The sequence below is a fragment of the Sabethes cyaneus genome, chromosome 1 (assembly GCF_943734655.1).
Source record: "Sabethes cyaneus chromosome 1, idSabCyanKW18_F2, whole genome shotgun sequence".
Classification (NCBI taxonomy): domain Eukaryota; kingdom Metazoa; phylum Arthropoda; class Insecta; order Diptera; family Culicidae; genus Sabethes; species Sabethes cyaneus.
This window is the reverse complement of record NC_071353.1, coordinates 13685687-13757775: the sequence shown is the minus strand read 5'-3', so window position 1 is coordinate 13757775 and position 72089 is coordinate 13685687. Positions and strand designations below refer to the sequence as shown.

Sequence of the window (72089 nt, the reverse complement as noted above, 5' to 3'; positions counted from 1 at the left end):
GGTGCTTTTTTAAGCAATCCTGAAATCTGAATTTTTTCACGTCCCCTTACAAAATTCCTCGAACTTTTCCCCCAATTCAGTAAGTTCGCGTTCCTATCCGTGACCTACTAATCGGCATCTGATGTGTAATCGGCATAGCGTATCGGCATAGATGCGTAAAATGCCATCTGTCTAAATTGTTTATCGGAGCATACACTCACCGCACCGTTCGGCAAACGGTATTCGTCGTCTCTTTTATTCTCTATTGTTCTTATGGGAAACTTCGAGTTTGACGTCTCACTCGCTGTTCATAAGGATGGTGGGAGAACAAAAGAGGTAAACATATAGCAGTACAAACGATCCGACTCAGAACAGTGTTGTCAAAGCAAATAACATTGAAACACATCGTTGCTTTATTAAATCACTGAGAAAATCTTCGAAAATTATCCAAAAAGCTGTCTTTTGTGTTGTTTTTAATAAAGAAAAATTAATTATGAACATACATTTCTCTTGAAAGTGTTGAACCACGTTTTCACCATTGGAGGTTTCAGATAATTTCAAACTTAAAATTCTTATTTCCAGAACCGAAACAGTGTCTTGGCAACACGATAGTTCATCAGTTGTGCTGCAGCTGCTGCTAGTGGTGAACAGGTTCCGTCAATTCAGAATTTGTTTTCAGTTTTATTAGAAAATAATAAAGCTTTCGGCTAGTGACAAAGCCTTAGATAATAGAAAAAAACAGACTGAATAATATGGTATGTGACAATTGAGTGCTTGACTTTTAGAGTGGTTGTAATCAGTGCTGAAAAATGTGATGGATTCGTTAGTAGCGAGGTGGCGATTGCCTTCAGCAGCTGAAAAATGTACGTTTTTGGACAACAATTTTTAATTCATCATATTTCTTGTCGGAAACCCAATAAATTGTGTTTGTGTGAATCAAATGTATGGTTAAGTGATTTGTGAAGATGATCCTATCAAAAGATATTGAAAATATGAATAAAAAAGTGCATTTTCGGCTCATTTATGTTCAACTGATTAAAATAGGTGACACTGCTTAACTCGTTCCTTACCCTATTAGGGTGATGCAAGCTTTTGGTTTTTTGAATACGTCCAACAAAATTTTTTTTTCTTCAGAAAAGTTGTAGAACACACCAAATTGAGCAACTTTGCCAAATATAGTAACTATATATCTCTTTTTGCCTGTATGGACTCATCACTGCGACCAGTATCGTTGATCTATTGTGATATCGCTCGGGTGTTTGCTGTATATAACCTGCACTGCATTTATTTTAACTATAATCGCTATTGATTGAGCGATATGCTTATTGAACTTTATGCCTGCTTGTGAGTAATTGGGTACCCTTCCTTCAATGCTTTTCACTAAATCAATGCAGTTCCCAATTAAAACCAACCCTGGCGTAGCTAACCCAGTGCATTTTACTATAAGAGTCATTTTTGCACTGTCAATAGGCCATATCGGGATAATATAGAATTCCGCATGAAGGAAGGGTGATGAGGGGCCTGAGAATAATATTCTCATCTCATATTCTTTATTATCTGGCCTAGTTTGAGAATCTGGCGCACAATTTGATCCAAAATCTGACAGAAAATGTGCTCTGGATTCAGGTTCAAAATCTGGTCCAAATCTTGGTACAATGTGTGGTTCTAAATCTGATCCCACACCTGATCCAAAATCTGACCAAAAATGTGGACCAAAATATTATCCAAAACGGGTCCAAATTTGATAAAAATGTCGTCGAAAATCAGGCCTAGGTTCTGGTGAAGGTCCAACATTTGATTCAGAAGCTAGTTTAAATCTGTTCCCAAATTTGATACAAAATCTCTAATTCCATAATCCAGATCCATAATCTGGTTCAAAATCTGATCCAAAATTTGTTCGAGGTGTAAAATCTAATTAAAAATGTGACTCAAAATCTGGTTTATATTCTGGTCCGGTTCCAAAATGGACCTAAATTTGACGCAAAATCTAGTCCCAAATCTGATAAAACATTTGGTCCAGATGCGGTGCAAGTTGCACAATCTGGTCCAAGTCCAGAATCTGATCCAAAAGATGATAAAAATGTGGTCCAAAGTATTATCAAAAGTCTGGTCCAAAATCTGATCTACATAGAATCTCATGCGCTCCAAGATCTTGTCGAAAATCATCAAGTCGAAAATCTGATGAAAAATGTGGTCTAAATCTCATTCAAGATCTGGTCCAAATGTAATAAAAATGTGATCCAAAATTTGGTACAGAATCTGATGCAGATCCTGAAAGTGGCCCAGACCAGATCTTGAAATCTGGGTCCAAAATCTAATCCAAAGCCTGATTCAAAACCTAGTCAAAAATCTGTTTCTGTTGTTTCTGTTTCTGTTTGCAGCACAAGGTGAGGCAGTTAGAGCCAAGTCTGTCCAGGGCTGAGATAAGGTGGTTGTGATAATGTTAAAAGAATCCGTGCGGATTACGCTAGCTCCATAATGTATTGGTGATTATGGATTAATGGGCGGAAGAAGAGTGACAGAACTTGGCTTGATATAATTGTGTGCTTGGTCAATATAGCATAAGATGGCTTGTACTTATCTTGTTTTCTCCTTCCTTTATTTGTTTCCTCATCTTGTTCGTAGTCAATCTTGATTAAACCTGAAGCAGGCTCCACGCCGGCCGTCCTCTCCATCGTTGTCACCAGTGTGGTCATCTGTGGCTGGTCTCTTGCCTCCCCTCACAGCAACATTATTGTTGCCGTGAGAAGAAGCGATAGAGATCAGGCAGAAAAGAAAGGAAAAGAAAAGAAAAGAGGAATTTTTTAGTCAACATGTTGATTGCAATTTTCAAGTTAGTAATATCACGAGAATTCTATGTCTGTCCATCACCTATGCTACTACCGACTAACTACTCGCTAGGCTGGACGCTACTCATCTCCCAAATACCCATGTCATCACGATTGACCCAGCGCTGTTCCACAACCTATGCTCATTAAAAACCACAGCCGCCTCTTTATCTCCCATCTTTGCAGTATTGTAGCTGATGGCGTAAATTTTCGAATATTTTGTGCGGAATATTATTCAAGAGCAATATTATCGCTCAGAACTATCGAAAAACTACTTGAACTTCCGAAAAATAGAGCAGATGCGATGTAATGGGGACTGGTACTCGCTCGTATTATTCCCGGTGGCATTAATTGCATATTTGTAGCGGTAGTCAACCGATTTGTCGGTATGCTCTTCAGACCGTGGTCAATTGAAATGATTCTGTAACTAAGAAGGGATGAGGTGGATCAAAAAGAACTTCGCTTGGAGATATGTATATATGCCGTGTTAGGTCTTAAGTGCAAGCTGTCACTAAAGCAAGACTTAATAAGATGTTAACGACGTTGATAATTCTGTGAGGATGGTATTGAATCGAAAAATAAATCCTCATACCACGGCCATATATTATGTACTATGACCCCATTTTAGGAAGTGGAAATGATTGAGGACAGCCCTTCGCTATCACTTGAATCAACCAGAGAATCGAATACCTGTTTTTACTTGAAGAAGTTTTAACTCTAAAAAGATTTAGTTAGAAATGGAATTTCAGTTGAAGTCTGCCAGCATTGGGCAATGGACAGAACAAGATATATATCGAGGCTATAAATCTTTTCGAGTGATCCACTAAGTCCGACCGCGACGACAGCCGCAAGAATGGAGAGGAGCAGGCCGCCGGTGAGTTGCCACCGTTCGACTTGATGGACTCTCCGACAGAGGCTCATCAGCATTAGGAAGGCCCTTGGGAGACAAACAGCGTCATACATGATCATTTTATGTTGTTAGTTGAATACCGTTAACGCGGTTAGTCACAAGACATGCAAATCATTCTAATAAAGGAGGGAAATAAGAAAAAAAAAAAAAAAAAAAAAATTATAATTACATCCAAAACAATACAATAGAGGTGACAGTAACAGCAACGATAGCAATATTAGTAATAATAGTAATAGCATAGGAAACTGATACAGGAAACACAGCTACTGACTATAACTTCCTGCCCATTAATAATTGTAATTTGGCAGCATAGGTATAAGAATTTCCGACTCATCATAGAACACTCAAACATATATTCATTCGTACCTATACACCCATGCACACTCATACATGCATACACATGTATACATGTACGTGTGTGTATATTTTTCAGTGCTGTGCTGTCCATAATCGCATAACAGCCACAAATTCTATGGCAATCTCATAGAAAATGTCTCGATTACGCAAATAAAGACATCACATCATTTTTGAACACTCGTTCGTTCTAACTAGCGATACATTTTAATTTTCATGAGTAAGTCAAAATCTCATGAATGGTGGGTAGGATTTGGTTTCAGTTTTCTAGAGAAATTTCTGTGCATACCAGCAATTCATCTAGGGAACCGAGTAAGCCCTCCCGGTGCTTCGGCCCAAACGGATTGAATTTAAAATCAAATCCGTTCGATTTCGCTCCATTCCGCTTTACGAGACACATGCTACACATAAAGCTAAATTATGCAATACTACATACTACACATATATCCAACTTAAACTATAAACATTCTACATGCGGAACTAAGAATTTTTAGGTCGTTTGGCCGAAGTACGCGTCAAACCATCTACCCATGGGAGGGATTCAAAACCTAGTCAAAAATCTGATCAAAAATTTGGTTCAAAATTTGGTCCAGAATTTATCCAAATCTGTTACAAAATCTGTTACAAAATTTGAAACAAAATCTGATAAAAATGTGGTCCAAAATTTAGCACAGGCTTAGAATCTGGTTGGAGGGAGGTTTAAAAACTAATAAAAAATAACAAACTTGGAAGGTACACGGATTTAAGAAACGAGCGAGCGCTAAATTAGGTCCTAGCCACTTGGTTTTACTTGAATTTTATAAAGGTTTTACTGAATTCAGTTCCGGCGTAGTGGCTAGCATTCACGCCTCTCACGCAGAGGACCCGGGTTCAAATCCCAACCCCGCAGAAGTCACGAATGACCCAAAACTGGTTAAAGTGACTATAATCTAAAACAAAAAAAAAAGGTTTTACTGCGGTATTAATCATTACCTCTGGTTTTATTATAGTATTGTGCAATACCAAGAGAATACGAGTCCAAACACACTTATAGCTAGCTAGAAAATCATAATAAAACTATTAATAAAGCAAATTTATTGTGGTTGCTTATATTACCATGGTGAAAATTGTTGGCTGCACCACGTCTCTTATAAACTTTCCATAAGTGTGGCGTTGCAATACAAAATGGTGCACCAATCAAAATTGATCTTATCGCGGTTGCTTGTCAAACCGCAATAAATCTATTAGTTTTATAGAGCTATTAAAACGGTAACACCCTGACCAAACATATTTATTGCTGCTAATATGAAGAATACTGAAGAATAGTTCAGCACAGAAATCATTTTTTATGTGAGGCCATATTGCCATATTCTAGTGTTTTGTTTTAGCTCGCAAACAAAAACTCATCAAATCAAAGTGTTTTGCAGAACAAAAAGTTATTATCAATCGGCTTTCCTGTCACAGCAAGCAACTAAAAAGCTTTTGCTAAAAATTGAGATTGACTAGCTGAATATATTTATTTTGTTAAAACAACCAGTTTTCGAAAATTGCAAAATTTCAGTGGCGCGTTAACAAAATTGCTTGAAATTTTTTAAATATTCTGTGGGATATTTTATTATGGTCGCTATAGCTAAGTCAAATCGATCAGAATAATTTGGTAGTAAAACTTTAATTTTGCTGCTTCCGAATGTATTTTCAAGTTGATAAAGCTGGCGAACTTATTTAGCTTTTATCCAGAGTGAAAAGCGAAAAGCTTTATTAATGTATGGCGAAGGCTGTCAAGCAGCGAAAGCTTTGCCGGTTTTATTGCTGATTTCAGCAGAGCGTTATACGACTGTTTGAGCTTATAACCTGATTCTTATAAAGATGATGAAAACAAACATTGCCACTTGGTCAGAAAGCAGTTTTATAGCGGTCATCAGAAAGTTATGGCGGAGGTCATAGTTTTATTAGCAGTTTTATGAAATTGGTCAAGAAAACCACTATACAAACATAATGAAACATGGAATTGTTACTTGGGTACGGCTCTGGTGATGGGCTCAAGATTTGACAGCGAGCCCAGATCAGACTGCTAACAGTCGAGTGAAATGCAGTGGTGAAATGCTATTTCATTCTCGCACACACGTGATGTTGGCGGCTTTAGACGGACTTGGCGGAAAGAAAAGTTATCGCTTATTTAAGCTTTATTTTTCCTTAACTTCACGAACCAAAAGCGATAACTTTGTAAGGAAAGGTCCTAGAGATTTGCAATCTTCTGCAAAAACGTGTATTTTGAGTCCCTCAATAATCGCCTAGAACCATATATGCTTGTAAAATACAACCAACATTGGCTAAGTATGAAAAACTAATTTTTAAAGAATTTCCAAGGAAAATGCTCTATAGCTCTGCACTCGATAACAATAAAAATGTCATTTCTTTAACGAAGTTGTTTACCGCTATATTTTCCATAACTTTCCCGAAGAAGCCATATGTCTATCTACTAACACAAAAAAATTGACTTGTACCGAGCCTTTAGCGTAAGCGAAACACATAAAACGTATGCTTGCCGTACTCTCATTTGGGTGGTTGGGGACAAGCGGAACCCATACAAGTCTAAAGTACTCGACTTAAGCTTTAAGATGAAGTGCTGATTTCATAAATCCGCTTGCCCCATTTTACCCCATGGGCTCGTGAAGCTATGGAAATTTAAAGCTTGAATATGCGATAACTCCAGGTTATCGTCCAGGAGATTTGCGGTCTTCTGCAAAAACATATATTTTGAGAGCTTCGATAATTGCCTAGAGCATTGTATTCTTGTAAAATGCAACTAACAAATGCTAAGTATGAAAAATCAATTTTTAAAGAAGTGTTAAAGAATATGCCCTATAGTTCAGCACTCGGTAGAGATAGAAATTTTACTTCTTCAGCAAAGTCGTTTGTCTTTACAATATTTACAACTTTGCCGAAGAAACTATGTCTATATTTCCTAACACAAAAAAGTAATTTTTTTATTTTCATTATAGCAAGCAATGACGAACTTTTGACGGTTTTAGATTAAGGGGGATATTCATACGAACAAAAGTGCTGAAGACCATAAATGATAAAATGAAAGAAAGAGACACTAGGAAAAAAGTTACACTTTTCGCCCTTGTGAACCACTGTGCAGTGATGGTAACTTCGTCGAAAAAAATTATATTAGGTTTTTTTTTGCTAATTTGTTCAAATTAAAATTTATATTGTAGAATTTATCAAAAGTGGTGAAACGAAGGAATTTATCACGCAAAAAGGTTAGAAATTTAACAAAATATGTAATTTTTTCAAGTAGATCAAAACTGTAGCATAGTAGTGTACGTTCAACGCCGATAAGATATAGAAAACAATAGAGAAAGTAAGTCTAAATTTAGTTTAATTACCTCTATTCTTTAGGTTTTCGCGAAATGTTAACTACATGTGGTGGCCTGTATTAACCATTGCACATGGCAACATTTTCTGCCATGTGCAAACATTCGGTTAAGCAGTTTAAGCTCATACCGACCCACTCTGCTCTACCCGGCTGGGCTTAGATTTCGAATCGTGAAAAAGATCCAAATCGAGCGTATCGGATGCCTCAAAGGTGAACATGATTTAGAAAACTAAACCCATTAGACGAAAATCCTATCATTTATCACGTATCTTCAGCCTCGGCACCGACAGTACTGATATTCCGAACGGTCGTGACGATCGTTTACGTCCTTCTCCTTCATTCTACACCGCAACACAATTGGCCGGTGTTTACGTAATAAATGTTCATTTCTTCCATTTCCCCTCGTGTTGTCGAAAAGGAAAGTGAATACATTTTTCTTCTGGCATTTGTTTGTGATTGTCGTCCTCCAAATTAGAGTGTTTTTTTTAACTCGAGAATCGTAACAGTACTCCCCCTCCGGGGTCAAAACAATCTCGCTGTCCTTGCCGAACGGCCCGCTGCGTCGCGGAAAATCCGCTATTTTAGTACGGTTGCGTAATTATCTCTTCCGACAATTTGCTCGCTCCGAGGAGCGCACAACCGTTCTCGAGCGTCGGCAGTCGGCGGCCGCTGTTCGTCAATAACCAAAACAACGGTAGCTTCAGTTAATTCAGCGATCATAACAACTGGTAATTATCCAAATTGGCAGCGCCACGCGCTCGCGTTGGACCACAGTCGGCACGTTGTCGCAGAATCGCCAAGTGCTGGCCACGACGAGAGCCTCTCGATGCTGGAGGAGCAACTCCATCGCGGCGCCGGCAGCTCCATACAGAAAAAAAGACCGAAAATAGCTAAATTGGTCGTTCACTGTTGTAGCGATTCAACGTCTTAGTTAAGTGCGTGTGGAATAAGGATTAGAGGAATAAGGTGAACGAAATACCAACGGAAGCGGGCAGTAGGTACATGTTTCGGTGCCTTCATTTAGGCACTGAAGTTTCGAAATGCCAATCGCTCAGTGGATATGGTTTATTTCCACAGCCAAATAATTAGTTCCGATTGAGCAGCTGAACTATTTGATTCCCATGACAGGTAGCTTTCAGTTGGCATTCGATTCATCTTCGTAACGCTGAAGGTATACGATGTTAAGCTGCCGACCTAAAGCCAAAGTTCCATCGAATTACACTACAGTAATCATAGTGCACCGTACTATTTAGCGATTAGCGGACTGACGTGCGCCTTACCTGCCCAAATGCACCGCAATGCAACGCAAGAAACTGACAAATGGTGGACAAATTGAACTGCCGTAACGGCGCTGGTATTAATTCCCTGCTCAGCATCTCCATCACTCTCGTCAACGCTCTGTTTGCTTCATTCTGCGCTGCACTCGAGTTGAATCTGTCTGAGATCCGTCAACCCCGCAATGTTTCCCTGTGGCTCATAACCGCCGCGCCGGTATTTTGAACGGTGTGTCGCAAAAGCCTAAATCGCCCGAAGCACTGGCTGGTGCCAGTGTAAGGTTGTTGGCAGGCCGCGGCGCGACCGTCCATGAGATTCATCATCGCGTGCTGCCCCAATCTGCCACCCGCGATAGCTGTATGCTTTATGTTGACAACCGTGAGAAAATCGTATCAGCAGCTGAAACGAATGTTGGGCGAAATTATGTACGAAACTCGCGGGTGGGCGCGATGGAAGGCGGCACATAATGGGAAATCACGCTAAACGAGAGAAGAAAAAACAGCTTTGAAGAGGGTCCGAAATGGCGAGGTCGACCTTCGCCAAATGCCTCGGAATTGGAGTGTTGCGTAACGAGTTGGATGCTTGTTTTGCAGGGTTTGTCTTGTGGTTGAAACATTTCATAGTTTTTTTGGATTTAGAGTTGATGGGCCCTTAAGACAATATTATTTATAAAAAAGCCAATATTTGTTAGAAGAAAAATATATGCACTAAATTCGCAGTTTTGTGTTTTTACGCGATTTTAGACGTATGCTGGGGAGACATTAGATAAAAACTGACCCCATAGAAGAAGTATGCAGCCTGAATTCATAAGTTGAGCCACGACTAACGACAGCTGATTCGCAAATTGGGCCGATTGACAAAAAGAATTTTGACATTGAAGTTGATGTCTCATGGTCCAACTAACGAACACCCAATGAATGAACCGTCCAATTAACGAACTCCCAATTAGCGAATCTTAGCTGTATTGGCAAACTGTTTCAGATATTTGAATCTGTAAAATGATTTTTCTGCCAAATTAAAAACAAAAAAGAAAATAGCGCCACTGTTGAGAGATTGATCATTCGGGATAAAACTTTATGAAACTGGTTGTGGGGTCGGAATGAACAATTATGCATATTTGGGTGAAAATCGCCGATACAAACGAACGCGAGGTGGTCGACAGGTGGAAGCAGTACTTCGATGAATAGTTTATTGGAAAATTTGCTAAAGAAGGCGAAGCGGAAGTCAACCTAGGAGTGACCATGGAAGATAAATAATGTCTCAGCACCTTATCTCCAAGAAGTCAAACGAGTTGTAGGTTGCTAGAGCCCTACAAAACCGTTGGTAAGGTTCGCCAACTAACAGAGCTTTATAAACAGAAGGAGTGGTTCGTCCCATCTAAAAATAGGGCGATTGGCTCGACTGCTGGAACTATTGCGGCATAACGTTGGTAAATGCCGCCTATAAGGTACTCTCCCAGATCCTATTACGCCGGTTGTGACCGATAGCAGAAGGATTCGTAAGAAATTATCAGGCGGGTTTCATGGGGGCTCGCGTCACTATGAACCAAATTTTCAACATCCGACAGATCTTGCAGAAATGGCGAGAGTACAATACACCCAGGACCATGACTTACATCTTTATTGATTTCAAAGCAGCATTCGATTCAGTCGATCGAGGCCAGCTATGGAAAGTAATGCACGAACACAGTTTTCCGGATGAACTGACGACGCGACTGATCAGAGCGCATCCCGGGGACAATCTCGAGTCCTTTTGAGAAGCGGCGAGGGTTGAGATAAGGTGACGGCTTCTTCTGCATGCTGTTTAAAATCACTTTTGATGGGGCTATGATCCCTACGATCGAGAAGCATAGGCTGTCGTACGAAGCTGACAATGTACAAAACTCTTATCAGACCGGTAGTTCTTTGCGGACTTGAAGCTGTGACGCTGCTTATGAAGGACATACGTAAAGATGCTGCGGACGATATTTGACGAAGTAGGGGAATTGTGTATAACGTGCCCCCCCCCTTCGTTTTTCCCTAAACAAATGAAATTAAAATGCAAAACCACCCAGAAACCATAGTATTTGATGGAATCAGCCTACTATGCAAGTATGACAGTTGTCACATGCTCTAAAAACAAAAGAAAAATAAATTTGTTTTTGAGTAGCTTCCGATATAACTTTTTGGGTCGTTTCCATAAGCTATTTTCTTGTTAAAATCTGTAAATAACCGGTTGTTGCGATTCGATTGCGTGAAGTGAACTTCAAAAAGACTTCGCTGCCAAAAAAGACGGTGTGAAACGCTTGATTTGATTTAGCATTTAATTTTTTTTTTTTTTTTTTTTTTTTTTTTTTTTCAAGTAAGACTTACACAAATTTGGAAAAAAGGTTATTGTAGGGAACGTACGAAGTTAGAAGAATTAACATAAAAATAAGTCTAATGAAACTAAATCATTTGTTTCAGTGTAACGGAAATTGCTTTGCATGTGTTGCGAGAATTTGTCATACGAACGGTAAGAGACAAGGAGAGCAATCTTGAATCGGTCAATATGAGACTCACGTATACTGGCACATGGCATGATAAAGCTTGCTCTAAAACCAGAGAATCAGTTTTTAGACGAACGTAGACGTTTACGGACGTTGTTGTTCCGTGTTCCGGAGGGCTCGGTCAGAGGCAACCGATGCAGACACTACAGTTATGTCCTGGTCTCGAAATATTGTTCCAGGGAGGGGGCAAGAAAAAAATAATGACATCACACCTTCAAAACCAAAACAAAGGAGTAGAAACCAGTGTTTATTTTTCCATATTAATGCATATTTAATACAAAAATGTTGTACAGTACTTAAATTTTAGTTCAAACCGAACCAATCATTGAAATGTTTGGAGAGATAAACCGTTACGACTACCTAACAATGAAAATGTTATTCCAATTTAATTCCAGTTTCGCACATTGCCATAATCCATACTAAGACTCAATTTTTAAAGCAGAAGAAGATGCACAGTACAAAAGCAATATAACTTAACATGACTTGATTTGATGTTAATGTCGGGGCCACCATTAATTCCAATGATAATCACAACATGACAATAGTCCGAAAAGTTACGAACAATTCAGTAACATCCTTTCTGCATGCATTCAATGTATGGTAAAATATTGTATTTGTAAAATAAAATTGTAAGCTTTATGTCCCCAACATCCAAAATTAGGGTAAGTTCTTGGACACTACGGAATAAAACGACCAATTGGAGCCCCGAGAGCACTGAAAGCTGATATTTCGGAGTGTCTAATTTGTTGTATTTCCATTTTAATTTATCTACTATGACAGCATAAAATAACCCACCTGCAATTCGAAATATATCCGTCAAAAGCGGTACCAAATTTCACTACTATATTTCCAAGTAGCACACTTTAGGTCCATTTAGTTGAAGCATCTGGATTACGACTAAAATTAGTCATATTTCGGTTACCACAACAACTTTGTAAAAACTGTGCTAGTAGGCTTGCTTCGTTTATTGATGCCTCAATCTAATTCGGTTCTTGTAAAACAAGTTAAAATAAAATGAAATAAGATTTATAGTACACGGAGCCAGAAGTCTGATTTCAAGCACATCCAATTTTCGGCTATGGGACCGCCTGCGACCTGTAGCAGGAATCAAAAAACTTAGTTGGTGAAGGAAAGTTGATCGAGACTAAGCGGATAATTAATTTAACTTTGCACATATTGGGTAATTTAGAGATGTAAACTCGGTGAACTGTAAAAAATCTGCTTATCACTAAAGAATGCAACATAATATGTATTACACTTTATTTTTTTGCCCCTTCAATTTTCGAAAATTTTGGAAGGGGAAGGGGGGGGTGACATAAACTTTATTTAAATTTGTATAAGCCTAAGCAAAAGCAGGCCAATATGCCCCACTTGCGGTGGTGCAATTTTCCCCCCTACAAAGATGGCTATAAACATAGGTGAACAGATCTAAATTGAAGTCAAGTGCCATTATTTAATTCAATAAATTAGTATTGTAGAGTAACCGTGGTGGGAATAATTTATCACCAACGTCCAAATTCCAGGTAATTCAACTACGCGGTGCAAAAAGCTGCAGTATAATGTGCCCCATGTAGAAAAGAAAAAGTGCACCAGAAGGCCGAAACTAGGTTTATTTTATATGAAAAATATGATATTTTGAAAACAACGGAAATAGTTTTACTTTCTACAAAATAGAGTTGGTCTATCACTGGTAGGAATACTTAAATTACCGCATTGGGCATATTAGGGTAACCAACCTATTTTGGACCCCATCAGCAGCTGTACATAATTTGGACACTTCCATTTGATTTTGCTGTAAGTGTCCAAATTATGTATAGCTGCTAAAGGGGTCCAAAATACGTTGGTTACCCTATATTGCAGGTGGGGCACCCGGCGCAGACGAGAAACACAACATTTAGGTGCTTTTATTCAATAATTCCTAGCATATTTATTCCACAATACTAAATGAAATAAACAATTGCAATTGGTTTTCAGCTCAAATACCAACATATACTCATAGTTGTAACGTTAATTTGGGGAAGCATAACAGAGATATATCCATTTATTCTTAGGGGGGCACATTATACACATTTCCTCTACAAGCTGAAAGCGGAGAGTGGCAGTGGCTTTAAGAGATTTCTATCGTACAGCTGGCGAAAGTCGGTAGGCTACGGTGGGCCGGGCACGCTAATGACTATTTTTTCATGAAAGTACACCCAAAAGAAGGGTAAGTTTTGATTTTCACGCAATAATATTGGCGCCATATTTTTTTCCTGAATTTTTGTTTTTGAAAGATGATAACTCTTGAACGCTTGGTTTTTTTTGTGTTTGTGGATATTATCACTACGACACAGGTATTGTTCCACACTTCGTTGTTATTGCAGTATCGTTATAGAGTGAGCGAACTGCTTATTATCCGTGCTTAAAGTGTCGGCGTGTTTTCACCCCTTTTTCCCTCTACGCTTCTTACTACTTTTCGACCAATCTAGCTCTGGAGACTAGTTATAATTTGTCCTTGGACAAGAGGCTTCATTCGCACATCGAGCAAGTACCACTCTTATTAACTTGCCCTGGCAAGAGGCTTCAATCGCACCTCAAGCAAGTACCACTCTTATAACTTGCCCTGGCAAGAGGCTTTCATTGTTAGTAAATGCAAAATACAGTAAGAAGGCAGTGAAGGGGCCTGAGAATAAACCCATGCTAAAAGTCACTCAACATCGAGTGGCCTGATTCTACTAAGATTCGAGCCCACGACCACTCGCTTGTCAAGGCAGACTCGGTAACCTTGCGGCTACAGGGTCCCCATGGGAACGCGTGGTTAGATTGTTGTGATATTAATATCAAAATGTCAAAAAATCTATCCTGAACACATTTTTCATATTATCAAATAAAAAAAATGCGTTTGTGGCTCTGGAGCTCCAAAAGCGAACGCCGTCTACAGACGGTCTTACCCGTTAGAGGATTAATCGGTTGGCAGTTTGACAGATAGGGGTGATAGGGGTCATAATCAGCATACGGGGCAAGATGGGCCACGGTTTGTTTGGGCATATTAGACAATCAATTCCACTCATTTGCCCAAGGAATCCGAAAAAAAATTTTTAGCGGCAGAGTTGCCAAATATTTTTAAACGCGATTTAAAAACTAAATTTGCATTTTTCTCGCAATGAGTACAATTTGATTTTAAAAATTCCAACGCCATCGTATACCTCAGATTTTATTACATAAGAATCATCCAAACCACGAGATATTCTTAGCCGATCCAGAGTTATAGCGATATGAAGAAAGAAACCAGTGATTTTTCATAAATAATCAATAGTAAAATTACATCTCTAGAAGCTTCTAGAGTCTCCTGATATTTCCAGAGATATAAGCAAAAGGAAATAAGAAGATTTGACAAAAACGTGTTTTTTCTTTAAAAATGGAAGCACTCCCATTAACCGGGGAAACGTCCAATCGGCACCAAATTTAGGATTTTTTCCTTGCTGACCTAAAACGAACAATCTGACAAAATTTGGTTCAAATCCAAGAAGGTCGATTCCAAGTTTTTACCTTTTCTCGGTCACTTGACGTTGAATGACCCCTATGTTGTTCAACTGAATAAAATACGTTAAATAGAAAAAATCACGAAATAGTCGCTAAATGAAATGATTATGGTCGCCATTTCTCTTTTTTTTTCTATATTAAATGAGCTTTTATGTAAACACTGGCTGAAATGGTAACTTTAACTGAAGTGCCCATATTGTCCCTTATGATGGCCCATTATGCCCCTCACGATTTTCGTTTTTGATCGCAGCAAAAAGAATCTATTTTTAAACATTTAAATTTGTTGGTTATTCATAGCCAATCAATATTCTATTCATTGTTAATTCATTGATATGACTTCATCAAATCGCAAGTTTATGGCATTTAATGTAATTTGTAAAAGGCGCTACATGTTTTATGACGCGTTTTGCTTAGGCGGCCCATATTTCCCCTATCGCCCCTACTTGGAAAAGAAAATAAACAAACAATCTTAACCTTTCAGAAAATCGTAAACAAGATCAACGAACTGGATTGAACGAGTGCATTCATCCGTTACGGCCCTCGTTCACTTACTTGAATAACTTACTTAATTAAAATTTTCTTAAGGGGGGTGCACAGTGATCCAAACGGACGAAAAGTAGAACTTTTCTCCTATTGTGTTTTGCTTTCACTATATCATTTATGGTCTTCAGCAACTTTTTATTTTCCGCTTCAAAAGTTGGAGCGGTGGAACTAATTTTGATCAGACCGAACATATTTTCACCCTCAAGGTGCTTTTTTAAGTCCCCATAAAAAATCCCTCGAACTTTTCCCCCTATTCAGTAAGTTCGCGTTCCTATCCGCGACCTACTAATCAGCATCTGATGCGTAATCGGCATAGCGTATGGGCATAGATGCGTAAAATGCCATCTGTCTAAATTGTTTATCGGGCACACACTCACCGCACCGTTCGGCAAACGATATTCGTCGTCTCTTTTATTCTCTAGTGTTCTTATGGGAAACTGCGAGTTTGACGTTTCACTCGCTGTTCATAAGGATGGTGGGAGAACAAAAGAGGTAAATATAGCAGTACGCACGGTCCGACTCAGAACAGTGTTGTCAAAGCAAATAACATTGAAAAACATCGTTGCTTCATTAAATCACTGAGAAAATCTTCGAAAATTATTGAAAAAGCTGTCTTTTCTGTTGTTTTTAATAAAGAAAAAATAATTATGAACATACATTTCTCTTGAATGTATTGAACCACGTTTTCACCATTGGAGGTTTCAGTTAATTTCAAACCTATAATTCTTAATTCCAGAACCGAAACAGTGTCTTGGCAACACGATAGTTTATCAGTTTTGCTGCAGCTGCTGCTACTGGTGAACAGGTTCCGTCAATTCAGAATTTGTTTTCAGTTTTGTTATAAAATAATAAAACTTTCGGCTAGTGATAAAGCCTTAGATAATAGAAAAAAAGAGAGTGAATAATATGGTATGTGACAATTGAATGCTTGACTTTTAGAGTGGTTGTAATCAGTGCTGAAAAATGTGATCGTTAGTAGCGAGATGGCGATTGCCTTCAGCAGCTGAAAAATGTACGTTTTTGGACAACAATTTTTAATTCATCATATTTCTTGTCGGAAACCCAGTAAATTGTGTATGTGTGAATCGAATGTATGGTGATTTGTGAAGATGATCCTATCAAAAGATATTGAAAATATGAATAAAAAAGTGCATTTTCGGCTCATTTATTTTCAACTGATTAAAAAAGGTGACACTGCTTAACTCGTTACTTACCCTATGTTTGTAACAAAAGTTAGTCATCGCTTACTATAGTAAAAATAAAAAAAATAACTTTTTTGCGCTAGGAAATATAGACATAGTTTCTTCGGCAAAGTTGTAAATAATGTAAAAACACACGACTTTGCCAAAGAAATAAAATTTCAATCTTTATCGAGTGCTGAACTATAGACCATATTCTTTGAAACTACTTTAGAAATTAGTTTTTCATACTTGACAAAAGACACTAGGAAAAAAGTTCCACTTTTCGCCCCTATGGACCACTGAGGGGTGGTGTAAAATTAACTGTAATATTAAATGAAATAAAATCGTAATCGTAATTCTTATCTTAAAAATGTTCTGACTGCATTTAAATGTTTATTTCATCATTTAAGTCCGCGACATTATTATAAAGTATCCGGTCTCTGGAGGCCGCACGGAGTTTGCACTTTTCAATGCGTTTACCTCTGTTTGCTGGCAGTGATGGTCAAGTAGCGGCATGTTCTCTCTCTCTCTTCTCCGCGCTGCTGTTTATGCTGTTTATGGTCTGGCATTCAATTTTTGGCGCCTTGTGCCGGGCGCCGTCGAAACTGATCGACTTCATGGTAACATTACTTTCGGTTTCAGTTCATCTGCCTTTCGGTGTTGATGTTCCGCTGCGGGACTGTCTGGTTTTCTGTGTCTTAAGGTTTTCTTCGCTGGATGTTAGGAAGTAATGTTGTTTTCGGCAATTTTTTAAACACTTGTACTAAAACGGATGAAAAAATACACCCTTTATTTATTTTTTTACTAAAACTTGTCACGCTATGAATATTAAACCGTATTCTGTTGATCTTCAGTTAAACTGCTCCTATTTGTGAAAAAACTGCTAAATTATAAAATGCTTTTATGGAACAGTATTCTCGCATGTAACATAAACTATGTTTGAACAGTAGCTAAACAGAGATTTCTCATACAGACTGTTCAAAAGGATACGTCGTCAATTCTCCTGCGGGCTTAATCAACTCGATTTCATTAAAGATTTCATTTATCTTTCTCACTCTTTCTGTAAAAGATTTTCTCACCAAATGAGTACCGGTTCCCAACGTTTGCCGGCTTGAGGAATCCGACCGAAATCGTCGTTTATCCTTTTCGAAGTAAGTACAAGTAACTACGGGGTCTCGGCGCGTTTAGAAGTTTAGAGTCACGATCGCAAATTACCAGACAGACAACCCTAAGCGAACGAGTGCAACATTTAAAACGATGAAGATGCACCCTGGCACGATAAAGCCATTTTCATTGCGCTCCGCGATCAGGCTTAAGTTCTGCCTCCGTGCTGAGCCGTTTTCATGCCGGAGACGTAAATCGTGTCCACGGAAGGCCCTGTGACAGCTCGACGCCGAGACAGTTGAATGTCAAAGCTTAACCTATTCCTGAGGAATCGGTGCTGTCTTGAATCATACTGTGCCGGCTGCTAACGGTTGCTAACAGTGCGAAGAACGATGCTTGACGCCATCATTGCGGAAGAGTAATGTTTTCGTTTTCATGTTTCATGCAAATTTTAGCATTATTCAAGCGACACGCCGCGCCGTGCCGATTGAAGACAACCCCAGCCAGCAGACTGGGTTGCTGCAGCTCATCCTCTGACTACAGTCAGGGTATTGTTGCTTTGTTTACAACGATCGAACAAATGGAACTGTATGTTCAAACCTAGCGAGCTAGCTATGATTTATGATTAAAAATACTTGTTCGGGATTTCAATTACAAGAATTGGCTGCTCTGTGGTTCAAGGGTTATGCAATTTCGGCGAAACCGGGGGTTTTGAACGAAAAAGTTGGGCTCGAATCCGGTTATAATTGACTCCTAATCCGCGAATTATCTAGTTTGGCAAAAATCAACGAACTCTGAACCTAGCAAGTGCTGCCTTTCCTTCGCTTTGTCTAATTTTCTGCTCGTTTTCCCTTCACTTTTTGTCCTACCCTGGAGATGCTTGCTATAAACACTTTTGTTTCATTACTTTCCCTTCGTATATTGAAAAAGTTATTTGAAATACACAAAATTGGAACAAAATCGGGGAACTCAAGTTTAGAAAATAGAGTTTGGAACGGAATGTTTGCAAAAAATGCAGAACAAGAACATTATAAAAAGAAAGTAGAATATTTCATTATTTGATAATATGTGCAGAAATATTATCGCAGATTTAAGATTTTGTTACGATTTCACAGTAACTGATACTGCTTGTGTTAGACAATGACACTTATTCATGTTTCCATTGGTTCTGCACTTTAAACTGTTTGGAAAAACATGCAAACTTACTTACTGGAGTTCCCTCCTATTGAAAGCCGTAATCTTCTTCACCATGCATTCCTCGAACGAAAGGTATCAAATTTTGTTCAAATACCATTTCTAGATAGTATTTTGCATTCACTTTCACACCCTTGTCAATAAATACAAGAGGAAGTTTGCCTTTCTTTGCAATGCCTCCCCATTCCATGACCGCTGATGAATTTTTTTGGTATCGTGGTACGTGGTACATTCCGTTTGTGCTTTGGGACGAAACCGAAACCGACCACAACCGATCATTTTAAGCATGATGTATTATTTGAAGAACAAACATCTTTTCATCAGAATAGATCACTTCTGAAACACCGTGCTGACAGAGCAGTAGTTTGCATCTTTCCTGCCGGTTTTGTTTTGTTGCTTTCGTTAATCCATGGATTTTACTTTTTTTCAATGCTTTCATATGCAGATCCATTTTCAAAATTCGACGAAGAGTTTTTCTTATGATATACAGCTGAACTGCCATTTTCCGTGCGGACCGGTCGCAACTGCGACGAATTCGGTCTCGAACAACCTTTTTGACCTCTGCAGTTCTAACACTTCGTTTTCTTCCGGTTTTTGTTACGGTTTTCAACAGATCCCGTCTCGACAAACCTTTTTAGTGTATAGTATACAAATCTTCTTTTCATGCCGTGATGTTTTAGGTCACGAAAAATAGTGCCGTATGTAGCACCGTTTAGCAATTTATTTATTATCAACGACCGTATAACAAACATGGTATGTGCACACCGTACGAGACACAATACGAAACTTAATGAAACTTCGTCAAGTAAGACTTAAGTCATGATGCCACACACACATGGTCTTAGTTTGTTTGTATTGATTATATATGCCGCTGCAAGCATAAAATGATTTTTGTTCGAATACATATGTGTCACACTGTATAACTCGTTGTCGATGTTTTGCTGTCGTTCAGGCATGGTCAAAAATCGCATCAAAATGTTGTCATCGATACTCAATCACCGGTTCAACTCACACAACCATCACCTTTTATATGCTCACTCAGAGAGACCAAGCGTGCTCTCATAGCAGTTTGCATCATTTGTTGCAAACGTACCAAATTGAAGAGCGACCAAAGGCGCTATAACCTTGGTTTTTACCAAGGGCAAGTAAATGAATGTGCTTGTCCCATCCCCGAGGGTCCGGAGTATTAATTAACCTTTACTAGCCAAATACTCCCAACGAAAATCAAAACTTAATCAACTTAATCATTAATCAGAAGCGGTTGGTACGAGACGTCCCCGTTTCTTCTACCCCTGTAGATTCAGAAATGTATCTATGTATGAATAACTTATTCACACAAGATTCATTTCAATGAATCGTCTCTGCGTCAATACTTCACAGTTGGCCTGGCCGATTTGACATTTGCAAGATATCTCGGATGTTTCGCAAATGTCTATACCAACGAGAAAATAATTTGAAATATTTCCATGATTAGAAATAATTAAAATTATTTCCAGGAATCCTTTATAGTGGCTGTGATGGTATTAATAAGAATAAGAATTTGTTGCAAACGAACCAAATTGAATATGAGCTGAAATGATTGCGATCATGCCTTCTCTATTTATTTCACTTTCTGACCCTAACGAAGCGAACTAAACGGTTGCCACTGAGCCAATCTGATCCGATTTTATTTTGCTTTTCATCTTCTCAATCGTTCGTGAACCGAAAACGATTGCAATCATCATTTGAATCAGCTTTAATTTTGCACCAATAAGTTATGTAACTTCTGGATAAGTTGTTTTGGAGTTGTTTGGATAAGTGTTTAAATATTTGAAATATATGGAGAATAATTACAATATATTTTAATAGCAGAAGTGTGAATACCATTGAGTTAAAACTGAACTATCAGTGAGCGTAAGTGAACCAAGTTCAAACCGATTCCCATCGCTTACGTCTTGTTATTGTATCGGTTCTGATCTAATCACTGTTTTTTCAAATCCCTTTTGAATCATTTCTCTTTCGAGACTGGTTAGTACAGTTCTGGATCACTGCTGAGCGTTAGCGGTAGTAATCTTTTTGCCTTCGACAACTTATGAACGTAAATCAGCGATGCTCACTTGAGTGAATGACTTTTTCCATCCTTGCTGTCGTTTAATCTATTTCTATTCTGCATCTATTCATAGTCTTTTCGTCGTTTTTTATTATCTCTCTTGACTTCTTTTGTCACATGTTTGGTGTTTCTTCAGCATCTTCTCATCGAATTTTTTTGTCATCTTTCGTGTTTTATTTTTATCAACTTTTTCACCGCTTGTTTTTCGTCTTTTGGTTGTTTATTTGCTACCTTTCCGTCGTTCTTATATTTTGCATATTTTACCGCTTTTTTTCACTTGAACGATCTTTTGTCGTGTTTTCTGTCTTTATTGGGTTTTCGCTGACAACTTTTTGCCATTTTTGTCTTTGTTTTGGCGTTTTTGCGTCATCTTTTTGCCGGCTTTCTGTCGTAATTTTTCCTCGTTTTTTGCATACTTTGTCGTGTTTTACACTTTTTAAACGTCTTTTTGTCATATTTTTTGTTCTTTTGGCGCTGTTTTAGCGTTGTTTCCGTTATTTTGTTTGTTTACAAGGCAACAAAAATGTTGTCTGTTTATTGCCTTTTCATCGTTCTGCATATTCGCAGCCCTTTTCACATGTTTTGTTACCTTTTGATGCTTTTTAAACGCCTTCTCTGTTTTTGTTGTCTCTTTTTCGGAGCGTCTCATCATCATTATGTTTTTGCAATGTTTTGTCGCCGTCTTTTGTAATTTATACTTTGTAATACTTCGGATTCGTCGTCTTTCTACAGTCTTGTCTATAGTATGTCGTAATTTTGTTGTCATTTTGCCATCTTCTTATTTTCATCATCGGCTCATTTTTTGTCATCTGTTTTTGGCATTTTTTGTTGCTGTTTTCGACGAATTTCTGCCGTTTTTGTTGGCTGGTTTTGGTGTCTGTTCTTGTCGGTATTGTGTAATTTTTTTGACGCCGTCTTTTTTGCATGTATTGTCTAGTTTTTTATGCTTTTCATACGTTTTTTTTGTCGCTCCTTTGGCGTGTTTTCGTCGTTTTAAACGTATTTTTGTGATATTTTTCGTCGTTTGTGTGTCGTTTTTTGTCTTCTGGTTTTCTGGTTCTGGCCGAAAAATCGACAAAACTTCGGTGGCTTTTTATCGTTTGTGTGGTTTTTTTCTTGCCGTCTTTCCGTCGAGATTTTGTTGATTTTATTGCTCGTTTTTATTATCTTTTCATCGTTTTTTTGTCGCGGTTCCGCCGTTTATTCGTTGTCTTTTCGACACTTTTTTGACATATTTTCATCCATGACATGTCCACACTAGACAATTGTTTCACTTTTACTGTCTTCTCGTCGTTCTCTCTTCGTCTTTCTATCACCTTTTTAATCGTTTTTTATCTCCGTTTTACCGCCTTTTATCCTGTCTTCATCGCCTTTTGCATCAATTTCGACGTTTTTTATTTATTGCCTTTTTTGCATTTTTAGCCTGCTGTTCTGGCGTTTGTGCTGCTAACGTCTTTTCATTGTTTTTTGCCGTCTTTTCAATACATTTTCATCATTTTATTGTTATTTCTTCATATAAGTCGTCTTCTTGTCATCTCTTTGCCATATTTCTGACAGCTTTTCAGGGTCTTTTAGCCATTATTTCGACGTATTTTTGTGTTCTGTTTGTCGTGTTTTGACGTCTGCTTTTGGCATTTTTATCATCTGTCGTTTTTATCATCGTTTTTGTTTCGACGCCTTTTTCACACTTTCAAACATTTTTTTGCCGTGTTTTTGTTTTTCTTTTGCAGGTTTTAGTTATGTTTTGCGCAGTTCTTGCTTCTTATTATTGTCTTTTCGACGCATATTGGCAGTCTTTTGACATCCTTCTATAGTATTTTTTCATTTCTTGCAATATTTTTTGATTTTTTTTTTGCCAAAATACGTCTTTTTATCGTATTTTTGCCATCTCTACATAGTTTTTTCGTCTCTTTCTAGTGGTTTGTTGTTATATTTTATCGCTTTTTTGTAGTCTTACGTCTTTTCCAATAGCCTTTTTATTGCTTTTTTGTCGTATTTTTGTCGCCTATTTCCCGTCTTTTTGTTGTTTTTTCGCCATCTTATTGTTACATTTTCTTCGTATTCGTCGGCTTTTTGGCATCTCTTTGTCGTATTTTTTATTATACTTTCATCGTATTTTCGTGTTGTTTCCAACCCACTATCATCGTCTTTCATTGTATTTGCGTCAACTTTTTATCGTATTTGCACTGTCCTTCCATCTCATTTTCATCTTTTCATCGCACTTTCGCTGTCTTTTATAACAGACAGTAGTAAAGTTCTATCGAATTACAGAGATCTTATTAGGAACTGTTGATATGTGCGAAGTAATAGAAACGAAAATATTTCAGTTTTCTCCCGTACTTCAACCAGGAAAATGTCAGTATTACTATTCATTTGAATTTACTACGTTCAGCCGAGCCGGAAGCCCGACCCAAAGCCTGAGAGTGAAGAATGTCATGCCAACAACGCATATAATGATGGAAAGGTCTATTTTGCGTCAACGTGAAAATTGCAAGTTCATTGAAGTAAATCTTCTCTCTGAAATTCATTAATCGTTAAAGTAGTAAACCCTACTAAGGAGAGCCTGTTCATTTCTTCATCTCGGAAGAACTCTTTAAATAACATTCATATTCGCTCTAAAAGACCAAAGATATGCTTTTCGGGATTTCATTCACTTGTATGTAGCACACTGGAGAGTTTTGTAACTGAAAGAAATTTTCAACCTTTTCCGTAAAGTTTATGAAAATCCGTATGTCCGTAGAACATTCCTAAATCCGCAAATCTTTTTTTTAGAGTAGTTTTAACCCAGAGGGTCATTCACCAATCCGTAGATCTGGCACCGCTGTGCTAGGTCGTTGATCTGACTTCTATTGATCTAGTTTTAAAATTCTAGCATAATTTGAGGTGTCACAGGATACGTTTTTGTTCATGTTCGATAGTAGTCATTTCCCCCAGCGGTGACTTAATCCGAAACATTTCCGGGCGGTTGGTCTCAATGTAACGCAAAGCTCCAAAAATGATCGCCGGCTGTGATTGACGTTCATTGTGGAAGTGTCATTGAACATTTTTATTTAGGCTATTAAGGGTTTCTAATTCCCGTCGTAGTAAGTAAAGCCACTCTAATTTTCATTATTTCTGGGATGAATTTATTGAATACTCGAAAAGTTCTTGAAAAGTTTGACTCAAACACACTTATCTTCCGATCAGTGCACTTTGAAATCACTAAAAAGCGATTATTAAAGTATTCTATAGAAATTACGTAACTGATTTTATTTCTTAAATTCGTCGTACCGTTTTAAAATCCATCCATCATAATTTTTCATCGTCCGAACTACAAGCACAACAATGTTTACAAAATAAGCGCGCATGTATTTGTGTAGGACGGCATGACAAATGTTATTCTGTAAAAATTTCGTCTGGTCATACAAGTTTTCCCGGCGGCAGAACAACGACAATGCGTTGCGCAAGAAATTTTTATTTATGAATGACGGAAATTGAAACGATTAGTCGATATTTTCTTCTTCGTCGCACGGAAAAACGTAGGAAATTTGGCTGGTAGGAATTCGTAATAAAAAAAAGGATTTAAATAGATCACAGCTCACTTTGATTGAGCGCGTATGATAGTCAACAAACTAAAATATTAGGGAATAACTAGTTTTGCATTGTGTGCAATAAAAAACGCTGATATTTTAAATAATTTGTATTGGATAGGACGGGAATAGGCAATTACGACGAAGCAGCAATCTGCGTTTCAAAACTTCTAAAGGGCGTAACCCAAAAATTCGTTGAACGATTTTTTTTTTTTAAATTGGTTCAGCGGTGTAGGATGGCAATACAAACCAACTGTCATTTGCTGTTTCAATGGCCTATTTTATTTTTTTATAACGGTTTTTTGAACATTGTGGTTCATAGTAGTCACAATGGTTTTTTTTTGTATAATATTTTTACAAAAAAAATCAATTCCAAGCGTTATAATTGGCAACCGAAAAAAAAATTAACGTGGGAATGGCGGTGGATATACAACCAACTCATGCTATGTATGTTGATGGCATGCCAATGTCATGAAATATAGCCATGGTTGTGCCTGGGTAAACTTTTTTCCCCATGAGGAGTACCGCTGTACTAAAAGCTGCAATTTCTAGCCGGCGATAATAATATAGTTTAGCCTTCTGCACTTGGTGCGCAAAGCCGTCAGCCACCTGGCCGGGTAGGTACTCTAGTAGTGCCAATTTCGTACCGCCAGGTGACCTCTCGTGGCTCAACATCTTCTTTTCAGTGTGCCAAGAGACTTTGATGGCTCCATAAATAGGAATCCGTGGGGAGGGGGGAGAAATCGCACGTGCTTGTTTGAGGCGAATTAAAACTACTTAACCGTGGTGCGAAGGGGTTGAATAGTTGCATAATGCGAATCGTAGCTAAGAGCTGTTTCCATCTGCCTTCACTAAGTCACTAAGTTTATGCCATTTATGCTTATTTGTTCGAAGAAGCTAAGCGGTGGAAGCAAGAAATAAGTATAGGAAAAGTAAGGAGTGCAAAACGTTCAGACTCGGCTGTCGCGGGTGTCGCATCTTCAATTCAATTTCGATTCTGCAAAAAAAAATACCTCAGGTCTCTGAGAGGCAATTGAGTGTGGCACAAACCTCGCCATTGGACACAAATAGATACAGTTTCGAAATGGTTTTATATATGCAGAATTCATCAATATACAATGTGTGGCTACAGAGACCAATAACCCAATGCACAATCACAAGACTTAAGCGATGTTTGTTATTCACGCTAAGTTTAAGACGTTACTTTCATTCGATCGTTTCATGTCCACTATTACGAATTACAATATCATTGGTCCGTAGAGATCATTAATGGATCGATGCACTACGCCGCGGTACTCGAATGAAGCCATGACTGTCCCAGCTCCCAGGCAGGGTACCAAAATAAAGCTATTTGTTATTTCAGCGGGTGGCAAACCCACCTCGATCGCAGCGGGCTGTCTAATTAAGCTGTCTTGAAGTACGTTTTGCGTGCGGGAAAATCGAATTCAATGAGGTTTATTTCCGCCAACCGCATTCTCGTAACTTATGAAACGTAACTTACGGTCAGTCCAATCCCGTGTGTTCCAACAATGTGCGGAAAATACATTTTAGCTAACGAGAAGTGAGTTAAGTGAACTAAGAGTTTTATGATCGTTAGACACACCTAATTATAAAGCAATTCCTTACCAAACACTGTGCATTAGTCAGCAGCGTCAGTTTGGGATCGTCTTACTTTACTCAGATCAATTACTCTCAACGCCACCGTGGAAGTTGAAACCACTTTTGCTGCTTGCATTGCATAGCCCACTCAAAGATCGCTTCGATCAGCAACATAATAACGCAAACCGTACTAAATAAGCTATGAGATCAATAAAACGTACAATCACACTCATTGCCGACATTATGCGACTCATCGAGGTTTTCACAATCAAGTACCTACATTTGAATGTAAGGCGTGATGTAGAATTGTTGTTATAGGCGCCCTGTCAAAACCACCTTTACAAATTGCAAGCCGTGGCCATCAAGCCAGCGCGACTTTTCAGAAATCCCACAAATTAAAATCGCATCAAGATGATTTCTATATGCTCCTGCGGTTGCGTTCAGGCAGCGAACAATAGTAACCTTAGGGTGATCATTTGATTAGTGCCATAGTGGACCGTAGAGAATTTATCAATTGCTACGCTGTGAGAAAAAGCTGGATTGGGAAACATGTCATGTCGGTGTTCAGGGCTGTTTGTTCGATTTGATTGTGGTCTTGGTACTTATTCCTTGGCATGACGTAAATAGTACGAAAAACCGTTGCAGAAAGTTAATATCCATGTTTTTGATGGTCCAATGATCGATCCACAGCTAGGTTTAAACAACGTCAACCAATTCGACTACCAACTTTTCAAAAGGGCCAATCTGCAAAATGTAAACAAACCGAGTGAGGCTTATTTTCTGCTGGACTAGCATAGGGAAAGAAACCCTCACTCGGTTTGTTTACATTTTGCAGATTGACCCTTTTGAAAAGTTGGTGCCGAATTGTTGAGTTCTTCTTTTATTACGCTGTGACTCTCTAAAGTAACAATCATTTACTTACTAAAGGTTGAACATGCATGAATAAATTCGGGCACACGAAAAATACTGCCATTTCACTTGACTACCTTAAGCGTATTTAAAGCGTGAATCATTTAATATTTGGACGCAAAAAACGGATATCTCGCAATCATGTTAATGAAATTATTTTCGACACTTTGTTGATTAACCTGAGCGGTTATTTTGTTCCTCAATCTCAGTCGCATCCCGAGTCACTTTTCCACTCTTCTTCAACTTTGGGTGAAATTAATGGTAGTTGGGCGAATTGATATTCTCTTCGAAGAAATCCATCCTGCTCTCTCGATACTACTGTAGTACCGTCATCCGGGGTTACTTGCAACACCTTTGCGCATGGTGCTTTTGACAGCTCTTCGCCGGCTTACGACGTGTTATATACCAGAGCAAGCGACAAGAATCGGTCCCGCCTATTTTTCATGGTCCGTCTTTCCATTATCTACGCTGAAGAAACTGGAGCATTTCAATGTTATGAACAAAAGAGCAAAGTTACCAGTGAGCCGTTCACCTTTTGCTGCAAAGGAAACTATGTAAGCTATGTATTACTGTTGCATTGGTGACGAATGGATTTGTGTTACTAAAGAAAACCGAATGAAAAGCCCTAAGTTCCAAGTTTCATAGCTTTCATCAATTACCGAAAACCGTTCTTTTAAGAACGAGCAAATTCTCATATGAAGATGGAAAATATGTCACTAAAACAATTTCAATCCATAGTTTTCACTGCATTTTGACGCTTGACCGAACACATTTACTTGAAGCTGGTATATTTGTTGGCTGCTTTGGTACCTTCCGAAACGGCCAACTCAACCAGCAGTAACAAGCGCAGCAGAAGCGCGAGAGGTGATCGGTTAAAATTATTTGATAAGCGAACAATTAGAATTAAAATCAGTTAACGAAAATTCCTCAAATCTTCATGAACTTATGTAGGTTCTTTAAAAGAACCTTTTTTCGACATGATATGTTGGAAATTTAAGACGGAAAAGAGTCTTCTTGGGCAGCAACAAACAGCTTAGAAATCGATTGGAAAATCGCTGAGCTATTAGCGCTCAAAACCTGTCATTTTTCGTGACGCTCGCATTTTTCGATCTTTTGGAATGACACCCTATCTCAAAACTTGTCGTAAGACGTAGTCCTACGTCAAAACTTGAGTTTTTTGTCCCCAGTCCTTAGCACTTTTGTTCGTATGAATATGCCCCTTAATTTAAAAGTATCAAAAGCTTACTATAATAAAAATAATAAAAATAACTTTTTTGTGTTAGGAAATATAGACGTAGTTTCTTCACTAAAGTTGTAAATAATGTAAAAACAAGCAACTTTGCTGAAGAAATAAAATATCTATCTTCATCGAGTGCTGAACTGCCAGTGATACTGCCCATGGATTCATAGTTGACGTAAAAGCCAAAATGACCAAAATGTATTTTTTCGGTCCGACGCATTTTTAACTGTGTAATATACATGCCCAATGCTCAAATAACATTTGTTTGCTCGAAAATATTCGGAAAATGGAGCTACTCTGTATAGTTGACTTAACTCCCCGCATAATCATCTAGCATAGCAACCTGCTTTTCATGGGCTTTATGGCAAGCTATGAGAATAAACTGTCCGTTTATGTATATATGTATGGGGGTAGCCACCATCAGCTCAAGGGTTTCCCATTGTATGCAAGTAGAATTACTGCAGAATCGAATTTATCTAGCCAGCAATTTTCAGGTCAATGCTGTTCGTGCAGGACCAAAAGGGGTTGGGTGGATCTATAAGTAATGTCGCTTATATGATTCCACGGGAATATAAGACACTCCTCCCAGCATAGACTTTCGGTTTCGTGATACATAACTTCGCCGTGCAAACTTATCTTGCGTGATGATTTGTGTTCTAAAAGGGTGCGTCAAAACCCTCTCCGACCTTATATGACTTGGGCTGGTTACCACATCCCTCATCCAGTCTTCGATTCAATCGATATCCTGATGTTCCTTCCCCTTTACGATAATGATGGTATATGGCCATGTAATAAAATATGTGTTACATAAATATACATTATATGAAGATATATGGATATGGAGATGCATCATTTGAGTTTACATGAGTGCTTCCATTATTAATTTAATTTTTTCTTCTGGTATCCATGAGAATTATTTAAACTTTCTTCGGCCCGAGTTTTCACTGTACAGTAGGAGGTGCTTGCTTCATGAGCTAAAACTGAACAAATAAATAAAATACCTTATGTTAAGCTTACCTACTAACAAGGTCGTGTGGCTTAGCTGTCATCCAAACCCGCAGTTTTGAGATCGGGCTGCCGGGAACCACCCATCATCGCACCTCCTAGCTTGGCTACTCAATAGAGCATTATCGGGTAAGGCTACGTGGAGGCGCTAGGTAGGGGCTTGGGATGGCTGGAGCTATGTTAGACGCTTCCTCATTTACCTTCCCCATTTCATACCCATGAGAATAAACAGTCTGTTTATTCGCATAAACTGGCGTATGCATGCTTTGAATACAATAAACGAGAAATGAATCTCGAAACCCCATTGGCCCTCTTTGGACTAATAATCTCTACCAGTGCACAGTGGTCCAAACAGCGAAATACGTGATCGTTTGATATAGCGCCGAAACGTGAAGTTTTTCGCATATAATGTATTTGGGAACATTTCTTGGTATAATAAGCCCCTTCTTGTGAGAGAAATCTGTGGGTGATTAATTCCCTTACAAGTGAGATACGAAATTTATTTTCTCGTATATTCGAGATACAGGTTTAGTACTTTCAGCAAAGTTGTAGTAAATATCAATATAAATAACTTTGTCAAAGACACCATACTTGTATCTCTTCATGGAAATTGTCTATGAAATGTTATTCATGGACAAACCCTTCAAAACAGTTTTTAAATTCTGAGTTATTCTGGTCAATTTTTACATGTTCATAGTGTTCTAGAAAGTTGTTTATCTTGCTAAAATCAACGTTTTTGTAGAACATTATTATTCGTGATTTTTTGAAGTTTCGGAGATATTGAGCATTTTTGATGAAAAATAGTACTACTTTGAGCTTAAATATTTCCCAGGGTGGCAAATGGTGGCAGATCAAACAACTCGACTTAAAAGTACAACAAAAAGATGTGTTGCTTATTTTATTTTTAGTTTGAGTAAAGTTAATTGTTAACTGCTTGTCAATTCGTGTTTTGTAATTAAATAGACTATTCAGTCATTCCGAGAAAATTTGGTCTTCTGTGACTGTTGTTGAAATTCGGCCATTTGGATTTCGGCCATTCGTGATTCGACCATTTGTGTTTCGGTCATTTGGTACCAGCCAATTATGAGTGGGATCTTTTGAAAAGACACCAATCGAAGGTATTGAACAAAATAGACTTAATTTAGTTATTTGGGAACTTTTCTCTTATTAATTGCGTCAAATAATTTTGAGTCTACATTCATTTTCGACTTGAAAATAGGCGAAAATATTGCTGGTAACTCAACTTGTTAGAAAGAGATTGTCAACATAAACAAAATGGCGTTTATTGCATCCGAAGTACATTTTAATTGCTCGATAAACATGACTGTGAAGGATTTTTAAAACAGCTATAACTTTTGAGGATACAAACAGATACAGTCAATTGACACTTGATTTTAAAAGTTTTTTGTTGTACTTTTAAGTACAAGTTGTTTGGTCTGCCACCATTTGCCACCTTGGGAAATATTTAAGCTCAAAGTAGTACTATTTTTCATTAAAAATGCTCAAAATCTCCGAAACTGCAGAAAATCACTTATAATAACGTTCTACAAAACCGTTGATTTTAGCAAGATAAACAACTTTCTAGAACACTATGAACACGTAAAAGTTGACCAGAATAAGTCAGGGTTTAAAAACTGTTTTGAAGGGTTTGTCCACGAATAACGCTTCATAGATAATTTCCATGAAGAGATACAAGTTTGGTGTCTTTGACAAAGTTGTTTGCATTAATATTTACTACAACTTTGCCGAAAGTACCAAACCTGTATCTCGAATCTACGAGAAAATAAATTTTTTATCTCACTTTCAAGGGAATTAATCACCCAAAGATTTCTCTCACAAGAAGGGGCTTGTTATTCCAAGAAATGTTCCTAAAGACACTATGTGCGAAAAACTTCACGTTTTGGCGCAATATCACACGATCACGTATTTCGCTAATTGGACCACTGTGCAGTGTTGCAATTTTTCGACTGAAAATTCAAACGCCGAAAATTTTTTAATCTCAATGTAAAGGATTACGTTTGATAGAAAGCTTTTTCGCACTCATTTATATATTTTTTCCCTCTCGACTGCTTGCATCTGTTTCACTTACACACAAAGCCGTATGAGTATAGTTGTCATTTCTATATATTGGGAAGTGATTGACATACAATATCAATATCATTAAGATCCTGTTGATATTGAAATAGCAATATCATTGAGATGCTGCCAATATCATGAATGTTTAATATTAAATGCTGAAAAATTATTGTATGATTCAATAATTGAGTTAGATAATATCAGTGAAAATGATAATATTTGACTTTTTAATTTCAGGCATTCAATATCATCAGCGTCTTAGTGATATTGATATTGACAGCACCATTCAATACGTGACAGAACCTAGTGAATGAACTCGTCACTACCAAAATAATTTTGAAGGATTGAACTGAAATAAACCTTCACTTGGGTTCAGCGCGTTGTTTTCTTTTTCGATTAGTGTGCTGTGATGCTGATTTTTGCCCTTATTCTGCGAGGCGAGTGACGTGACTATTTGGAGTCACCGCGAATCAGGTGACATTTGTCACCTAGGTGACTCGCTTTGTCACCTAGGTGACACGGTCTGTCACTTAGGTGACAGGGGTTTCTTACCTAGGTGACTCGGCTGTCACCTAGGTGACTCGACTCGCCGTGGCGAGTCACGGCGAGTGACAATTGTCGTATTGAGTCACGTGACTCGCAGAATAAGGGCATTTGACTAATAGATGCATTCATTTTCATCGGAATTTTGATATTGAAATTAAAAATTCGCAGCCCTGATCTCTACTAACTTGACAGATTATTTGATTGAATAAGTATATAGTTAAGATTGTAAGGCCTTAAACATTTTTCCCGATAAAAATGCGTTGTCTCAACAATGATGGTGTTGGTCGTTACGTCAACTATGCATCCATGGGCAGTATAGAGCATAATCTTTGAAACTTCTCTAAAAATTCATTTTTCATACTTAGCATTTGTTAGTTGCATTTAACAAGAATACATTGTTGGACAAATGGATTTATGAAATCAGTGCCTCAGCTTAAAGCTTAGGTCGAGTAATACAAACTTGTATAGGTGCCGCTTGTCCCCAATCATTCAAATGAGAGTACGGCAAGCATAAGTTTTATGTGTTTCGCTGTATGCTCGATATACGTCCACTTCTTTGTGTTCGTAGATAGACACATGGTTTCTCCGGCAAAGTTACAGAAAATATAAAAACAAACAAGTTTCTTAAGGGAATAACATTTCTATCTCTATCGAGTGCAAAACTATAGAGCATTTTGTTTGCAGATTCTTTGAAAATTAGTTTTCCATACTTAACTTATATTGATTGCATTTTACAAGAATACATGGTTCTAGGCGATTATTAGCGGACTCAAAACACACATTTTTTTGCAGAAGGTTGCAAATCTCTAGCACCTTTCCTTACAAAATTATCGCATTTGGCTTGTGAAGTTAAGGAAAAATAAATCTTAAATAAACGATAAGTCTTGTGATAACTTGTAAATCATCCAAACATCCATGGTGTGTAATGTTCTGAAACGATCTGAAGAACGTCTGACCATCGACAGGAAACCCAATAAGGACGAAAAAGCAAACGCAACTGATGGCACCAGTAATTGTTATCGAGAGAGGTTCCGAAAAATCAGAATTTTCGCAATCCAATGTCCAGAAAGCAAAGAGGATAGTCCGTTTTAAAATACTTGCTGAAGAAGAATTTTGAATTTTATACCTAGTTCGGTCCGTAGAGCGCCGAGGAATACTGCCAAATAAAAAATAAATCAAAGGTCATACAACAGAGACTCGTTTCGTTTGGAACGCAATTTTCAGCATTAGTCGGCAGACTAAAAAGTGGCGCTTTCGTAGCTTCTGGAATATGATCCAAAAGAAGTTAATGATGAGATTGAACCGATTTGGTAAGCATCAACTCGGTGGTATTCTCTGGTGTTTGCAGATGTTCAAAATGTATGATTTTTTACGTTCAAAGTTTTCTGAAACAAGGTTCCGTCCTGTCCTGTTTGCTGGATTCACAGTAGCCAGGTCAGTCAGTGTATCGTTTGTGCTTGGAACGCTGCGAAATCCACAGTAGCCAATTTGTGTATCCATGCGTCGTCTGTGCTTGGGAAGTTAAGAAAACAGGAGGAAAATGGAATAAAATTCACGTTTTGTTACTTCCTACTTCCTACTTTCTTTCTTTCGAACTTAAATGAACCTCAAAACCACTGTTTCTCTACTAACACTTAGTTAGGCTGAAAAACTAGAAGCAATCGCTTACAAGTAACTGCTCTCGATACTGGTTTGAAAAACACACAATTTTGTTCACAATTGCTAATTTTAGAATGGAAACAACTTTTCCATTTGTTGATACAGTATCAGAGAACAATTCTACGGGTTTTGATCAAGGAGCAACACAAAAGTTCTATTCTGACACGAAACAATAAATCAACTTACACTCACCGGTTGAAAATTCATCTTGATTCCAATTCCAGCCTTAACAAACTAAGGTGCATCATATTTCACTACTACAAATGCGCAAGACAGAGGCGCCAAGAATGCTTCTAGCATATTGAGTGGATTTTTATCCATACTAAATTAATTATATTGCCGGTATATTGGCAGTACTTGCAAAACACCAATACATAAACCATCTGACTTCTTGTTGGTGTGCTGTTGAAGTACACTTACCTACTTAATCAGCTCCAGGCCGTGGTATCCTCTGTTGTACGAAGAAGTCGTCTCCATTCCACTCGGTCCATAGCCGCAATTCGCCAGCCACGTAGTCTACGAAGGGTCCGCAGGTCGCCTTCCACTTGATCGATCCATGTTGCTCGCTGCGCGCCCAGCCGTCTCGTTCCAGTCGGATCGTTATTGAGAACTTTTTTAACCGGGCAGTCGTCCGACATCCTCACGACATGCCCAGCCCATCGCAGGCGACCGATTTTTGCGGTGTGAGCGATGGATGGTTAGCAGCTGATGCAATTCATGGTTCATTCGCCTCCTCCACGTTCCGTCTTCCATCTGCACTCCGCCGTAGATGGTGCGCAACACCTTCCGTTCGAAAACACCAAGGGCGCATTGGTCCTTCACGAGCATAGTCCAGGTCTCATGGTCGTTAAGGACTACCGGTCTAATCAGCGTCTTGTAGATTGTTAACTTCGTGCGGTGGCGAATTTTGTTCGATCGCAGCGTCCTACGGAGTCCAAAGTAGGCACGATTTCCTGCCATAATGCGTCTTTGTATTTCTCTGCCGGTGTCGTTGTCTGCGGTAACCAGTGAGCCCAGATACACGAACTCTTCTACCACCTCGATTTCATCACCCTCTAAATGAATCCGGGGAGGGAGGTCAGCATTCACTTCTCTAGAACCTCTTCCTTTCATGTATTTTGTTTTCGATACATTAATGACAAGTCCAATCCGTTTGGCTTCAGCTTTCAGTCCGATGTACGTTTCCGCCATCCTCTCAGAGGTACGTGTAATGATGTCAACGTCGTCAACCAAGAAGCTGGACGGACTTCGTGAAGTCCTCCAAAGCGATGTTGAACAGCAAACATGAACCTTGCCGTAACCCTCTTCGAGATTCAAAGGGACTCGAGACTGCCCCTGATACTCGAACAACACACATTACTCGATCCATCGTCGCCTTGACCAATCGCGTTAGTTTATCCGGAAATCCGTAGTAATGAATAATCTGTCATAGCTGATCTCGATCGATCGTGTCGTACGCCGATTTGAAGTCGATGAATAAATGATGCGTGGGCACGTTGTATTCGCGACATTTCTGCAACACTTGCCCAAGCGCGAAAATCTGGTCCGTGGTGGAACGGGCACCCATGAGTCCCGCTTGATATTGCCCCACGAACTCCTTTGCAAATGGTGATAATCGACGACATAAAAGTTGGGAGAGTACCTTGTAGGCGGTGTTCAACAGTGTGATTGCGCAGTAATTGCAACAATCCAACTTGTCGCCCTTTTTGTAGATCGGACACACGATGCCTTCCGTCCACTCCTCCGGTAGTAGTTCATCCTCCCAAATCTTGACAATGACCCAGTGCAGCGCTCTAGCCAGTGCGTCACCACCTTATTTCAGCAGCTCGCCGGGTAGCTGATCAGCCCCAGCCGCTTTATTGTTCTTCAGCCGACCGATCTCTTCTGCTACCTCCTGGAGGTCAGGGGCTGGTATTCTGTCGTCTTTTGCACGTGCTCCAAGATCTATTGCCATATCGTCACCTCCATGTTCAGCTACATCGGCGTTAAGGTGCTCGTCGTAATACTGCTTCCACCTCTCGATCACCTCACGTTCGTTCGTGAGAAGATTACCGTCTGAGTACATATCGGCCTGCGGCACATAGCCTTTACGCGAACGGTTTAACTTCTCGTAGAACCTCCGTTTATCGTTAGCACGGTACAGTTCTTCCATCGCCTCGCGATCCCGATCTTCCTGTTGGCGCTTTTTCCTCCGGAAGACCGAGTTTTGCCTGTTCCGTGTTTGTTTATATCGATCCACATTCGCCCTCGTATGGTGTTGTAGCATTCTCGCACGTGCTGCATTCTTCTCCTGCACTAATTGCTCGCCTGCGCCGTCGAACCAATCGTTTTTTCGGTTCGGATTCGTTGTACCTAGTGCCGTTAGAGCAGTACTACCGATGGCGGTCTTAATGCCTTTCCAACCATCTTCAAGAGTTGCTGCGCCAAGTTGCTCTTCCGTTGGTAGCGCTGCTTCCAACTGCCGCGCGTATTCCTGGGCAACTCCGGTGTCTCGTAGCTGCTCGATGTTCGGTCGCGGCGTACGACTTCGACGCGTGTTATGCACCGTCGAGAGTTTTGAGCGCATGCAGACTGCAACAAGGAAGCTGTTGAAGTACAACAACCCGCCGAATGGGCCTTTGGGTTGTGCTGTTTGCTCATCGGAATTTTTCGGGTTTACGGCCTCAGATAGGTTTACGGGGATGGCAAGCGCAGCACCACCCATTGAGCTATTCGAGGGCTTGCTATCATAAAGGCGCGTACGGTCTGCTGGAAATTGAATACACCTAGGCAAGGAATAGTATCACAGGCTTAAAATAGTCGCCGCAACTTCATCATTTAACGTGACTACAACTCAAATTTAAAAGCCTTTTATATAACAAAATGCTCTCAGATATTCAGTAAATGTTATTCAACCAACTTGTATGAAAAAGTTGTCTCGAATAAATAGATTTTCAACATAATTCCGTGTTCAGACTACCGCTTAATAGGCTGAAAATACCCTCCCGTACTGTAATTTGTTGTTAAGAAATGAAGGTGCGCAATAAAAAGCAAAGCCTTGGGTATAAACGTCTCTAAGTCTCGTCCCTTCTTTATCGAACGACTTTGCAGCCGATTATTAGAGTGTACAAGGGGTTGATTGATTTTTTACGTAAATTCTATTGAATAACATTCATCAACGTTAATGGTATTTCAAGATTATCTTACAATTTCTTACAATTATCATTTGAATACTACTGTTAGCTAAACTATACTACGGCAGATGCTTCTTTCAAAGGTTAAAAGGAAGGTATTTTGTTTTTGTTTTTTTTTTTTGTGTGCAAAACACGGAATAATTACCGGTATAACAGCAATGCTAAAATAGTTTTGTCGCTGGTGAGGCACGCGCCCGTTAATGATTTCGTATAGTTTTCCATTTCTGGACGCAAATAAGTTTTATGTTACACGATCTTAATGTGAATGGTGAAAGGTAAATTACTTATAAATGAACGTGCCCTATTTGGTGTCATTCGATGTAGCCGAAGTTAGTTATGAGTAATGAAGGATTTATGCTATAAAGCTTATATTTATCCATATTGTCAGGTATGCTTTGTTTCACTTTTTACTGCGGTTTGGTAAAGGAATACCTTTTGCCTGCCTATTATTTTCTTTTTTCTTTTTGTTTCTTATTTTGATTACCAGTGAAAGTTGTTAATATAAATTTATCACTTTTCAAATTACGAATGAATGTTTTCCTTATGACAAAAGACAAAGGTCAATCTTTGGGTTAAATACTAAGCTCAGAGGAAAAAGTGTGGTTTATTATCGTCATAAATTGTCAAATTCCTCACTAACGAACCTAATATTTGCCTCTAATTTCAGCTGCTATATTATCGACTGCAATCGTCAGTAACGATGGCCAGTTCCTGCCCGGACCTCGATATAGTTTAGACAACATGCCTAAGACTAGCTTCTCCTGTCGGGATAAGATCCTCGGCGGTTACTACGCCGATTCGGAGACTCAGTGTCAAATGTTCCACGTGTGCGTCAAAGTAGCCGGAATTGGTGTAAGTCATGCTGTTCTTAACCTCTATAATGCTTCACTTTATTTTCGTTTTGCTTCGAGTGGACTTTAATTTACCTCATTAACACACGTAACCTCTTGACTTCTCTATGGCCGATTAGAAGGACGACTTCACTATATACACATGTAGGTACACTTCATTATCGACGTGAACGACTTCACCGGGCGAATAATCAAATCGATCGATCAACAAACAAGTTTGCCAATTGCCATGGCAACACGAAATACCAGGAAAAAAAGATGCACTGTTTGCTGCAGCATTTGACGGTGTCAGCAACCGTCGCCGCCTAAGCGCGACTTTTCCCAAGAGACTCGCCTGACCTTTTAAAATGCGCGCGCGAGTTCTTTTGTACCTCCGTTCCGATCACCCACGATTTGAATGAGCATGAATCGCATAACTGGACTATTCACAACCGAGCTGCGAGCATTATTATGCGGTTCGTGTTAAGAAGGAAAAGAACAATTTGTTTTTTCAGTAGCCAAATCAATTAATTCCAATTATGTAATTTGCTGTTTGAGAACGACATTAAAATAAGTGATACGCCACCGTACGCCCTTTGTTCCTGTCAGCCTTGGGAAGGCCATCGAACTCGGGTAGGGTAAGGGCCAAACAATCGTTTTTTTTTGCGAATTGCACAAAGAGGCTACAATCTGCATCAAGCGGCAGAGCCAACTGCGATGCCGGTGTCTTATGGGCGCGACGCGTTTATTTCACACCTCATTTTATAATCACGACCATTGTTTTAACGCTCTCTACTAGGTAACTAGACCACAACCGATCGCGCACAAGCTGCACTCCATCATCACCGCCAACTATAGGAGACCCAAGCCCCGTGGCAGACTGCAACTCAGACCGCTAGAGCTGTACACACTTAGCAATTTAAATTTTCTCACGAATTAATCTTTCTTCTCTTCCCTTATTCGTCTCTCCTCTCCGCAACACCATTGTGTTGCCGTATTTGCGAAACGCGTGGGCGCACGTGGCCTTGCGCAAACTCGAACAACCCTTTTTCTGACCGCCAACAGGTGCAAGACTTCAGATTCCTTTGCCCCAACGGCACGGCTTTCGATCAGGAAGCTCAGATCTGTGCCGATTGGGGTGACGTTGACTGTGAAGCGGCCACGCTATACTACGGCAGTAACAACTTCGACCTGTATCGGATCGGGTCCGGCTTCGAAAGCAAACGAGCCCCCTACGCAGAAGAAGAGGAAGAAGCTACCTTCCATCTCCAACGGGCTGAAACCAGTAAGTGTCTTGTTGTTAAGTGTACATTAGTATCATGAAGTAGTTGATCGGTTCTTTTCGTGACAGGTGATGCGAGACGCAGCAAGCAGTACATTGTGAACCAAAGCTCTAAGCCTCAAGGGCCCCCAGTGCACAGCCCGAATCAGATTCCATCAGCGGCAAAACCTCAGTACCATCATCGTCCTTCTTCCCCTACAACGACGACAACGACGACTACCACCAGCACAACACCCAGACCAGCTACGACTTCAACTAACAGCGCCAACGATAATTACTACAACCAGCAATATCAAAAGCAACAGAAGCAGCTTCAGCAGAAACAGCAGCAGCTGATCTACAATCAACAGCAGCAGATTCAGCAACAACAATATCGGCAGTTAACCGCAGCAGCCGCAACCGCCACTCCTGCCGATCGTCGCCACTACGATGAGATCCGTTCAACTACTCCAACTAATTTTGCAAACAATCAAAGATCGCAACAACAGCAACAGCAACAGCAGCAGCAACAGCGCAACGATCCGAATAGTAAGTATCAAACTTTCTAACATTGCACCCATTAGCATCTTCTTGGTTTCCTGCTTCTTCCTATTGCAGATGATGAAATCTTCCGAGGATCGCACAGTTCCCACTTTTACAATAACCGTAACAATGGAAAAGAAGATTTCGATGACGATTATGTTCGAAAGTCACCGGCCAGCACCGCTGCTCCGCCGACCACGGTTCGACCACTACAAACCAGCGGAAACGGCACAAGAACCCAGTCTAGAGGTCGCAACCGAGGAAGGGGCTCCGTTCGAGCACACAATTCAAACATCGTCCGAAATGAAGTCAAACCGACCCAAGCTCAGAAAACTCGTCTACAATCGACAACTCCGGAAGATTTTGTTGAAGTAGCAAAAATTCCCAATTTCCAGAAGGGAAACACTAACTTCCGAAAGCAGCCTACGACTGTTCTGCAACCTCAGAACGGTAATCAGATAAGCTTCAATCAAGCGCCAGCGTCAACACCGGTGCCTTTTTCGAGAGGACAGCGCCCGGTGCCGAACACTGTTACGGATCGCACAAGCAGCGCATTTTTCCACCATCAGCAAACTAACACCACACCTGCAAGACCACAGCAACAGTCGCAGCAAAGCTTCCAGCAATACCAATCGACCTCTTCGACGCCCCAACAACAGCGCTATCAAACACCATCCAATTCGTCAATAGCTTCTCCAGTCAGTCGTACCAGCAGTCCAGTTGACTATCACAGTAACACACAGTCGCTACCTCAAGGAGCACAGCGAAACCCATCTACCACTACCCATGCTCCAAACATCAATTTCCAATTCTTCAACCGCAATCCACCAGCGAGTAGCTCTCCGTACATCACAACAACTCCTCAACCCACCAGCTTCCAACGTGTAACGCAAGCTCCTCAGTTCTACAACACAGGATTCGAACACAAAGCTACCGAACGCACCACAGATAGCGAATCTAGCACGATACCTCAGGAAACGCAACGCCCTCGTGCGCAGCCCCGTGTCTACAGCGTCGATCCCGGCCGTCTAAGTCAGTTTAATTACAATGAGTACCAGGGCAGTCGAGCCAGTATTACAACCACTACGACTACCACCACGCTAACGCCAACAACAACAACTGCTTTCGAAAACATCACTCCTTCAACCTACAATCCACTCAACTATCGATCTCATCAATCGCAACAGCCAATCCGTCAACATCCCCAGTCATTCAACCCTAATCTGTTCGACCCCCGAACAACCTCTACAGCACCACCACCACCACCACCGCCACAATCATCATCATCAACCACAGTCGGTGCTGCGCAGCAGCGAGTGCCCACAAATGAACGCTACCAGGCGATCTCGCGAACCACCAGTGATGGCCACACTCCTTCGACAATCAAAAAATTCTCCACCTTAGTTCCAAAGGATCAGTACAACCCGACCACCTTCAAACCGAACGCATTCAGCAAAAAAGCTCTTCTGCAGTTCGTCATCCAAAAACCGGAAAAACCTCAAGAGAAAACCGTTCCAGCACCCGCTAAAAGCACGCTCTACATTCCGACCGTTCCTCCCGTATCCATCACGACGACGACCACCACATCCGCTCCGGTAGCATCCCGGAGGCAGTACACCAATTACTTTCAACAACCGCAGCAGCAAGCTCAGACAACAACAACCACCACAACAACAACGCTCCGACCAACGGAAATCGACGAAGACGACGGCCAGTACCATCCGGAGCTGTACGAAAAAGACTTCTACCGAAACCGCATCCGAGCCAAGTTCAACCAGGAACGCAAGCAAAGCCAGAACTACCTGCAGCAATCGACTCCCGTGTCGCAGTCACTATCCGTCACCAGCGACGAAGACGAAATCTTCCGAACGGCGCACTCGCAGAACATCGCCGCCAGCGGTAACGATCTAATACTGGAACGAGCACGGCAGGCGGCTGCCAAAATCAACGAATTCCTGTCCTCCTCGTCGGTGAAACCGACGGTGCCTGCACCGACTAAGCGGTCCTCTCAGGCGACGTCACCCAACAACAGCAGCAAAAGCAGTCAACACCCGAATCCGAAACCCTTCTCGAAGGCTCCAACGATCTCGCCGCACGCAACCAGCACCAAGAGACCGTCGGACGATAAGGACGAGTACGACTACGCCTACTACGACACCGGCAGTCCAGACGTTCCGGAGTACGACGTCATCGAAGAGTTCGGACGGACCGGCAAAAGCAAGAATAAGAACAAGAACTAGTGAAGGGAAAAAGCTGTATAGATTTTACATTAAATTAACTTAATTCTTTTAGAGAGTGCGATTTTCGGTGCGCTCACGATTTGCAAACCAACTGCCATTATTGTGATTATTACTGGTCTTCCGCACTGTGGTTAGTGTTTCCTTTCACCATGACACCCTGAACTGGTGGGTACAGGACGAAAAACAAAAAAAAACAAACAGCTGGGACCACGTTTCACAAAGCCAGTATTCATTCAAGATTGTTTAGTTACCATATTTTTTCTGTTTTCCACTCGTTTCTTGAATCTTCATCTTTTTTATTTCGATTCATCGAGCAGCAGGTAATTTAAATTATTTTTTTAGAGAGAATTCTTTCATCACCACATCTAGAACGGAACAAGCCCTATACTCTTGGTCTGTCACTGTGCGTAACTGTTACTGTTTCCTTTAGGACGGTTTCTATAACTCTATTAGCTAACACGAGAGCGATTGTAAATATATTTCATCTCGGTACGAAATGTAAATCATAAAAATGAATAAAAACGAATAATACATAACTGTTTGTTTGTTTAATTATTAGCAATCAATCATCAATTTCCTATGGTAGGTAGGTATCGATATCTCATTCACGCAGAAAAATGATGATAGTTTGAAACAACTATTCCCTGTTGTTGAGTTCAACTTCTATCATATTTTTGAATCAAAAACTACAAGGTATACAGCCCTAAGGGTTGTACGAAAGGGTGACGTAGGACTGTGTCATATAATACTCATTACATTGATAACATGTTTTAATCGATGAAGTATAACTTTATGTCTGATCATTAGATCAAAGACTAATGCAAACTGCATTTATGGCATATGCATATTTGAGTATCTGTGAGTATCATTGTTTGAGTGTTTATTTGTAAAAGAAGAGCGAAATATTCTGATTTAATTCTTCATTGAATCAATGGTGGTTTTGAAAAAACCGTTTGAAATTGTTTGGTGGCCCTGAAAAGAACTATGTTTGAGCTGATAGCACTTCTTAAAAATCAGTACTATAATTGCTGTTGCCAATATATAGATGGATGTCGCTATTCGGTCCTTTAGACTCTAGGATGATGGTTGCCCGCTAATACAGGAGTGATACACACTTAAATTTTTTTTACCGAACTCTGAGCAGCCGAACGTTCGGTAAAATTCGATAGTGCCAATCGACGTTTACGGATCATTAGTAATGTTTGGCATCATAAAAAAATTTTACCGAACGTTCTGCTGCTCAGAGTTCGGTAAAATTTACGATAATTTACCGAACTCGGTACTTTTTGACGTAGGACTACGTCTTACGGCAAGTTTTGAGATAGGGTGTCATTCCAAAAAATCGAAAAATGCGAGCGTCACGAAAAATGAAAGGTTTTGAGCGCTAATAGCTCAGCGGTTTTCCGATCGATTTTCAATATTCTTACACCAATCGATCGGAAAATCTTCTAAGAATTGACCCAAATAAAGAAAAGTATGGTTTCTTGATGTTGAGCTATTGAAAAATTGAAAATAATGAACCTATGTTTTACCAGAATTCTCGCTTCGTAATTGGTTGGAAGATTCTTTATGATGATCTAAACCTATGCCAATTTGATATCTGTGCTTGGGAAGTAAGCCAAAACAAGTGACCAAGCTCCCTCATTTCAACAAGATTTCTTAACACCGCGGTTCAACCTAGACCATTTTGATGTCCTTGCTTGGGAAATACGCCAGAAAGAGTAACAAAGCCCCCTCGTGCCAACAGATTTCTTACGAACGCGATTAAACCTAGTCCAATTTGATGTCTGTGTTAGGGAAGTGTGCCAGAAAAATGACACAAGTTCGTTGTCCCAACAGATCGCAAATTCTTTACTGCGAGACGATTAAACCTCGGCGAACTTGATATCTGTGTTGGAAAAATATGCTACAGCTGTAGTGTTCGGTTATAATACGACTCTATATGAATGCGCATGCTTGCCGTTTCATTAGAAGTGTAGTGGAAAGATATGTGCTGTTGATATCCCTTCAACGTGGGAAACCATGGATAATAAAAACAATCTTTAATTTCAGTAAGGTAGCAGGAAAGCAATAGTTTGCGTTCTTGATTTTATTAAATTGTTTTCAAAAGCACAATTTTTTGAGAATTGAACGTATGCAATGTTACTACTTTGATAAATTAAATGTTACATACAACGCATGTAGCATGTATATATGTTGCATATAGCATGTATACATCAAGAATCGAATGATCACAAGCATGAATACATGCCACTACCACTACAAAGAGATTTACGTAGTCCTACGTCACCTATATATGCGGTCGTGTCTTGTACACAACCCCTCTGATTTTTTAAGTGTGTAGGAAATACCAAATCACTGTAAAGTAGAAATGGATTAGTTTTATCAAAATACTGACCGTCCGTCAGTGCGATAAATGTGCAGGCGGCGAACCAAGTGTACCATTTTATAGTCACTGGCACTGCCGCTGCTACTTGTAAGCTAGTGTAGGTGGTGGAGGAAACCATATCGGCTGCCTAAAAAGTCAAACAGTTAGAATCAAAAAATATCTGGGTTAGCCTTCAGTCTACAATATTTTTTGTTGAATTTATACAGAATTTTTTTGCATTTACAATTTTTTTTTTCTGCGTGTTGAAGACACCCAGGTAACCAATAAGCATCAACATAGGCAGTAAATCAATCGCACAATGTCGCGTTGCTGTATATTAGCATTTTGATAGCAGCATAGCTGATGTGAATTGGCATCGAAAATTCAATTCTAATTCTTCTTGTTTTAGCAATTAATTAGCATTGCCAGCCAGCACTATAAGAGATTTAGCAGTAAAGTAGTCGTATATTTAGCCAAAGTACCATTTATGGAGACTTAAAGGCGACCATAATAAAATATTCGATAGAATAAATAATAAATTTTCAGCAGCTTCCGTAGTTGTGAGAATATGCGCATTAAATTTTATCGTTCATATTGGTATGATAGAAGGATAAACTAAACGCGCCTTCGAAATTTTGCAATTTTTGAAAACTAGCTTTTTTAACAAAATAAATGAGTATATTAGTAAAACTTAATTTTTAGTAAAACCATTCTAAGTACTTCCTGTGACATGAAAACCGATTGATAAGAACTTTCTTTCTGACACCCACACCACAGACTGTACTCACACCTTACCTTGATGATTTTTTGTTTGTGGGCTGAAAAAATGCTAAAATATGGTCATATGGCTTCGCATAAAAACAAATTTTCGGTTTTGAACTCCAATATTCTTTCAAATAGCAGCAATAAATTTGTGTTTTTTTGACGTAGGACTACGTCTTACGGCAAGTTTTGAGATAGGGTGTCATTCCAAAAAATCGAAAAATGCGAGCGTCACGAAAAATGAAAGGTTTTGAGCGCTAATAGCTCAGCGGTTTTCCGATCGATTTTCAATATTCTTACACCAATCGATCGGAAAATCTTCTAAGAATTGACCCAAATGAAGAAAAGTATGGATTCTTGATGTTGAACTATTGAAAAATTGAAAATAATGAACCTATGTTTTACCAGAATTCTCGCTTCGTGATTGGTTGGAAGATTCTTTACGATGATCTAAACCTATACCAATTTGATATCTGTGCTTGGGAAGTAAGCCAAAACAAGTGACGAAGTTCCCTTATTTCAACAAGATTTCTTAACAGCGCGGTTAAACCTAGACCATTTTGATGTCCTTGCTTGGGAAGTACGCCAGAAAGAGTGACAAAGCCCCCTCGTGCCAACAGATTTCTTACGAACGCGATTAAACCTAGTCCAATTTGATGTCTGTGTTAGGGAAGTGTGCCAGAAAAAATGACACAAGTTCGTTGTCCCAACAGATCGCAAATTCTTTACTGCGAGACGATTAAACCTCGGCGAATTTGATATCTGTGTTGGAAAAATGTGCTACAGCTGTAGTGTTCGGTTGTAATATGACTCTGTATGAATACGCATGCTTCCCGTTTCATTAGAAGTGTAGTGAAAAGATGTGCTGTTGATAAAATAGAATTGAATTGGTAAAATCCCTTCAACGTGGGGAACCATGGGTGATAAAAACAATCTTTAATTTCAGTTAGGTAGCAGGAAAACAATAGTTTGTGTTCTTGATTTTGTTAAATTGTTTTCAAATTCACAATCTTTTGAGAATTGAACGTATGCAATGTTACTACTTTGATAAATGTTACATACAACGCATGTAGCTTGTATATATGGTGCATATAGCATGTATACATGAAGAATCGAATGATAGGGCTTTTGCTACACACACATGCAAGACGTCTGTTAGGCACACATTGCATCTTTTCCTATTCGATACAGCAAAAACGCGTTAGATAAAATGATCATTTTTTCTAAAACTATTTATACATTCGAACCAATTTATGTTTAAATCAACCACGAAATGTATCCCGATGTATATGTTCACATTTAGCAACTAATATTTCAGTGAATTAGCATTAAATCGGTGACCCAAAAATACGACTTTCGGTTGCAGCATGCCGCATAGGCCAAGTTCGAAACAACTGAATGTAGCATTTATTTTAGTATAATTTATTGTTTTCTTGGCCGAAAGCAATCGCTGGTTATAGATATTTGGTCAGTTTTATCCCGCTAACCTAGTTAATAGTTACATTTTTGATCAATTCTACCGCGTTTTAGCTTGTTTGTTGAAAATAGATTTGTTATTTAGTAAACAGATTATTACCTTGCTATACATATAACGCAAATAGTAGTTTCTGTTTTAAATGAAGAAATTAAATTATTTAAAAAATCTCGCCCTTTCCAGCCCATACAATTTACATGAAGCTGTCACTTTTGCCTGCCCAACAGCTCTCCAATAAATATGCACTCTGCAAACACCCTATTACAAGCATGAATACATGCTACTATCAATACAAAGAGACTCACGTAGTCCTGCGTCACCTATATATGCGGTCGTGTCTTGAACACAACCCCTCTGATTTTCCTGTGTGGACCAGTATAGATGATCTATTTCGCCCAAGTGTTTGCTATATGACCTGCACTGCATTTCTTTTTGCTGTAATCGCTATTGAATGTGCGATATGCTTTTTAAATTTTATGCATACTTGTGTGTATTGGGGTTTACCCTTCCTTCAAAGCTTGGTCTACTTTATTCACTTATTCCTCACTGCCTGTACTATCCCATATTATAGCCGCCCCTGGCGAGGACTCATGCGTTCCTCTGCTCTGACCAGTACACTTAACTATAAGAGGGACTTTTGCACTTTCAAGAGGCTTCAGTGGGAAAATCAATTGTCTGTACCTGAAAAACTCGGAAAATGAGTGCACGAGTTAAGTTAATGCTTCTAGCACGAAATAGAAATGAAAGTTCAAACAGTGGAATTTCCGAAACACGGCCAAAAAAAATTTCTTTCGTTTTTATCTTTTTGTTCGTAGATTTTTGCATGAAAAATAACAAAGTATTTATTAAAAGTGAGAATAGATTTGGTTTTCACGTTTAACTTTAAGTAAAAATGCCTAAAATCCATTTTTTTGCCCGAATAAAAAATTCTTTTTGTTTTTTTTTGCCCTCCTCCTTCAGTGGCCCTACACCGGAGGGACAAAAACTTTTTTAAATATTTGTAATGGCCTAACTACCCGGAAAAAATAACCATAACACGAAAATAAAAATTATTGTAACATTAGGATACAAAATACAGTAAAAACCGTAAAATTTATCGTCATAGAAGATAACCAAACCATCAAACATATTGTTGTCCACCATAACTTTCATGGTTTTCAGAGATTCTACCATAGAAATGACGGGTTGTTAAGTATCTTAACAATAAAAAAATCTAATGTTTCCCGAACAAAAATTTTCATTTATAGTAAAATTTATCGTCCTTTTATGGTAATTTTTTTAGGCGAAAAAACAAAATATAATTAAAAAGGAAGCAAATTTATGATGAAATATGGCCAACTGTATAGCATGAACTCAGAAACAAAAATATGTATAAAATTTGAATTTGAAAACAATAAATTTACCACAAGTTTCAATGTTTACAATAAAAATTGCTGTAGATGCATTGTTTCTACTACAAAATTCAATGTAATCCACGAAATTGAGATATTGTACATTCTGATTAGTTTAAAGATCAGGGTTAATATTCTATTTTGAACAGAGTGTAACACGTATCTCAAATCTCGTAAAAAGAAAGTGAGGCACCGACCTTTCAAAATAAACGATTTTTTGGTCTGAAAATCATCAAGTAACCATAGAATAGATTCATCATTTTACATAATTAATATGCATCATAATGCAAAAATACCGGCCGATTTAGGTTAAGAACTCCATAGTTCCACTATGAAGACTTTTTTACATTAAATTTTATAGATAAAATGGGAAATGTGCCACAGTTCGAGCTCACCCGTAGACTTTAGGCATTAAATTGACCTAATATTGGACTTGAAGGCAAACTTGAGATTTAATGTGAAATTCGACTTGTAACTGGACATGAAATTGGAGTTGAAATTGCCCTTGGTATCTGAAGTGAAATCGGTGAAATTAAATTAAATTTGGAATGGCACTTAAATTGGGGCTTTTGATTGGTCCTGAGATAGGAGGCGAAATAACTATAGCTATATAACTATAACTATAACTTGAAATTGGACCTCACTGGGCAGGACTTGAAAGAAGGCTTGAAATTTCACTGAAATTGACATTGAACTTGTGGTTGGACACGAAATTGGACTTGAATTTAAATTTGAAATCGAATCTAAAAATGAACACAGATTGGACCTGAGATTGAAGGCACAATGCATCATTTTAGGTAGCTTTTGCTCATGCTAACCGCTAGATGGAAACTAAACCGCCACGTGCCATATTTAGAGTAAACTTTAGGGCTGATACAGATAACACGTCAAAATTTCTTTCCGTTCCATTGATGTTGATGGTTGCTGACGGTTAATCTGGATCGGCCTTTTTAGGTGGACCAATCAGATTAAAGTGCAGTATGACAGTCGTTCATAGACGTTCGTCGAGTATGTTTGACAGAACATGTCTATACTGGAGCCATCTGTGAGATTTTTTAGCTATTTGACTAAATCTATTTTTACGCGATTAATTTCCTTGTCGCAAAAATATCGGCTGATTAGATTAAAAACTGCGGACTTCCGGGTTACACCATGTGGTTTACACCTCAGTGGATCTGAAACTGGTTTTAAAATTAGACAAACAGTATGAAGGTCTGTGTCTAGGGGTACGAACTAGGGGCTCACGTAGGACTACGAATGCAGATTCAATCCGACAAAGCTTGATATTTTGCAAATGCTTGTCACGTAAGTTTTTAATTTACTGTAATGTAATAAATGAATTGGAACGTTCCTTAAATTTGATACAAGAAGACAAGTTTAAATTGCCTAAATGCCCGTGCTCTGTATATCAGTTATATCCGTTTCTTAGAGTTTGTAGTTCCATTAAGAGTTTCTTCTGGTTGATTGGAAATATAATTGCTTTTCAACAAACATACGAACAACGAGTTAAAATTAAGCCTGGCCTCAAAATAGGTTAGAAAATGGACTTAAATTGAACTCAAATTTGGACTTGAATTTGGTCTTTCGACTCAATTTGAATTTAGACATGCGATAGAACTAGTCTGCCGCTACTCATCACATATAACAGTCCCATTTATTTAGGAAAGTCCATAGAAAATGGGACTGTTATGCAAATGGAGCAACAGAAGCGAGACATAAAATTGGGTCTGAAATAGGACCTAAATTAGATTTGAATACGCACTTGAAATTGATCTTAAAATCTGAGCTGAAATCGGATTTTAAATTAGATATAAAATCGGACTAAAATTAAATTTAAAATTTTACTTGGAGCTAGATTTGAAAATTGTTCAGGCTCAATAGGACTTAAAATCGAACATTATATTAAGGAATCGACTGAACTATCACTAGCCTAGAAGCCACCCCGACCACTGTATCTTAAATCTTAAAATCCGGATCACTGGCAAGATTGAACAGAGTCGAACTCAGCAAGCTGCAATCACCGATCCCTCTTTAGTTTCTTTACAGACCCACCCTAACCTCACAGCTCTGCGAACGCCATCGACTGCTAAACAAAGGAGGTGGGATTCACAATACCCTAAATAAAACAAAGCTACTGGTTTTAAACATTGTTTTATTCCCGTAAGCGGGCCAATTCACAGAAATCGACTTACTAAAGTTGGTATAAAATTTGACCCGAAAGTGGACCTAATTTTCGAATAATTTAGACTTGAAACTTTACTTTAGATTAAACTGTAAGTTGGACTTAAATCGAACTCGAAGACTTGAAATTATACCTAACTTAAACGTAAAACTGGATTTGCATGCATGAAATTGGACTTTAGCTTGAACCAATTTAAATTGGCAGTTTACTTCAAATTGAACTGGAAGTTGAACCTTGGATCTAAAACTTAAATTGGACTCGATCGGCAATAGGGCTTGAACTGGAATGTGACCTTAAAGTTTGATTTGAGACTGGATCTTTTATACGTAGTTTAATTATTCTCATGTTCTTTACAAGTTTTTCGATTGTAGCTCCATAGTTTTATTACAAAGTTCAAAAAAAAATCTGTGATGTACAAAGTTCTAAAATTCGGAATGAAAATTGTTACTAGAGTTGCAAATACACAGTTTAGGAAGGACTTTTTTACCCAGACATAGGATTTGTCGTCCAATCAGAACGGCCTGAGACAGATAAACTAAAAAAAAACTAGAGGCCGAAACAGAATGCTGCGTCAACGTAAACCCATAGGAAAACTGTCAGAATGACGCTCACGGACACGTTGACGTAGCATTCTGTTTAGCCCTTAAGACAGCTAATTGAGTTTGATAAATTTCCCATGGAAGGTAATTATATTAGCTTACTCGCAAAAAAAATTCTACGCCCTTGCGAGCGGCCTTCTGTCAGTTAACCGGAACATTCGCCATGACGGACGAAAACATTCGTGTAGGCATGTTTTTGAGTTTTTTTTCGTTTTATTTATCAATTCCTCCTCAGTTTTCGCAACAAAATTATTGGAGTAGATCTGACGCTTCAGGTTTGCCCAGAAATTCTCGATGGGACGCGGGCTCGCCGACTTCGATATTTAGCCGCTCTATCTCCTGCAACGATCGCTTCGAGTAGCGTGCCGACGCCAGATCCGGCCAGAACACCGCGTGGTTATGGTATGGTATTTCTTGATGAACGACACAACTTCCGGCAGGCACTTCGTACTATAAATTTCCCCGTTTACAGCCATTTCGGAGTAAAAGAAGAGCGGCTTTGACATCCCCTTCTCGCTGATTGTCAGCAACAGCAGCACCTTCTTCGGGAACTTGGTGTGTGAAATGAACTTCACCTCGGAGCTCACTTCCTTCGTGGGGGAAGTAAAATACGAAGTGCCCTGCCATTCGTTGCTATCCAGGGTGAGATAGGTCTTGTCGTCCATCACCACCTTGAATCTTGACCATCTTATTCAGCCGCTGCCGCTGCGTCATTGCCTGCAGCTCCAAGACCAGCGGACGGGACTGCCGCTTCCTTGTTCATGTTCGCCAGGTACTTTTTCACTGTTTGGCCGGTTGCACCGACCTCCCGGCCAAGTGCACGCAGCGATGTAGCCACTTTTCCCTCGGTCTTTCTCTTCAGCATCCTTTGGAGCTTCTTGTCGCTCAGGGTCGTCGGCCATCCGGCTTTCGTGCCGTCGGGCTTTCTTCTGATGCTCTGATTGCTGTCCAATAATGCCAAGATGGTGTAGATGCCGGAACAGGCGTATCCGGCGTCCACAAAGTGCCACACGACGTCCATTTTCGATGCGGCGGGGTACCGTTCTTTGGATGCGCACACTTCTGAACGGAGTAGCTTCACTGTTTTCGCCGTCACGGTTAGAGATCGACTGATAGAGCTGTAGAATATATTTGCAAGTAAGCTAATAAAATTACCTTCAATGGGAAATTTACCAAACTCAATTAGCTGTGTTAGTTTTTTTATCACCATCCGAAAAAAGTCCATTTTTTTAATGGACTACGTTTAACATACATATTTTTACCCACTTTCCAAGTTCAAATACGCGGAATCAAACCGGTAGACAACCAAATCTTCCTAGATCGAATATGTTCTGTCATGTCGAACAAGCTGAAGTTTCGCACAAAGAAAACGATGCATTTTAGCATCCAGCAATTGAATGCTGATAGCGTAACAGCAGTTTACGCCGGAAGTCAAAAACAATCTAATAAGCTCAATGTTCAAATAGCACTTTAAGATTTGAGCAACCAGTTTTCTTGTGGTGTAGAAATCTTAGTTACATTCATCATATTTCATGAATGAGTGGTACTCACGCTCCGGGGCGCAATCCTGCCTCTAGTCTCTCTGCTTCTGCTTGCAAGCTCAGCCTGCACACATAAATTTTAGAAAAGAAAAAAAAACGTTTTCGATTTCCGCGGAAAGCTCAAACAGAGGACTACCCGTGGTGCATCCGATTAAAAGGAAGATTTTCCAACAATCAATGTCAACCACAGATCCGAATGGATGCAAAACAGTCATTCAGAGCGTTCAAGGCGGAACTATTTAAGAAGCATTCCCTCATAGCTCCGTCTTCAGTATTGTGATAGAAGTTTGGTGCAGCAGCCAAACCGAAGTGCAAATCCTATCTCCGCGGCGGAGATGGAAACAAACAGGATATTCCTCTGGGTAGGGGGACTCCTGCAGTTGATGGTACTCGCATACTGTCAGCCGACCGCTCTTCCCACCCCGGATGGTATTAATATGTACAAAGGTGATTTTTTCTCTTTTTGATTTCCTCTTGTGAATAAGTTGTGTTACCGAGTGAAAGGATTACTAAGACTTCTCCTATTCTTTTCTGTGCTTGCTTACTACCAGATTTACTGCTCGATAAAACGGAAGATTTCGCTAGTATGATCAGTGCAGAAGAACTCGAACAACCGAAACTGTGTATGTATTATCGTATGTTTAAATGAAATTAAATGTAATGTGTAGGGCTAAATCTGGTAACATTTATGGGTAATATTGCATGCTGCCATATCCACTCTATTTATTTGATAAAATTGAATAAGCTAACAACTGACCCACATTGCTGTGCTGTACTGTGCTCCAAGAATTAAAGTTTATATTGTTCGAAGGCAATTTGTTTTTAGATGTTCAATGTTTGAAGCCTCCAATCTTAATTACTCGTAGTGATAATATATTTTCCGGATAAGAACCCAGCAGTACAGCCGATGTGACACAGATATATATTTTGTTACAAGACCAGGGTTCAAATTTGTATTTATTTTAGTGCAGAAAATGAAAAACTGCATTGAACACTATTTTAAAAATTACTCAAAACAAAGCCTTGAGTACAAACGTCTTTAAGACTAAACCCTTCTTTATCGACAGACTTCGCAACCGATTATTAGAGTACGGTACAATTACGAGACAAGTGCAACGATCCTACAGACTCTCAACAATTTTGGACAATTTTTAATTTACAATTTACTAAGGGACCTGCTGTATTGACTAAGATTTACAGTAGAAAACAAAATTCTTTAAAAACCTGCTATAGTACTAAATTAAATGATATGAGCTTTTTGTGTTACAGTTTTCTTCCGTACTCCGATAACTTCCTTCGCGGATGTAAGCCTTCACAATGGCTACGATAAACGAACACATGTCAACATGTACAAAAGTGGGTTCTATATTCATGAAACTAACTTACCTGAGCGTGCAAATATAGTTCTAACTAAATCCACAGATATGATGCTGAACAAAGACGCACTGGAAACACTGCTGGACGATCGCGAAGAAAGCAAGGAAGCTGCTCGCTTCACGTTCCCACGGGTTGCGCTGAAACGGTCACCAGGAGCGATTCTCAGCTGGGCTATTCCGGCGGCCAACAGAGTGTAAGTTCCAATCTAAAGCGAATTTCTTTCAAATTTTATTTCAATTTTCTTATCAACAGCCGCGTCATTAGCACCAACTACCGGCCCCCTGGAATGAACCGTCCTGCCGCCTAAATGCGGACGCGAGTTTTTGATGACCTCTAAGCAATGCAGAAAGTTTGAATAGGAATAGGAAAATAAAATCAACACATCCAATGTTCCGACCAGATCAAGGCATCTTCAGAACCACTTGTGATCGTCCCATAACACTAGCATCAATATGGATTTAAAAACACTATTCTGTTCTCTGTTCAATACACTTGTTCGGGTTAGGAAGTTCATACACTAGCGCCTGCAGTCCTATTGTACTATTTATAAAAGAAAAACCTACCTTCCGTTTAATCAGCCTTCTGCTTGTCGCCACCCTTGCCGAAGCGTTTCCGCCAAAACTTGCTGAGTGTACTGAAGGAGAAAACCACCGGGATCATAATGGGTAAAAAGAGCGGAATGTAGATGGCGTATTTCTGTTCGCTTGGGAAGTACAGCAGTGCCAGCATGCTCGGATCGAAAAAGGCACGCTCGGCCGAAATGTACGCCAGTTTCGCTTCTTCGGCTGCATTCGGTAGGTTGTTTTCCAGCAAGTGCCCTTTTGCCAACAGAATTCGATCGTATGCGTCCTTGATTGCCTCCCCAACTTCGTCGTTTATAACGATGTATTCGATTCCACCGAGAAGCTGAATGAGCGACTGCAGAGTCAGAGTGGCGGAGTGTATCCTGTAAATTGTGTTCGACCGGATAAAGGTGTCGACTTCCCAGAAGCGCGGTTCGATAGAGTTATACGGTGCGATAGTACAGTCTAACAGAGGTATCTGCAAGAAATTATAATGATTAGCTTAATGCTTTTATTTTTGGGTTGCTTCCTAACTAACATTGTTTTCCAAATCGAATATCTTACGGAGTTGGTACAACAGCACAGGCATTACGTCTTGCGAGCTAACGAATACCTCGGAGTTTTCGGGATCGTCCAAGCAACGCTTGATAACTTCTTCCGCCGGATTTGCAAACACAATACCTCCCCATTTGGCGGACGTAAATGCTTCTACGTTGGCCATGGTTGCCCGCAGGCCATCATTTCGGTAGATACGGAGTGGAGCCTGTTCACACGGGGGCACGTACGCAACCAAATGGATACCGGGATCGTTCGTAATTTGGTTGCCAAGCTTCTTTTCGAACGAAGTGATAATATGTGGCAAGGCAAGCTCCGGTATCACGAAATGTCGACCCAATTTCGTTTGATCCGGCATCTGCTTCTGAGGATACTGCTGAATCTCTACCTCATAGATCCATTGGGTTTTGATGGTAAAATTAGAAATGCCGCTTAGTGCCGTCAAGAAAGGTTGAATGTAATCTGCAATACAGTTTAGTTTTTGGTGAGTTTACTGCTAGGTGTTGTACTTTAGCACTTACTTTCTGCAGCCAGTCGCACATTCCAGTGCACTTTCTGCTTGTCGGGACGTGGATTGAAAACAGAAATCAGCACATCGTAATGGGGCTGCATTGGTGCCGTATTCAAGCGCAGTTGTCGAACCTTACTCGTCTGCATATTTTTTGATCCAAGAATAGCCTTAAGTTTGTACTCTTGCAGTATCCATGATGTCAGCACTTGATAAATTTTTACTGAAGCTGTGAAAAACTCTTCATAGTATTAATCAAAATTTGAAGTGTTTTAGGGAAAAGCTTACTAGCACTTTCGGAAATAAACGCTGAGCGTTCGGAAGTTACCAGAACGTCATCTTTTAATGTGCTCCATTCAATCAACGCAAAATCACCCGCGCCAAAGGAATATCGTTTGAGGATAGCGGCTTCCAGGGCAGCTGGAGTCTTAGCGGAGTTCACAACGGCTGGGTCCAACAAAAATTCTTCTAACTGGAGATTAAATACGACTAAAGCAAAACAAAGAGCAATTAAGAATACCACCAGGAATGGTTTTTCCTATCCACCGCAAGTACTTACAATTATTCTCGAATTTCTTGCTCAGTTCGAACAACAGAACGTCTCGGCGTTCTGCAGATTTTACAAATAGTCCAACTCTGATGGTGGCCCTGATGGGGCTCTCACCTAACGCCTCGATCTCAGCATACGGCAGCGGGACACGGTACACTTCGGTGGTTTTCCACCACATGGGCACACCAATTACGATGATGACGACGATGAACGCCAGCGTAGCGTAGATGTGGATAGTATCTGAGCAATAAAAATAGAGTCAAGAAGTATTGTTTTAAAGAAATTAAATTAATTGGTAGTTTGGAACAGTTTCCGTCACACAAAAAGATTGGCAATGCCCGCTAAAGTTGCGACTGTCGGTTCAGATTTGTTATGTTCTGTACAAATACACAATTTGTTTCAAATAATATACTACCTATAATTTTAGGGTGATAGCAGTAGTGGGACTGAAATACTCTCATCTGGTTTGAACAGTTGCTGACTAGCGAAAGAAAAAATTGTTCACTCCAACATACACAGATTGCTAGGGCTGAATTTGATTTGGTTGTTTGTTGCTTCGTTGATATGCAATTGGGATTTGCACACAACACTCCTTCTTAACAAAGTCAACGGTCGCCCTCCGGAGCTCCTCGAATGCCGATCTTCACCCACTCTAATGGGCTGATCATTAGTTCGGCTTCCATTACGCTGGTCGTTAGATATTGCAGGTCGATGATCCGTTGTTGGCGAAGATCTCTGATGAACACTTATTTCGTGTCGATGTGTTTGGACACTTCCTTTCCAGACCTGCTGATTACACCATCTTGATGCAGGGTTGGTTGTCTTCCTAAACGACGGTTGGATAGACAGGTTCCTCGTTGACGTCCTTCAAAAGTTTTCGCATTCATAGCAGCTTCCTTAAGTTAGTGCAACAAACACGGCCTCTGTCGAAACGCAGGCTTGCTTATAATTACCTCAACTCACCAGCGCACCGTCAAATTTGATCAGGTCACCGGAGTTGGTTTTGCGGTCTCCTTTGTCTTCAGTCCAATCAGCGTCGACAAAGCATTCTATGGCTTCGCCTCCGCCTGTCTATAGCGGTATCTCAGCACTCGTTTCGCCTCTGTGCAGTCCCGGTTAGTTGGTTTGGATACCTTCTTCCCCAGCAGTGATGTGCTAAGACGGATATCTGGCTGCGTGTTGACCCCGCCCAAGTAACAATTAGAGTTTTATTGCGCTCTTATTGCTGTTTTATGACCAATTTTAGCCACCAAAACCATCGTAAGTGCGTAAAAAAACCAGCATTGTTACTTGGGCGACGTATATCAAACTACTCACCAAGCTTTGGTACCATTCTGAGCCCTTGCGTACAGGCAACGACCCGTGTCGGTAGGCTGGAACCTAATCTTCTTGAATGTTCTGTCAATTTTCAGGTTCCAGCCCCGTGCCGATTGTTTCAGTCTATAGTTAGACACTGCGCTTCAACTGACAAACCTTGTCGCCATCCGTCTTGAAACCAGGTGGTGCCCGCATGTATATCTCCTCTCGTAGCTCATCGTGCAAGCATGCGGTTTTCATGCCCATGTGTAGTAACATCATGTTGTCTTGACCGGCAATGAAGTAATTTGCGGTTTCGTCACTACCAAGAATGACATTAGCTGCGGGTCGGTTATGCAGGAGTGAGAGGGGAGCGAAGAGGGGTGGAGAGGATCCTGGAGTTTGATATTTGATGTTTTTGATATTATTCCTACTGCAAACAGCCTCAGCGAGGGCCCCAGCTAATGTCAAAAAAACAAAAAATGTGTGCGTGGTGGAATACTTCATGGACAGGAAGGTTCGAAGCGTAAATTGACAAGCAACGGGAGCGAAAACATTGTAGCAGTCCGTCCGAATTGCGTAAAGCCTAGTCTTGCTTCTTTTTGAAAGGTCATTTACATCCTACGGTTTTCCTTCCAGGTGGTAGAGACAGTGGCTTCCACGTTTGGTATCATCACGTGACGTTTCGGGTGACTGTCCAGGAAACCATACACCTTATGATACTGGTAATATCCCACGAACGCCAGCTTCCAGCATTTAAAACCTAGCTTTTTCCTCTACTGCTCCGGGATGTATATCCAAGCACTGGCACCAAAAACTCGGAGATGGCCGATGTTAGCTTTGTGACCATTCCACAGTTCGTATCTCGTATGGCGTGACTGGAACGGATCTTGATGGTTATATGTGTTCAATGCTTCCGCCCAATAGTACAGGTTCAGCCCGAAATCGAATAGTAGGCACCGGCTCATCTCGACCAGATACCGGTTTCGTCGCTCTGCTATACCGTTTTGCTGCGGACTGTATGCCGCCGAGTACTGCGCCTTGATGCTTTCTACAACGGTAACCTCTCTTGAACTTTGACCATTGCTTCCATTGCTTCTCTCTCAACAGGAACAGCGTGCAGTACCTCGAATAGTCGCCGCTCGTCGATAATCGTCATGAAGTACCAGAATCCGGTTACGGATGATACTTCCACCGGACCGCTGATGCTTGATTTCGATTCTTTAGGAAAGGGTCTACGGGAGCTTTTACCTTTGCAACAATACACGCTGCACTATGGGGGATTTCCATACAAGCAGGCGGACAAAAATATTTTCGAATTCTTTTTAGGATTTTTTATGTTTTCCTAGTTTGTATTATTAAAATATGTTCTTAGAGTACATTTGCAAACATTTCACGAACATATTTTGAAAAGGGTTTAACTTTTTGCCTTCGTCATATGCGAAAAACTAATATATGACTTTGTAAAATCGCCGTTTTATGATCAATTTTCAACCGATTTTCGATCTGTTTTTTTGCATTAAGACTGTAAATCCTGTCTTCAAATGCATAAATGTTTTTTATATTGGACAAGATGGCGGTCATAAAATGTTAAAAGTCCCTTATTCCTTAAAATTTCAAAATCGGTCTTTCGGCTCAATTATTTTTTCCCAGTGGCCAAACTCAAAAAAATTTGGTTTTAAGTTGAAACTCATCAAAAAATCATAAAAGGAACCCAAAATAGAAGAAAAATTGCCGCACGGTAGAAGATCTGACTTTATAGCAAAGCCCAAAGGGCCGAGTGTCATTCACTGTTTAACTCAGATCGATGAGATCGACAAATGTCTGATTGTATGTATGTATGTATGTATGTATGTATGTATGCATGAATTTATATATACACGTATGAGTTTCTAGATATGCATTCGAGTAATCAATTGTCTACCAACGTTTTCTTTGAGATGGCGCAAACAAATTTCACACAATATATTTCATTTGCAAAATACTTTCGTCCCATATAAACTTTGTAAGATTTACCGAAATTGGCCCATAAGTTCAACAGATCTAGAAGATAGATCTTAAAATAGGTCATAGGTCTAAGAATTCAGCCCAATCAATTGGATTGGAATTTTAAATTTTCGAAGACGTTTCTTCGATGAACTTAGCAGGAGGGGCGCATGTTTTCTTCATAGTTCCAATAATGTCGTAAGTAGGAAATCTCGATGGTGACTCCCTCCCCCTGGTGTGTGTGTGTGTGTGTGTGTGTGTGTGTGTGTGTGTGTGTGTGTGTGTGTGTGTGTGTGTGTGTGTGTGTGTGTGTGTGTGTGTGTGTGTGTGTGTGTGTGTGTGTGTGTGTGTGTGTGTGTGTGTGTGTGGTGTGTGTGTTATTCGCTGGAAATATATTTAGTCCTAAAATCTCCCATTAGTGACTAGAAATTTTCAAAACACTATATTTCGCAGAGTGGCGCATGGTGGCACGTAATTCTTTCATAATTTGGTAATATATACCTGAGACTGAACCCAGAATGTGGAATTAACCTGGAGATATCTGGAGAAAAAAAGTTCTCGTCTAACAAAGCAGAAAATTCTCTTATTTTTCCATGTTTTTCTTCTTCTCATTCTTTTTATGATTATTATTTTTGCTCTAGCTGTCTAAACCATTTGTTTTTCGGAAAGCTCAATTCATTGCCTTTCTAATGATATATAATACATAAGATTTAACTTTGAAAATAGTGTTCAAAAATTGATTTGAAACCAAACGTGTTTTAATGGCAAAAAGCATATATGTCAGATCGTTTTTCAACTTTGACAGCCTCTATCTCAGAAACAACATCGTATAGAGACTTGCTATTTTGGATTTTTCTTAATTGAAGTGTTTACTATCAATAGAAAATTTCATTAGAAGGATTAGTGAAAGTTAGTTTTCTGATTTTTGTCCGCCTGATATCTCATAGTGCGTTGTAGAGAATTGTTTTCGTTGCTGAGAAACAAGGATACGCTTTAATTAAGCGATGACGAATTCATGAAGAAATAAGAAATTGTCGCAGTGCTGGAACCAGCCTTGGCTGCTGTCGAATTGCTGTACCGGAAAAATTGCAAACTCTACGACCTACGAACTCAAAAACTACTCTCGGGCCACCTTTCAAGTATCGCACAACTGCTGTTCGAGTTATTGTATTGGTAGAATTTCAGAGAGAGTTCGTATATTTAAATTTATTCGTTTTATAATTAGCCGCACTATTTGCAATGACTTTGTAATATTCTTCAAGGCATCAAGTATGTTTTAATAATAAAATTGGAATAAACTCAGAATCCGAGCAGGCAGAGGAACTAAATCAACTGAACCTTCAGTTATAATTTATCGTAAATGTCAGTATCTAAGCAGCTTATTAAAAGCTATTGAACATGGGTTTTCCTACGCTACATTTCTAATTTATCACTAGGAATTGTTTTTTCTTTCTCTGTGGACACCGAATGAAGATTCTCTACCTCCGGAAGTTTTTCATTGAAATTTGTTCTCGTTTAAAAGATGACACGGTAAATTCTCTTCGCATTGTTAAATATTATTTTTCAATGAACTAGTCAATTAACTATACGACAGAAATTGAGTATCGTTGATTATGGAAGGATCTTCTTCAAATCATATGATTTTTAAATATAGTTTGCAAGAGTTAACTTTTACCGGTTTTACCGGTATTGCATTTATCAATACCGAAAAACCGGTTTTCAAAATACCTCCCGGTATTGGCATCTCTACTTGTGCCGGTTTGACAGAAATGCAAACGAGATAGAAGTTGATGGTATTCTGTTTCTTTCTTGAACGATGAATGCTTTCCGGGCTTCGTTTCCTTTTTGTTGTCCCGGGCAAATTTGTTGATTTGTTTTCTTGTCTTTGATATTTCTAGTTTTAAAAGTGATTTTCGTCATACCAAACTCATGGAAATTGCTAACTACATTAAATGCTCTTAGACAGGTTAGGTTACAGGGTAATGGGTCATATACCATTATGTCCATAACTGGTTCTATGGGCGGGTAAGTTAATGGTCGGAAAACTTCACAGATTTCTCCGAGGGACGTTGAAGTTGATTTGCTGCAACAACTCAGGACAATCAATATTTCCTTCTATAATGTCGAATACAAACATTTGCTGGAGTTTTCTTCGCCGTGCTGATAAAGTTTCCAAACCAATAAGCATGCCACGGGAAGAGTAGTCAGGTAAGATTACTGGGTCATTCCTTGGGAGTTCTCGTAGTGCGTAGGGGATAAATTGACTTTGCACTCGCTTCAACTTAACGACATACACCGCATTGGATTTTATTTATATGAATTTTTTATTCATTATCTCCACTGTGCTGATTCTATAGATGGGCAAAATGGCTCCTTTGTGTGAGTGGCTCTGAATTGTCCATTGTCTGCCACGAACAGATCCATATGGTCGATGTTAAGTCAAACAGAACCGAGTGACAAACTATGACTTCGAGAAAAACGCATTCAAAGTTTGCTGCATTCGAAGTCATCTTATAACTCTGGCTGTTTGCAACATTTATGTAGTCTGATTAGAGTAAAATGTTGCTTAGAAAATTCTTGATCGTTTGCTTCATTAACTCATTCTTTTAAATTTTGTGGCTTGGTCCGGTATGATCTAACACCGACCAATAATATGATATCGCGAAAAGCAATCAAGTTGAGCAGGCGAATCGAGCAGTCGAATCAAGCAATCGAGTCAAGCAGTTGGGTGGAACAGTCGAGTCGAACGGTTGAGTCGAGCAGTCAAATCGAGCAGTTTAATCCAGCTGTTCAATCAAGCAGTCCAGTCGAGCAGTTGAGTCGAGTAGTCCAGTTGAGAAGTTAAGTCGAGCTATCGAATCAAGTAGAAGTCAAGCAGTTGAATTGAGCAGTCTAGTTGAGAAGTTGAATCCAGCTGTTCAGTCAAGCAGTCTAGTCAACCAGTTGAGTCAAGCAGTTGAATGGAGTAGTCCAGTCGAGCAGTTGAGTCGAGCACTCGAATCGAACAATTTAGTCAAGCAGTCTAGTCGAGTGGTCGGGTCAAGCGGTTCAGTTGAGTAGTTAAGTCGAACAGTTGAGTCGAGCAGTATAGTTGAGCAGTTGAATCGAGCAGTAAAGCCGAACAATCCAGTCGAACAGTTAATCGTGAAGTTGTGTCGAGCAGTCGAGTCAAGTCGAGCAGTTGAGTCGAGTAGTTAAGTCAAGATGCCGAATCAAACAGCTAAGTCAAGCAGTTGAGTTGAGCAGTCGGGTCAAGTGGCTATGTCGAGTAGTCTAGTCGAGCTGTTGAATCAAGCCGTCCAGTCGTTAGTTGAGTCGAGCTGTCAGGTCGAGCAGTTAAATCGAGTAGTCTAGTCGAGCTGTTGAATCGAGCAATCGGGTTGAGCAGTTGAGTCGAGCAACCAATCCGAATAGTCCAATCGAGTAGTTTAGTTAAGCAGTTGAGTCGAGTAGACAAGTCGAATTGAGCAGTTGAGTCGAGAAGTCCAGTCGAACAGTGGAATCAAGCAGTTGAATCGAGCAGTTGAGTCTAGTGTCGAATCGAACAGTTAAGTCAAGCAGTTGAGTCGTGCAGTCTAGTTGAATCATGCTGTCCAGACAAGCAGTTCAGTCGAGCAGTCGAATCGAACAGTCCAGTCGAGCCGTTCAATCGTGCAATTAAGTCGAGCAGTCGGATCGAGTAGTAAGTCGAACAAATGTGTCAAGTAGTCGAATCGAGTAGTTAAGTAGTTAAGTTAAGCAGTCGAGTCGACCAATCAAATCGAGCAATCGAATCGGCCAGTCCAGTAGTCTAGTCAACCAGTCGAGCAATCGAGCAGTCCAGCAGTCAACCAGTGACTGAGGTGACTGAGAATACAACCCATTGCTACGAAAGCATGACTTCCTGTCAGGGGCCTGTTTCAGTTACCGATAAACCTCTTATGACGTCCTGTCAGAGTGCTGGTTTTTGGTACAGACATAAGCCTCTTATATAAATAGGTTATAAGGTTATATAAATAGATGCTGCAAACCAATGAGCAGAGTGTCTTCAGAGTGTACACATCCGTACAGTGAGTTGTCTGTCTTCGAATGAATCCAAGCACGGCAAACGCTTTTGCTGCTGTGGATGAAATATGCTCGTGAAACCGCAGTTGCGAATCAATTGTCACTCCCAGGTCGCAGGTAGAGTTAACGCGTTCCAGCGATTTGCTACCAACGTGGTTGATGATGGTTGATTGAGACGAGACGGCGGGACCTTACCCTTTGATATATTCATTTTCACACCGTTTTCTTGACACCATGCAAAAGCACGTCAATATCATTTTGCAGAGCTCGACAGTCCAAGTCCAATGAAATTGTCCTGTATAGTTTGAGGTCATCAGCAAACATTTGTTTCGAAGATTTTAGTCGGGAGCACACGTCATTCACAAAACGAACGAAAATGAGTGGACCAAGTACGCTTCCCTGTGGCACACCAGACGTGATGATAAATTCACTGGAGCATATTGAGTTGACACACAGTGAAGCTTTACGGTTTGTAAGATATGATTGGAGCCATCTAGTGATGAATAGCATAATTGTGTGGTACATCAAACGCTTTAGAAAAGCCGACGCAAATAGCATCAACCTGATTTCTATTCTCAACTTCGTTGAACAAAACACTCATGTAGATATCAGATATCAAATATCAACGAATTGTGGTCGTACTTGGAATTGTTCCACCGAACTCCATATTGGACGGTATTCTAGGGCTTGCTTTCAATGACTTAACATACTTCCAAAAAGATGCTGAATTATGCTTTAAATTCTTTCGAGAAGATTCTTGTACGCAACTTCCATGTTACGAAGAGAGCTGAGGTTGGCTGTAGTCTTCGACTTGAAGTAGCGTTTTCTCATTTTGCGAAGCGTTTTTTTTTTTCATATGGCGGAGCTCAACAGTCCACCAAGGCTTTCACCGGTCGCGAGCAAGACGTACACGCGGAACATATGCATGTAGGATTTCAAGCAATTTTTCATAGAAGGTTGATACATCCAAATCAACGGAGTCTCCCACTAGATACTGCCGCCAATCGATGGAGGCAATACATTATTCAACCCGTGGAAGTCACATCGTCTGAAATTCCAGGCCATGGAATCATTCCACTGTGGACGTCAAGCAGGACCGAATTTGATGAGAATCAACAGGTAATAGTGGTTCTGCAGGCTTGACTAATTCCACATTATCCGGAACGTTGACGAAGGCTAAGTCTAGACACCGTCCACGTGAGTTTATGAACTGATTAACTGGAAGCAGTCGATCAGACAATAGGGATTCTGTTAGTTCTGTCTCTTGTTCAGAAGATGCGTTATTGGGTAGATATCCATTTAGGTCCTCGTCAAACTGCCATGTAAGGTCTGGAAGGTTATAGTCTCTCAACACCATAAAAACATCGGTGTCGTCTACTGCCTACCCAGCTTTTTACGAGCCATAATGGCGGGCGTGCTCGTAATATTTGAACAGCATTTTTGACATTTCCCCAATACATCGCACGTTTTCTTTCCGCATGTTCACGGTAAAACTAAAGGAATATACGGAAAGAAAACGTGCGATGTATTAGGGAAATGTCAAAAATGCTGTTGAAATATTACGAACACGTAAAAAATAAGTACAGAAATTAATATGATTGGATTCGATTTGGTTGTTTGTTGCTTCGTTGTTAGTCATGTAATTGGGATTTGTACAACAAATTTCAGATCAAAATTCATTCTCAATTGCATTCGAAATTAATTTCTAAACAAATTTGGTTTCACTACTACTAAAGTAGCAGATAAAAGAACACTTTCAATCAAGAATTGCACAAAATGGAAACGGAGGTTCGGAAAACGTCACAAAAAAAAATCTCAATCATGTGTTTCACGACAACACATTTATTTAACATTACTCTCGGTAGCTACAGGCCAAAATGTACGTATACGGATGGCTACCGTCGTGCTGTTCGTCCTGCTCTAGAGACGTGTTCCGCGACACGTACTTTGTAAATTTGGTCGTTCCCTCGGCACGATAAACCACATTCAGAACGTTATCCTTCGGATAGACAGTCAGCAGTACCGGATCGTCTTCGTCCTGGTCGTCCGAATTGCTGCTAGGGTGCTGTTCGCCTTCCGGTACCAGGTAGGTAACCACCCCGACGTTGTCCTGTGCGTTCAGATAGAACAGTACATCCAGAGTGCTGTCCGAGTAGGATGAAGCGTCACCCAGTACCGTATAGCAGCCCTTTTGCCAGCGTTGCAGCTCGATGGCACATTGTGGCGATTTGACTTTTGAACCTGCTAAGTCCAACTCGGTATAATCGTACAGCAGCCGGAAGATGTCGCGACTGCAGAACAACTTATACAAGTCAGCCAGCGGTCCGGATTTGATAGAAGTAAAATTTAGAATTTCATATTTTCGGAGGTGCGCCGGTCCTTTGATGCTCCACTGTAAGTCGGCGTTAGTGCGAAGCGTTTCAACCATAACCGAAAATATTTCTGGCATTAGAAATTCTTCTAGCGAAACTTCAGAAAACATTTCCACTTTTTTCTGAATATTGTGCTTAACTTCGTCAATCAAATAAACATTATTGATCCATTCGGTCAGTTGCATTTCCTCTGGTTGTGGATCAAAATAGTGCGTATCTATTATAATGGAAGATGGAGGTGGACTGCACTCATCGGCTGGCCCGTGAAACCATCCATTTATGGTTAGTCTGGGATACTCGAAAGTAGTCACTTCGGCAACCTGGTGGAAGGACCTGTCGCACACCTTAAAGAAAGCCAACTGATTATTCTGCGGGTAGATGCTGTCTGTCACGGGAAATATCGGCAATACGTTCTCATCCGCATTAAACAATTCCAGTGCTCCGCCATGCGCCGAGGACCATTTCCGGTGACCTTCCCACGGACTAAGGTAAAAAACAAACGCTATTCTCCTATCCGTGAGCAGATCATCATGCACCAGCAGGTAATCCCCAGCATTGTACATCGAACAGGAAGCAGAAACATGGCTGAGCTTAATCCCTGTGATATCCTGCATCAAGGGAAGCAACTTTTCCTTCAACAATTTGTAAAAGCTAGCAAGAGTTGGTTGTTGAACTCCACAAAGATCAACTGTTTGGTAGAATTCATACAAATCCATTTGTTTGCGCTTCCAATCCATTTCGCTAAATTCTTGCTCTAGTTGCTTTGTAAGCTTCGCACTTTGCTCGTCTTCGTCCAGAAAACGTTGCAAAACTGCTAGCGGAAATGGGCGATTCTTTAGCTCGTAATCATTCCCCCGAAGTGATTCATTTCGGCACCAACTTTCGCTGAACTTCTTTTTAAAACTTTCATCAATGTAGCAAGGATTGATGGAAACTATTTCATTCAACTTTTGCAACTTATGCCGACCTACTTCCGGTTGGTACTCGGCAGGTCGTTTTTTGCCTGCAAGAAAAAAAGCAAATGAAATAAAAATCGCTCCACAGCTAGCGGACATCGATTGTTAGGCTATTCAATCACACTCACCCATCATTTTTCCAGGTACTTTTAGCTTTTAGGAAGCACTTGAAATTATCTGCACTAAACTGAAGTTTTGACATTGAGCGATCTGGTAAACTCCGGTAAAAATGTTGGTTGTTTTGTGTGAAATTTCTTAATGCTACCTCAACTAACTGAGCACACTGAATGTTATTCATACAATGTAAAAATATGCAACAAAGCTAGTACAGGAAATTTATTTGTCTAGCTACATACCTTCTTCCTCGTCCGACGATCTCCCGTTCGGGTGGCCGGAGCTTGCTTCTTTTGACAACGCTTGACTGCTGCCGGCATCATCCGTCCCATCTGACTGCTTAAGCGGTGGCGAACATTCGACCGCGGACACATTCTCCTCTGTGTCCATGGAATAAGAGTTTTCGATTAATCACAATCAATTAAAATTAGTTAAACGTTAGTTTTTAGGTTTGTCTATTTTCACAAAATCCGTGCCGCTCCCAAAACAAAGCGTGTTTTTTGCACCTGGGGACCGAGGTACTTTTTCTGTGCTTGATGGCTTGAGAATTAATGAATGAATGGAATGGATGATAATGAAAGCGAATGAAATAAAAGTAAATGCGAATGCGAATGACAGTTTTTTTTAGAACGTGCGTGTGTGAAGCACCCTTCAGAAATACTTGTACACTGGAAGATATGCAAAATGAAACTGTGTAAATATAATAAGATTTTGAAATAAATATTGTGCTTTGCAGCTGTACCTGGTAGAGATGGTCGGGTAGCGGAAAATTTGCCCGCCGGGTCGGGTCGGGTTCGGGTATTAAAAAAAATAATTTGCGGGTTCGGATCGGGTACGGATTCTTAATTTTTGTTTTTGAAATCGGGTACGGGTCGGGTCGGGTATCCCTACACTGAGAAAAAAACCATGGTAATGCGAAACATGTATGCATGGTCATCTTAACTATATTGTAATATTGTAGCGCTTACCATGATTATTGTCAACTTGAGAAGTTTCGTGGTTAAAACTACTATGACAACAAGCAAATCGCTGACTATTTCCGTGGTTAAATTGACTTTTCTCTCATACTTCTAATGACAATATTTTTGCAACTTGATATAACAATATTGAATTGTCAACAGGACCATAAAATTGGTAACTTACTAACTGTAAGAATATCATGGTAGTTTTAACATTTTTATGGGTTATCGTAACAGTATAAGTTTAGTGCTTTTCAACCGACTATGGAAACGCGTTTCTTGATGACAATTTTATGTTTATTTTGCCCTTTTTCTTTCTGTCATTTGAAACCGCACCGCCATTACGAAAAATTTGAGTCACGAGTGATGTGCTTAGTTGTGAGTTTTTTTGTTTTTATTAAAATTTTTTTGATATTATGAACAGTTTGTTAGTGCAAAACAAATAATAAAAAAAATCTAATCTTTAAGTGACAAATTGTATTAAATTATTTTCTGTGTACGTGAAAACAGGTTGAATTATTTTACTGTGTAGTGTACTAACAAAAACAAACTGCTAAACTGTTATGGTGTAATCGGTGTTATTTATAGCTTGTCTGTTTTATTTTTTTAATTGCGGATGGTGCTGGACTTCCGCTCTAAACAGTTCAATCGGTGGTTTAGACGTGTCCGTGAAGTGTTTTTGGATAAAACGCGAAATGATGTCCAAATATTTCCATTTAACTTGACTGCGGCGAGGGAGCTGCGGGATAGACTGTCGGAAACGTATATTTGGAACTGTAATAAAGGCAATTTATATATCCTATCTGCATGCAGACCATCATCTATAGGTAGTATACGATATTTTTTGATTGTATGAATTATTGGTATTATCTTTTCTTTAATATTCGTCAGGTATATTTGGATTACTACACATGAGACGCAAACTACTAGGAGCAAATTGTGATAAATAACTTTTTTAGGAAATGTACTGGCTAAGCTATGGCTTTACGATTGCCAATTGCAATCCTTGAGCGTAAAATATACCCTTGTGAATTAGTCAATGACCTGGTGAGTAACGGTTGAAAATTTAATAGTCATAATTTAATTGAAATGTTTTATACAGATCGAGTAATCCTTAAGCGACAAACATGCTCTTGAGTTAGGCCTTAGAGAGATCGCAATATGTGGAGGCGCGAGTGGAAAAGCACTATCGCAAGCGATTGAGCAGAGAATCATTACTGAACATAGATTGCAAATTGCATCAAAAGTTGCGAAACACAAGAATCTTGCAGACAGGTATGCATTTAATGTTTTTATTGTATTAGCTATTAATATGCTTTGATTTCAAATTCTCTTTTATAAAAATTACTCAATCTGAGCAATTACTTTAGATACATTAATTTCTCTTCCATGAGTAGGTGGTTTGTTGAGTCCTTCAGCAACCGCCAGTTTTAGTTTCATGTATAGCATGTAACCTAACCTAATAACCCAATAACCAACACTCTCTACTTTTAAAAGCCGCAATTACCGTCACCGAGAAAAATTGGAATAATGCGAACGATTGCCATGTCCCCATTATACTATATCTGCTCGATTTTTCGTACTTCTGAGCGATAACACTGATCTTGAATAACTGTCAAGAATTGCGTTATGAAACTCCCTCTTCTGTTGAATACTCTTACCACTGCGTCCATTATTTTGAACTATTGTGCTATGCCCCGTTTATTTCTTTTACTGTACGCTTCAAGCTTACCTATCACTTGTTAAGTAAGTAATAGGCTCGTAGCTGGAGCGAGACAGGTACCAATCAGGGATGACTTGGTTTTTGAACGTTGTTACCTTGATCGGCGACGCAAAGCAGATCTCCCTTGGCTCTGGTAGACCATTTTTGGGTTACTGCACTCTACGTCCTATCAGTGCTCCACAATTGCAGAGCAAGTGTTCCGAGGTATCACGCTCGGCATTACACAAGCGACAAATGTTATCTTGTACGAAACCGAGATTCCTAAGATGGTATTTACTCGCACAATGTCCTGTCACAAGACCGGTAAGCGTGCTGAGATTTCTTGATGTCAACTTTTGAGTAACCCTAATACACGGCGTTATAATTTTTTTGATTGTTTGAGGGATTGTACGGCCATCCAATTGGCCATGCCTGTTCGGCTCTCCCGTTGTGTCAGCTCACTTTTCAGCACACAGTCAGGGATGCAGTGAAATGGATTTGGAACCGTGAATGGAGGGTTAGATCCACATCTGGCTGGTTCGTCTGCAAGTTCATTCCACTCTATAGCGCAATGACCAGGAACCTAGTACAATTTTACCGAGTTCACTTGGCTTAGTTGCCGTAAGAAGCAATTGCAATCCCAGACAATTTTTGAGGAGCACTTAAAAACTTTAAAGGCTTTTAGTGCCGCTCCCATACCAATGAAACACAAATTTCCTCGTAACTCGTGAACTAATCAAGCAAGTGGCACAAAATATGACATATGGGTGTTTTTGGAGACAAGAATGTTTTCTATGATGAATTGAAACCTTTCCCCGCTTCAGGAGAGGGGGCTCCTATACAAATGAAATACAAATTTCCTTATAACTCGAGAACTAGTTAATCAAATGTAACCATATTTGGCATGTGGGTGTTTTTGGAGGCATGAATTTTTTCTATGATGAAATTGGACCCCTCTCGGTTTTTAGGAGGGGGGGGGCTCCCATGCAAATGAAATACAAATTTCCTTATAACTCGAGAAGTAATCAAGCAAATGGAACCAAATTTGGCATGTGGGGGGGTTTTGGAGCCAGCATTCTTTTAATGATGGTTTGAGACCCCTCACCCCTGTGGTAGGGGGATAAGGACTCTCATACAAATAAAACAGAAATTTTTGCGTAACTCAAAAACTAATCGAATTCGAGCAATTTTAGATTCTTTCATAAAACATTGATCTTGTTATTGATTAACCACCAAAAACTATCAATAGTAACATTAGATAATTCAGCGTGCGACGGCCACACGCCGCGAGTGTTGCCGGCGACCTGCAGTCGGAAGCGTCGGCCACTGTGAGGGCAGCCCCCCGTAGAGATTACCTCTATCTAGGTTTATTTATTTTCCTAGATCTACTGACCTCTATTACTTTCCTTCAGTTGGGTCACCCCTGCGAAATGGTACTTTCTACGAAAAGATTTTCCGTGAAATGGTACATCCCGCGTAAGGTTTTTCGCGAAATAGTATTTTGCGAAACTCTATATTCCGCGTTATAGTCAACCGAGAATTGGTGTTCCGTAAAATGGTATTCGGCTAAATGGTTTGCAATGATGGCGAATATCTAAATGCTATCCGCTTTATTTTATCAGGCTAAGCAATGGGGGAAGTTTGTCGGGTCAGCTAGTTTGTTATATACTACAAAGTTTTAAATAAACATGTATTTTGTTCTACCAGCTCAATAGGGGCAAGATGGGTTAGACTGAAAAAGACTTGTGTGGCACTCTATGTTTGTCCATCTATACCTATAAAAATGGATTTCTGTCTGTCTGTCCTGTGTTCCTTATAGAATCAAAAACTACTGAACCAATCGGCGTGAAAATTTGCATGTAGAGGTTTTTGGGGCCAGGAAAGGTTTTAGTGATGGTTAGAGACCCCTCCCCCCACTAAGAGGGGGGGCTCCCATACAAATGAAACACAAATTTCTGCATAACTCGAGAACTAATCAAGCAAATAGAACCAAATTTGGCATGTGGGTGTTTTCGGTGACAAGAATTTATTCTAGGGTAATTTGAGACCCCTCCCCTCTTTTTAAGGGGAATTATAACTCCTCTCCCCTTTAAGAGGGGGGGTTTCCATACAAATTTCCTCATAACTCGAGAACTAATCAAGCAAATGGAACCAAATTTGGCATGTGAAGGTTTTCGAGGGCAAGAAAATTTTCTATGTTGAATTAGGACCCCTCCTCACTTTAAGAGGGGGTCTCCTGTACAAATGAAATACCAATTTCCTCATAACTCGAGAACTAATCAAGCAAATGGAACCAAATTTGGCATGTGGGTGTTTTCGGTGACAAGAATTTATTCTATGGTAAATTGACACCCCTCCCTCTTTATAAGGGGAATTGTAACTCCCCTCCCCTTTAAGAGGGGGGGCTTCCATACAAATTTCCTCATAACTCGAGAACTAATCAAGCAAATGGAACCAACTTTGGCATGTGAAGGTTTTCGAGGGCAAGAAAATTTTCTACGGTGAATTAGGACCCCTCCCCACTCTAAGAGGGGGGGCTCCTGTACAAATGAAATACAAATTTCCTCCTAACTCGAGAACTAATCAAGCAAATAGAACAACATTTGGCATGTGGGTGTTTTTTTTGGTGACAAGAATTTATTCTATGGTGAATTGAGACCCCTCCCCTCTTTATAAGAGGAATTATAACTCCTCTCCCCTTTAAGAGGGGGGACTTCCATACAAATTTCCTCATAACTCGAGAACTAATCAAGCGAATTGAACCAAATTTGGCATGTGTGTGTTTTTGGAGACAATTTTTTTTTCAATGATGAATTGGGACCCCTCCCCACTTTAGGAGGGGGGGTCCTATACAAACGAAATACAAATTTCCTCATAACTCGAGAACTATTCCAGCAAATGGAACCAAATTTGGCGTGTAGGTGTTTTTGGAGGCAAGAATTTTTTCTGTGATGAATTAGGACCTCTTCCCACATTAGGAGGGGGGGCTCCAATACAAATGAAATACAAATTTCCCCATAACTCGAGAACTAATCAAGCAAATAGAACCAAATTCGGCATGTGGAGGTTTTTGGAGGCAAAAATATTTTCTACGGTGAATTAGGATCCTTCCACACTTCAAGAGGGGGGCTTCTACACAAATGAAATACAAATTTCCTCATAATTCGAGAACTAATCAAGCAAATGGAACCATATTTGGCATGTGGGTGTTTTTGGAGGCAACCATTTTTCCCATGATGAATTAGGACTTCTTACCTTTTTAGGAGGGGGGGG

At 39.8% G+C, this 72089-nt stretch overlaps 3 protein-coding genes across 3 annotated transcripts; 2 read left to right on the top strand and 1 right to left on the bottom strand.

The window, feature by feature from the left end:
- Positions 1–32726: 32726 nt before the first annotated feature.
- On the top strand, positions 32727–41517 carry LOC128745415 (mucin-5AC). The gene is made up of 5 exons (XM_053842490.1): positions 32727–32820; positions 37311–37495; positions 38539–38758; positions 38825–39283; positions 39353–41517. Exons 1-5 carry the CDS (start codon positions 32727–32729, stop codon positions 41515–41517), a joined length of 3123 nt encoding a protein of 1040 aa, XP_053698465.1.
- A 10652-nt stretch (positions 41518–52169) lies between these two features.
- On the top strand, positions 52170–53526 carry LOC128732840 (uncharacterized). Its single transcript, XM_053826244.1, has 5 exons — positions 52170–52281; positions 52386–52457; positions 53104–53190; positions 53257–53404; positions 53464–53526. The coding sequence occupies exons 1-5, from the start codon at positions 52170–52172 to the stop codon at positions 53516–53518; spliced, it is 474 nt and encodes a 157-aa protein (XP_053682219.1). The 3' UTR covers positions 53519–53526.
- Positions 53527–53671: 145 nt separating this feature from the next.
- Positions 53672–66684, bottom strand: LOC128735829 (GPI transamidase component PIG-S). Its single transcript, XM_053830316.1, has 6 exons — positions 66398–66684; positions 55397–55627; positions 55126–55326; positions 54851–55066; positions 54313–54791; positions 53672–54252 (listed from the first exon to the last, which is right to left on the bottom strand). The coding sequence occupies exons 1-6, from the start codon at positions 66543–66545 to the stop codon at positions 53782–53784; spliced, it is 1746 nt and encodes a 581-aa protein (XP_053686291.1). The 5' UTR covers positions 66546–66684; the 3' UTR covers positions 53672–53781.
- Between the last annotated feature and the right edge of the window lie 5405 nt (positions 66685–72089).

Coding starts and splice junctions, on each gene's coding strand:
- LOC128732840 (XM_053826244.1), top strand. CDS start 52,170: ATGGAAACAAACAGGATATTCCTCTGGGTAGGGGGACTCCTGCAGTTG. Junction 52,458..53,103: donor ACTCGAACAACCGAAACTGT/GTATGTATTATC, acceptor TTTGTGTTACAG/TTTTCTTCCGTACTCCGATA. Junction 53,191..53,256: donor ACATGTCAACATGTACAAAA/GTGGGTTCTATA, acceptor CTAAATCCACAG/ATATGATGCTGAACAAAGAC.
- LOC128735829 (XM_053830316.1), bottom strand. CDS start 66,545: ATGGACACAGAGGAGAATGTGTCCGCGGTCGAATGTTCGCCACCGCTT. Junction 55,628..66,397: donor ATCGTCGGACGAGGAAGAAG/GTATGTAGCTAG, acceptor TTTATTGCTCAG/ATACTATCCACATCTACGCT. Junction 54,792..54,850: donor TGTGCGACTGGCTGCAGAAA/GTAAGTGCTAAA, acceptor ACTGTATTGCAG/ATTACATTCAACCTTTCTTG.
- LOC128745415 (XM_053842490.1), top strand. CDS start 32,727: ATGGTGTGTAATGTTCTGAAACGATCTGAAGAACGTCTGACCATCGAC. Junction 32,821..37,310: donor AAACGCAACTGATGGCACCA/GTAATTGTTATC, acceptor CTCTAATTTCAG/CTGCTATATTATCGACTGCA. Junction 37,496..38,538: donor TCAAAGTAGCCGGAATTGGT/GTAAGTCATGCT, acceptor GACCGCCAACAG/GTGCAAGACTTCAGATTCCT.